The sequence below is a fragment of the Ichthyophthirius multifiliis genome (assembly GCF_000220395.1).
Source record: "Ichthyophthirius multifiliis unplaced genomic scaffold scaff_1120509251260, whole genome shotgun sequence".
Classification (NCBI taxonomy): domain Eukaryota; phylum Ciliophora; class Oligohymenophorea; order Hymenostomatida; genus Ichthyophthirius; species Ichthyophthirius multifiliis.
In genome coordinates, this window is record NW_004086048.1 from 1 (window position 1) to 59,171 (window position 59,171).

General features: G+C 15.2%; 9 protein-coding genes across 9 annotated transcripts, besides 140 other annotated features; 5 read left to right on the forward strand and 4 right to left on the reverse strand. All coding sequences in view use genetic code 6, as the record gives it.

Annotated features, from left to right (window-relative positions):
* Positions 1-91: 91 nt before the first annotated feature.
* Positions 92-675, forward strand: IMG5_171020 (hypothetical protein; the record flags this gene model as incomplete). Its single annotated transcript, XM_004029836.1, has 1 exon — positions 92-675. A coding segment is annotated over one exon (483 nt), but the record flags the coding sequence as incomplete, so codon positions are not given.
* A 130-nt stretch (positions 676-805) lies between these two features.
* Positions 806-875: a microsatellite.
* Positions 818-878: a microsatellite.
* A 1,050-nt stretch (positions 879-1,928) lies between these two features.
* Positions 1,929-1,962: a microsatellite.
* A 139-nt stretch (positions 1,963-2,101) lies between these two features.
* Positions 2,102-2,185: a microsatellite.
* Positions 2,112-2,193: a microsatellite.
* Positions 2,194-2,601: 408 nt separating this feature from the next.
* IMG5_171030 (hypothetical protein) lies at positions 2,602-3,431 on the forward strand. The gene has a single exon (XM_004029837.1). It carries the CDS (start codon positions 2,807-2,809, stop codon positions 3,338-3,340), a length of 534 nt encoding a protein of 177 aa, XP_004029885.1. The 5' UTR covers positions 2,602-2,806; the 3' UTR covers positions 3,341-3,431.
* Positions 3,432-3,611: 180 nt separating this feature from the next.
* Positions 3,612-3,654: a microsatellite.
* A 103-nt stretch (positions 3,655-3,757) lies between these two features.
* Positions 3,758-3,811: a microsatellite.
* A 362-nt stretch (positions 3,812-4,173) lies between these two features.
* Positions 4,174-4,224: a microsatellite.
* A 1,019-nt stretch (positions 4,225-5,243) lies between these two features.
* Positions 5,244-5,298: a microsatellite.
* A 313-nt stretch (positions 5,299-5,611) lies between these two features.
* Positions 5,612-5,679: a microsatellite.
* Positions 5,627-5,678: a microsatellite.
* Positions 5,680-6,463: 784 nt separating the features above from the next.
* Positions 6,464-6,489: a microsatellite.
* A 1,548-nt stretch (positions 6,490-8,037) lies between these two features.
* Positions 8,038-8,079: a microsatellite.
* A 1,994-nt stretch (positions 8,080-10,073) lies between these two features.
* Positions 10,074-10,179: a microsatellite.
* An 840-nt stretch (positions 10,180-11,019) lies between these two features.
* Positions 11,020-11,067: a microsatellite.
* Positions 11,068-12,461: 1,394 nt separating this feature from the next.
* Positions 12,462-12,506: a microsatellite.
* Positions 12,507-12,760: 254 nt separating this feature from the next.
* Positions 12,761-12,800: a microsatellite.
* Positions 12,801-12,965: 165 nt separating this feature from the next.
* Positions 12,966-13,069: a microsatellite.
* Positions 12,973-13,072: a microsatellite.
* A 110-nt stretch (positions 13,073-13,182) lies between these two features.
* Positions 13,183-13,261: a microsatellite.
* Positions 13,262-13,570: 309 nt separating this feature from the next.
* Positions 13,571-13,635: a microsatellite.
* Positions 13,636-13,660: 25 nt separating this feature from the next.
* Positions 13,661-13,719: a microsatellite.
* A 348-nt stretch (positions 13,720-14,067) lies between these two features.
* Positions 14,068-14,141: a microsatellite.
* Positions 14,078-14,152: a microsatellite.
* Positions 14,153-14,700: 548 nt separating this feature from the next.
* Positions 14,701-14,755: a microsatellite.
* Positions 14,756-16,034: 1,279 nt separating this feature from the next.
* Positions 16,035-16,119: a microsatellite.
* Positions 16,035-16,122: a microsatellite.
* Positions 16,106-16,177: a microsatellite.
* A 160-nt stretch (positions 16,178-16,337) lies between these two features.
* Positions 16,338-16,412: a microsatellite.
* Positions 16,413-17,235: 823 nt separating this feature from the next.
* Positions 17,236-17,395: a microsatellite.
* Positions 17,249-17,390: a microsatellite.
* Positions 17,396-17,827: 432 nt separating the features above from the next.
* Positions 17,828-17,869: a microsatellite.
* A 34-nt stretch (positions 17,870-17,903) lies between these two features.
* Positions 17,904-17,942: a microsatellite.
* Positions 17,943-17,972: 30 nt separating this feature from the next.
* Positions 17,973-18,025: a microsatellite.
* Positions 17,982-18,029: a microsatellite.
* Positions 18,030-18,157: 128 nt separating this feature from the next.
* Positions 18,158-18,197: a microsatellite.
* A 696-nt stretch (positions 18,198-18,893) lies between these two features.
* Positions 18,894-18,927: a microsatellite.
* Positions 18,928-18,940: 13 nt separating this feature from the next.
* Positions 18,941-18,989: a microsatellite.
* Positions 18,990-19,096: 107 nt separating this feature from the next.
* Positions 19,097-19,142: a microsatellite.
* Positions 19,143-20,084: 942 nt separating this feature from the next.
* Positions 20,085-20,163: a microsatellite.
* A 601-nt stretch (positions 20,164-20,764) lies between these two features.
* IMG5_171040 (hypothetical protein) lies at positions 20,765-21,863 on the forward strand. The gene has a single exon (XM_004029838.1). The coding sequence runs from the start codon at positions 21,230-21,232 to the stop codon at positions 21,818-21,820; it is 591 nt and encodes a 196-aa protein (XP_004029886.1). The 5' UTR covers positions 20,765-21,229; the 3' UTR covers positions 21,821-21,863.
* A 130-nt stretch (positions 21,864-21,993) lies between these two features.
* Positions 21,994-22,077: a microsatellite.
* Positions 21,995-22,037: a microsatellite.
* Positions 22,054-22,139: a microsatellite.
* Positions 22,073-22,133: a microsatellite.
* Positions 22,140-22,503: 364 nt separating the features above from the next.
* Positions 22,504-22,533: a microsatellite.
* Positions 22,513-22,565: a microsatellite.
* Positions 22,566-22,630: 65 nt separating this feature from the next.
* Positions 22,631-22,696: a microsatellite.
* Positions 22,697-22,742: 46 nt separating this feature from the next.
* Positions 22,743-22,807: a microsatellite.
* A 6-nt stretch (positions 22,808-22,813) lies between these two features.
* Positions 22,814-22,840: a microsatellite.
* A 218-nt stretch (positions 22,841-23,058) lies between these two features.
* Positions 23,059-23,111: a microsatellite.
* Positions 23,061-23,129: a microsatellite.
* Positions 23,069-23,127: a microsatellite.
* Positions 23,074-23,111: a microsatellite.
* Positions 23,130-23,257: 128 nt separating the features above from the next.
* Positions 23,258-23,307: a microsatellite.
* A 2-nt stretch (positions 23,308-23,309) lies between these two features.
* Positions 23,310-23,334: a microsatellite.
* Positions 23,326-23,391: a microsatellite.
* Positions 23,333-23,370: a microsatellite.
* A 437-nt stretch (positions 23,392-23,828) lies between the features above and the next one.
* Positions 23,829-23,864: a microsatellite.
* A 4,364-nt stretch (positions 23,865-28,228) lies between these two features.
* Positions 28,229-28,268: a microsatellite.
* Positions 28,259-28,296: a microsatellite.
* A 174-nt stretch (positions 28,297-28,470) lies between these two features.
* Positions 28,471-28,515: a microsatellite.
* Positions 28,478-28,516: a microsatellite.
* Positions 28,517-29,043: 527 nt separating this feature from the next.
* Positions 29,044-29,465: a microsatellite.
* Positions 29,045-29,465: a microsatellite.
* Positions 29,052-29,465: a microsatellite.
* Positions 29,466-30,113: 648 nt separating this feature from the next.
* Positions 30,114-30,164: a microsatellite.
* Positions 30,123-30,170: a microsatellite.
* Positions 30,171-31,885: 1,715 nt separating this feature from the next.
* Positions 31,886-31,936: a microsatellite.
* A 7-nt stretch (positions 31,937-31,943) lies between these two features.
* On the reverse strand, positions 31,944-32,429 carry IMG5_171050 (hypothetical protein; the record flags this gene model as incomplete). Its single annotated transcript, XM_004029839.1, has 1 exon — positions 31,944-32,429. One exon carries the CDS (start codon positions 32,427-32,429, stop codon positions 31,944-31,946), a length of 486 nt encoding a protein of 161 aa, XP_004029887.1.
* Positions 31,954-32,030: a microsatellite.
* A 158-nt stretch (positions 32,430-32,587) lies between the features above and the next one.
* IMG5_171060 (hypothetical protein) lies at positions 32,588-34,526 on the reverse strand. Its single transcript, XM_004029840.1, has 3 exons — positions 34,018-34,526; positions 32,880-33,909; positions 32,588-32,730 (listed from the first exon to the last, which is right to left on the reverse strand). The coding sequence occupies exon 2, from the start codon at positions 33,742-33,744 to the stop codon at positions 33,196-33,198; it is 549 nt and encodes a 182-aa protein (XP_004029888.1). The 5' UTR covers positions 33,745-33,909; positions 34,018-34,526; the 3' UTR covers positions 32,588-32,730; positions 32,880-33,195.
* Positions 33,926-34,001: a microsatellite.
* Positions 33,932-34,014: a microsatellite.
* Positions 33,932-34,040: a microsatellite.
* Positions 33,958-34,010: a microsatellite.
* Positions 34,329-34,362: a microsatellite.
* A 207-nt stretch (positions 34,527-34,733) lies between the features above and the next one.
* Positions 34,734-34,793: a microsatellite.
* Positions 34,742-34,808: a microsatellite.
* A 55-nt stretch (positions 34,809-34,863) lies between these two features.
* Positions 34,864-34,896: a microsatellite.
* Positions 34,897-35,495: 599 nt separating this feature from the next.
* Positions 35,496-35,542: a microsatellite.
* Positions 35,543-35,901: 359 nt separating this feature from the next.
* Positions 35,902-35,962: a microsatellite.
* Positions 35,903-35,952: a microsatellite.
* Positions 35,903-35,963: a microsatellite.
* Positions 35,908-35,951: a microsatellite.
* A 532-nt stretch (positions 35,964-36,495) lies between the features above and the next one.
* Positions 36,496-36,582: a microsatellite.
* Positions 36,497-36,588: a microsatellite.
* A 422-nt stretch (positions 36,589-37,010) lies between these two features.
* Positions 37,011-37,051: a microsatellite.
* A 1,180-nt stretch (positions 37,052-38,231) lies between these two features.
* Positions 38,232-38,277: a microsatellite.
* Positions 38,234-38,311: a microsatellite.
* Positions 38,266-38,329: a microsatellite.
* Positions 38,268-38,349: a microsatellite.
* Positions 38,316-38,345: a microsatellite.
* Positions 38,350-38,372: 23 nt separating the features above from the next.
* Positions 38,373-38,418: a microsatellite.
* A 56-nt stretch (positions 38,419-38,474) lies between these two features.
* Positions 38,475-38,508: a microsatellite.
* Positions 38,499-38,530: a microsatellite.
* A 1-nt stretch (position 38,531) lies between these two features.
* IMG5_171070 (hypothetical protein) lies at positions 38,532-39,112 on the forward strand (the record flags this gene model as incomplete). Its single annotated transcript, XM_004029841.1, has 3 exons — positions 38,532-38,732; positions 38,817-38,947; positions 39,061-39,112. 3 exons carry the CDS (start codon positions 38,532-38,534, stop codon positions 39,110-39,112), a joined length of 384 nt encoding a protein of 127 aa, XP_004029889.1.
* Positions 39,113-39,729: 617 nt separating this feature from the next.
* Positions 39,730-39,802: a microsatellite.
* Positions 39,745-40,302: a microsatellite.
* Positions 39,798-40,192: a microsatellite.
* A 556-nt stretch (positions 40,303-40,858) lies between the features above and the next one.
* Positions 40,859-40,941: a microsatellite.
* Positions 40,942-41,192: 251 nt separating this feature from the next.
* Positions 41,193-41,238: a microsatellite.
* A 181-nt stretch (positions 41,239-41,419) lies between these two features.
* Positions 41,420-41,456: a microsatellite.
* Positions 41,421-41,470: a microsatellite.
* A 101-nt stretch (positions 41,471-41,571) lies between these two features.
* Positions 41,572-41,625: a microsatellite.
* Positions 41,578-41,626: a microsatellite.
* Positions 41,578-41,627: a microsatellite.
* A 522-nt stretch (positions 41,628-42,149) lies between these two features.
* Positions 42,150-42,733, forward strand: IMG5_171080 (hypothetical protein; the record flags this gene model as incomplete). Its single annotated transcript, XM_004029842.1, has 1 exon — positions 42,150-42,733. A coding segment is annotated over one exon (366 nt), but the record flags the coding sequence as incomplete, so codon positions are not given.
* Positions 42,734-42,830: 97 nt separating this feature from the next.
* Positions 42,831-42,903: a microsatellite.
* A 252-nt stretch (positions 42,904-43,155) lies between these two features.
* Positions 43,156-45,404, reverse strand: IMG5_171090 (proton-pumping vacuolar pyrophosphatase, putative; the record flags this gene model as incomplete). The annotated part of the gene is made up of 6 exons (XM_004029843.1): positions 43,156-43,358; positions 43,507-43,691; positions 43,907-44,996; positions 45,061-45,138; positions 45,198-45,275; positions 45,329-45,404. 6 exons carry the CDS (start codon positions 45,402-45,404, stop codon positions 43,156-43,158), a joined length of 1,710 nt encoding a protein of 569 aa, XP_004029891.1.
* Positions 43,419-43,519: a microsatellite.
* A 605-nt stretch (positions 45,405-46,009) lies between the features above and the next one.
* Positions 46,010-46,053: a microsatellite.
* A 379-nt stretch (positions 46,054-46,432) lies between these two features.
* Positions 46,433-46,492: a microsatellite.
* Positions 46,493-46,499: 7 nt separating this feature from the next.
* Positions 46,500-46,563: a microsatellite.
* Positions 46,504-46,554: a microsatellite.
* Positions 46,504-46,563: a microsatellite.
* Positions 46,508-46,555: a microsatellite.
* A 1,721-nt stretch (positions 46,564-48,284) lies between the features above and the next one.
* Positions 48,285-48,339: a microsatellite.
* Positions 48,285-48,351: a microsatellite.
* Positions 48,352-48,500: 149 nt separating this feature from the next.
* Positions 48,501-48,530: a microsatellite.
* Positions 48,504-48,600: a microsatellite.
* Positions 48,504-48,627: a microsatellite.
* Positions 48,560-48,627: a microsatellite.
* A 311-nt stretch (positions 48,628-48,938) lies between these two features.
* Positions 48,939-48,973: a microsatellite.
* Positions 48,940-48,969: a microsatellite.
* A 1,789-nt stretch (positions 48,974-50,762) lies between the features above and the next one.
* Positions 50,763-50,804: a microsatellite.
* Positions 50,805-51,188: 384 nt separating this feature from the next.
* Positions 51,189-51,229: a microsatellite.
* Positions 51,223-51,256: a microsatellite.
* Positions 51,257-52,843: 1,587 nt separating this feature from the next.
* Positions 52,844-52,894: a microsatellite.
* Positions 52,880-52,961: a microsatellite.
* Positions 52,892-52,961: a microsatellite.
* Positions 52,923-52,971: a microsatellite.
* A 476-nt stretch (positions 52,972-53,447) lies between these two features.
* Positions 53,448-53,487: a microsatellite.
* A 1,618-nt stretch (positions 53,488-55,105) lies between these two features.
* Positions 55,106-55,171: a microsatellite.
* Positions 55,127-55,160: a microsatellite.
* Positions 55,172-55,427: 256 nt separating the features above from the next.
* Positions 55,428-55,473: a microsatellite.
* Positions 55,436-55,476: a microsatellite.
* A 1,038-nt stretch (positions 55,477-56,514) lies between these two features.
* Positions 56,515-56,545: a microsatellite.
* Positions 56,546-57,195: 650 nt separating this feature from the next.
* Positions 57,196-57,229: a microsatellite.
* Positions 57,203-57,260: a microsatellite.
* Positions 57,261-57,984: 724 nt separating this feature from the next.
* Positions 57,985-58,011: a microsatellite.
* A 95-nt stretch (positions 58,012-58,106) lies between these two features.
* Positions 58,107-58,139: a microsatellite.
* Positions 58,136-58,173: a microsatellite.
* Positions 58,174-58,395: 222 nt separating this feature from the next.
* IMG5_171100 (hypothetical protein) lies at positions 58,396-58,798 on the reverse strand (the record flags this gene model as incomplete). The annotated part of the gene is made up of 3 exons (XM_004029844.1): positions 58,396-58,457; positions 58,533-58,589; positions 58,660-58,798. Coding segments are annotated over 3 exons (258 nt in total), but the record flags the coding sequence as incomplete, so codon positions are not given.
* Positions 58,592-58,647: a microsatellite.
* Positions 58,594-58,636: a microsatellite.
* Positions 58,799-59,140: 342 nt separating the features above from the next.
* Positions 59,141-59,171: a microsatellite.

Genomic DNA, 59,171 nt, shown 5'->3' on the forward strand with positions numbered 1-59,171 from the left:
TTTTTTTTTTTATTAACAATTAATTTGAATTTTTAAGAATTTATTTTTATTTTAATAATATATTTTAATATAAAATTAAAAAGAAATTCTTAATTAATTAAGTGAAAGTTAAGCATTGTCTAAAAAACATTCCACAAAAAAAATCCAAGAATAAAAGTCATAGATTTTAAAGATGGTTCATAATTTTTAGGAAATGCTTTAAAAAACAATCCTTACGGACTAGGTTTATTACGATATATAAATGATAAATTTGACTGTGGATTTGTATATGAAGGTAAATTTGTAATTATGGGTAAAATAAATTTAAATAAAGATTAAATATATAATGGATAATTAAAATCCGGTCAACCTGATGGAAAAGGAGTTATTTTTGATAATAGTAATGACTAATGGGTTTTTGGAAATTTCGAATAGGGCAAATGCAATAAAGTATATCAATAAAATTAGGGTAAATATCCTCAAGATTTAATAAATTAAATTTATGAAAATATTCATAAAAATTCGGATTGCTTTGAAAATATAAATATTGAAAGTAAAATTTTTAACGTACCTTTTGGATTTAATAATGGAGTGAAAGAAAATGATGAAATCGAATGGGAAGCTTATAAAATAGAAAAATTAAGAAAAAAAACTTTCAGTTAAAAAAAATAAAGTATTGTAACTTTTAACGTTTAAAGTTGTGTATTATAAAAAGTATTAAAAAATTGTAGTGATAATAAAAAAATTATATAAAAAAAAAAATTTAATTAAATAACTTATGATTTAAATTAAAAACTATATACTTATTATATTGATAAACCTGAAAAATAAAAAAATAAATAATAATATTAAAATAATAAAAATAATAATAATAATAATAATAATAATAATAATAATAAAGGAATTTAAAAAGAAAGATTAGAAAAAAATTTACGAAAATAAAAAGATAAATAAGGATATTTAATCTAATAATAATTTAATAAGAAAAATTCATAAGATTTATAAACATATTAAATCGAAAACGAGAATTTCCTAAATTAGCATAATTCAGATTATTAATAATTTATATAAGATTAAATAAATTAACAAGATTTAAAAGAATCACTATTTTAATAATCATTTGAAAATTAATAATAATAATAAATATAAGATTAATAATTAAATTCAGATTAGATTATATTGTAATAATAATTATCAACTTAATCTGTTTCTTAACAACCAAATACATAACAAAAATATTTTGAATAATTATAATAGCAATTACCTATTTCTTAATAGCCTTAATTATTATAATCATATTAATCATATAAATAATAAGCATATATACAATAAAAAAATACATAATAATAATATCCAAATGCAAATAATGAACATTTAGCATAAGATTTAAATACTAATAATTAAACATTAGGAGAAAAATAAAATAAAGATAATATAATACTAAATAGTCAAAATAAAAAAAATTCTATATGTAATGATTCTTTTGAAAAATTATTAAATAAAAATTAATAATCAAAAAAAAATTAAATAATAGACCATTAAACAATACTTAAAACCTAGGAAAACTCTTAACCGATTTTTGATATAAAAAATTCTCCTTAAAAAAATAAATCTGAAAATGAAGGAAATAGTAAAGACTATTATAAATAATAAGAATAATTTGAAAATAAATTGGAAAGTTAATAATAAAAATTAATTTAAAGTTAAGAAATATTCTTTTAAAATAATAATTAATAAGAAGATTTAGAACAAATAAAAAGAGTTAAAAATTAATTATTAAATGAAAGCAAAAATTAAGTTCTTCTTTAGGATTAATTAGAAGAAGAAAAAGAAAAACTAGATTTAATTAATAATAATTAAAAATAAAATCTAATAAATTTGTAAAGTTAAAGTATATAAAAGTAAGTTTAAGTTATAAATGATTAAGATTTAAATAAATAAAATACAAAAAATATTGAAAATAATTAAATATTAGAATAATTACAAAACTAAAATAATAAATAATAAAATTAACAAGAATAATAATAAATTTTAATATAGAGTTCAGATACTTAATAAAATTGTTTTAATAAAAATATTTCTAAATAAGAATCGTAATAAGTAAATCAAATAATAAATTAATATAAAAATTAATAAGAAAATAATAATATATAAGAAAATATTAATAATTAGTTAAAAAATAATAATTATTAAGAAATTAATAATATAAAAGAAGAAAGTATTTATAAATAAAATTAAAATGATTAAATTATTCATAAATAAAATTAAAATGATTCTATTGAGTTTTAGGATTAGCTCATATTACTTCAATAATAATAAATTGTAAATAAAAATATTTAAAAATCCACTTAATAATAATAGAAATTCGAATAAGACTTAAATTAGGATTATAATTAAAATAATGAATAACAATATGTTCTTTGTTAAAATTAAAATCTTTAATAAAATTAAAAAAGCCTTCAATAAAATTAATATCCTTTATAAATAGAAACTACTTAATAATTATATAAAAATCTTTAAACAGATTAAAATTTTTAATAAAGTTATAGTGCTGATTACTAATAGAATATTTAAGAAAAATAAACAGTTTAGTAATTAAAATTAAATTAAATAAAAGAAAATTATAAATAAATGAATGAAATTATTGAATAGAGTAATGATTATTATGATAGTTAAAGTTAAGAACTAGCTTAAGAAAATATAATAGATAAAAAAACTAAAATATTAAAAAGATATAAAGATATAATAAATGATTAAAATGAATTGTTATAAGTTTAAGACTTAGGAAATATAAATCAAGAAAAAAATATTATATTGAAAATTTTAAATGATTAAATAGAAAGTTAAGAATATAATATTTTTTCTGTATAAAATAAATATAATAAGCAATAGGAATTAATTGAATATTAAAATGAAATTATTAAATCTTAAGAATAGTACATTGAAAAATAATTAAATTAATCTTTTAATAATAGACTTTACAAAAGTTCACAAAAATAAAATAATAGTTAATTATTAAAACAAAGCTAAAATAATAGCTAATTATTAGAAAATATTTAAAATTTAAATAATTAATAGGAAATAGTTGAGAATTATTAGAAAATTTTAAACTAAAAAAATATAAACTCCTTTTAAGAATAAAATTCAGTTTTATTTGAAAAAATAAAATAAGTAAAAGATAAATTAATTAACGAAAGTAATATATAGAATAAAAACAATTTATCAAATGAAGAAATAATAAACTTTTAACAAAAAATTATTTAAATTTAAGACAATTTTATTTTAAAATCTAGAGTATAAAGCCGCGTAAATTCAGAAAAATCTTCTTCTTTATAAAATACTCCTAAAAATTCTAATTTGAATAGAAAAATATTTCCTTTTTATAATTAAATTTAAGTAAATACTGATATAGTATTAGAAAGTAAAGAAGAATAAAATAAATTAATCCAATAATATGAAAAAGTACTTATTGATAACAATGAAGAAAATTTATAAGAAATAAAAAAAAAAATAAGCATGATAATTGAAGAAAGTAAGAACAAAATTTTCGTTTTAGAAAATCTAAATGAAGTTGAAAAAAAAGAAATTTTGATTTAAAATGCCAGAAATAATTTATAAAATTTATAAGAAGAAATTATTAATAAATAAAATTAATTTTTAAATTAAAAAAATTAAATTTAGGAAAAAAATTCAAGTTTTAATGGAAAAAAATCTCATTTTTATGAAAATAAATAAACTAAATAAGAAAATTTGAAAAATTAAAGTTTTGAATTTAATCATAATGAAAACATTTAATTAAATAATAATAAAAACTCTTAATTTGATAATAATATATAAGACAACGTCTATAAGGTTAATAGTATGTTAGAATAATATATATAAGAAACTAAATCTAAATAATAAAATTAAACTTTATAAAAAGAACAAAATAGTGTAATTTTATTATAAGAACAATAAGCAAAAAAAACTGGAAATAATAATAATAATGATAAGTAAAAAATAGAAAGCTTTGAAAATCTAAAATATAATACTCCTAAAAATAAAAATAATATCAATATATAAGGAGGAGAATAAGAACAAATAAAGGAAATTTAAAAAACTTAAAAAGAAATAATAAATAAAGATTAATAAATAGAATTAGAGATTAAAAAAATAAAACAAAATTAAATAATTTAAAATTAATAAGAAAAAAAATAATTAATAGAATATTAAGATTAAATAATAGAAATTTAAGACTAATAAATAAACTAATAACTTTAAGTAATTTAAAAAAAAGATAATGAAAATACTCAATAAATACATAAAAATTTAAATAATGAATAAGATTTAAGACATAATTATTAATAAATATTCGATTAAAATGATGAAAATTGTTAAGAACTTAGTTCTATTATATATGAATAAATTAAAAATAAACAAATTGACAATAAAAATGATTTAAATAAAAGCGATTTTTCGAATTTATCAAAAGAAGAAATAATTTAATTATAAAATTAATTAATTAACATGTAGGATAATATTGTTTTTAAATCAAAGTTTTAAAGTAAAGCAAGCTCTATGAGATCTTCCTAACGAAATTCTCCTTTAAAAAGAAGTGTAAAAATATTTGATTTCGGTAATTAATAATAAGATTAGTATGAATAATAAAATAAATAAGAATTATATAATTAAAATGATTAATAATTGATTGATTAAGTTTAAAATTAAAGTCCTTTAATTAATTAATATAGGAATATTTTATTAAATAAAAAAGAGGAAAATTATGATTTTGAAAAAATAAATGAACATAAAAATATTTAAGAAATATAAAAAAATATAGACGAGATTAAATAAATGGAAGATAATTCATAAAATTAAGTATTATTATAAAATAATAATTAAAATTTGATACATTTTTAATAGTAATAAAATTAATTTATTAATAAATAATTAGATTTTCCTTAAAATTAAAATATTTTGTTAAAAGATTCAAGTCCTAACAGTTTATAAAAGTAATTATTAAGTTATTAAAATCATAATAATTAAGAAGATTAATAAATTAATAAATAATAAGTTATTCTTTAAATGCTTGGAAATGCATATTAGTTAAATACTAATGATTAATAATAAGATTTTATTAATTTAAAGATAGTTTTAGATAAACATTTACAAGAAAATAATTAAGAATAAGTTAAATAATTTATAGATATCTAAAATTCTATCATTCTATAATAAGAATAATAAGTATAAAATTAAAAATAGGAAAGATTAATAGAAAAATAAGGTTAATAAATATAAGAAAAATATAAACTAAAATAAGAATAATTTAATAAACTATAAATTTCATTAGAAAAATACAAAATTGAATAAGTTTAAAATAATAATAAATATTTGAATTAAATAGAATAATAATAGAATACTTAGAAAAACGAATATTAAAATTATTAAGAAAGCAAAGAAATGATATAAAAAGTAGATTAATAATAAGATTATATTTAATTTGCTAGTGATTTTAAACAAATAAATGAATTTAAAAATATAGATATAACAATAAAAAATTAAGGAAATAAAAATAATAATAATAATTAAGAAAAGCAAATAATCAATAATTTTTAAAAATAAATAATTTAAATTTAAGAATCTTATATATCAAAATAGAATAATAGTCATATAGAAAACTAATCTTAATAAAATAATACTTATATAGAAAATAAATCTTAAGAATAATCAATAAAAAAATAAAATAATAATAATAATTAATTAGTTGATTATTATTAAGAAATTATATAAAATTAATCAAATAATAATGAAAAAACTTTATAAGAGGAACTTAAATATAAATAAAATAAAATCATATAATAATAACTAAATTAAAATAACATAGTACCAAAATAAGAAATGATAAATATTTAAAGTAAAACTATTGAAACATATGATGATTTTATTAGTTAATAAATAAATTAAAGTAATGTTTTATCTATGTAATCATCTTAATAATATTTTCCTAATAATACAAAAATATAACCTTTTTATAATTAATTTATTGATTGTTAAGATTAGAATTAAAAAATAAAAGAAAAAATTAAAATTGAAAATGAAAATTTAACTTAATTATTGTAATTTTACGATTAAGCTTTTGAAAAAAATGAAAAGATTGATTTTTTTTAATTAAAAGAATAAAAAAATACTATAATAGAAGAAAATAAAAATAATATTTTCATATTAGAATAAGTAAATAATCTAGAAAATAATGAAACACTGAATTTTACAAGAAAAAATTTAATTAATTTCTAAAGTTAAATTATATAAAAATAGAAAGTTTTTTTGGATTAAAAATAAAAAGAAGAATTTTTTTTTTCCGAAAAAAATTAAAAACAGGATGAATTTTTTAATTAAAAATAAAATGAATTTCCAATATAAAAACAACAATATGAATATTTAAATGTTTAGTTTGTAGATTTAGCACTTAATTAATTAAAAAAAAAATTTATTGATTAAAATTAACAATAATAATAATAATAATAATAATAAGAGGATAATGAAATTAATTTTAATATTTAAAAAAATAAATAACATATTATTTTAGAAATGTTTAAATAAGCAATTTCATAAAAAGAAATAATTAATTTAAATGAAGAACAAAATAATTAGGAAGATATTTAAAAAATTAATTTGATTTTATAATAATATATATAAGAATAAAATTAATCATTAGAGAATTCAAAACTAAACGAAACATAATAAAAGGACTTTATATAGTTTTAAGATTAAATAATTTTAATCTAAGAATAATTAATAGAAAAATAAAAAAAATAGGATCAAAAATAAGAGCTTTCCTTATAAAAACTATAATAAAACCAAATTACTAATTAGAATAAATTTATAAATGAAATAATATAAAATTCACCAAATAAATTTATATAAGCAATTTCTATAAATGAAACCTTTAAAAATAATTAAAAAGAAGAATTAATTTAAAAATAAGAAAAAAAATATATTATATAGGAAATTATAGTAGAAAATAAATAAAGTATTTTAGAAAAATACGAAAATATAATCAATAATTAATAAGAAGAATTAAGCATATTTGAATTGGGAAAATAATTAAAATAAATAAATGAAGCTAAAAACCTAGCTATTTAAATGTAAATGGAATAAATAAGTAATTCTAGAAAATAAACATAAAATATTATAGGTTCAAATTAAATATAGGAATAATAAAAAGACAATTTAATTTAATATTAATAAAAAATCATTTAAATTTAAGAAAATTTCATATCTTAATAAAAAAGATTTGATTAAATTTAAAAACTAGATGAAAATAACTAATAATAAATAGGAATTTAAAATTTATTAAAAATAAAAGACGGAAATTAATTAATTAATTATTATTAAGAAATTTTCTAAACTCAAAATATTAATGAATGTAATAAATAAGAGTTAAGTTTAATTTTATATGAATAAATTAAATAAAATAAAAATAAAATTGTATTTAATGACTAGAATTCATAAATTGAAAATAATGAAACAAACTCTGATATATCTAAAGATGATATTATTAGAATTCATAATTAAATTATTGAAATATAGGATAAATATATTGTAAAGTCTAAAATTTAAAGCAAGGCAAGTTCTATTAAATCTTCTTAGTAAAATACTCCCAAAAATAAATTAAATGAATATAAAATTTCCTAATTTTTTTAATTTTTAATAAAATGATAATAAGTAATAATTAAATAGTTATAGTGAGAAATAATTAGATTTCTATGATAAAATAAAATAGAATTCTAAAGAAAAATAAAATAATGATACTCAATAATAATTTAGAGAATAATAATAATAATAATATAATTTACATTTCTATTAATAATAAAAATAATTCGAATTATAAAATTAGTAATAATAATAATAATAGAATCTATTGTAAAACAATAAAGGATAATTGTATTAATAAGAAATTTAAGAATATAAATAAATATAGGATGGTTATTATAATCAATATATAAATGAAAACAAAAACGAATTATAAAGTATTGATAATTTAAAAGAAAAGTAATAATAAATTCAAACAATATAATCATTAGATAATTTATAAAATAAATAATTAATAAAATTAAATAAACATATATAACAAATAAATCAATAAAATACAAAAGAAGAAAATAATGATATAAAAAATTTAAATAAAATTAATAATATAGAACTTAGTAATATATAAAATCAAATAATTTAAGAAAAATAAAAGATAATTTTAAATTCTGATCAAATAATAAATGAACATAATAAAGATAATGATAATAATGAAGATAATTTCGAATTAGAGAAAAATATAAATTAAATAAACGAAGCTAAAAATTAGGCAATTGAAATATAAATGGAATAAATATTAAATCCTTAATAATCTACATAAAATTCATCATTAAATTAAATTAAGAAAAAAGATGATTTAGTTAAATATTAAAAATAAATAATTTAAATATAAGAATCATTAATTTCTTAAAAAATACTAAATTAAATCTTAGAAAATAAAAGTTTAAATGACATCCAAAATATCGAAAAGCTTTCAAATTAAGACGAAATTATTTAAAACTATAAAAATATTTTAATTAATTAAAAAAATTAATAATATGATGATATATCCATTGAATATTTAAAAGAAGATTTATATAAAAAAGTCAAAAATAAATTAGTAGATGAAAAAATTAATGATTCTTAATAAAAAGATTAATTAATTAATATTTAAAATTAAATTATTTAAATACACGATGAGTTTATTTTTAAAAAAAAGATCAAAAGTAATGCCAGTTCTATTATTTCATCTAAAATAAATTCTCCTAATAATGATAGTATTAGTTATTAAGGAAATCATCAATAGTCATTTTTCTCGAATTATTTTGATGATAATTAGAATAAAATAGATAAAGAACAATAGAAAAGTGAATATATATAACATAATCAATAATATTATGAATATATTAAATTAATATAAGATAATGAATAAAAAAATTAATAATTATAAGACTTTTAATAAAATTAAGGTTATATTTAAGAATAAGATAATAATAAATATATATAAATGGGTAATGGAAATGTAAATAATATTTTAATTTAATAATATGAAAATGTTTTAGATGAAAAAAATTTATAAATTTAAAAAATGAAATATTAGGAATTAAAAATAAAATAAGATTTAATTATAAACGAATATAAAAATTAAATGTATGTCAATGAGAATATAGATGATTAGTAAAATAAACAAAATTAAATTAATTTAAGGAAAAGTTTTATTGATTTATAGAATGGCATTATTTAATAATAAAACAAATTCTTACATTAGAAAACTTAATCTGACGAAAATAATAATTCAAATGAGTTTTACCAAAATCGTAAAAGTAATATAGGATAAAGGGAATTCACTTTTAATAATTAAAATTTAGATTAATTGTATAAATAATATGTAAATATAGAAAAATAAGTCGAGGTTTAAGAAAATAATAAAAAAATAAAATAAAAATTATTAATTAGTATGCAGGAAGAAATACTAAAATAAATATAAAATAATTAAGAAGATATTTTTAAACTTAATTTTATATTATATTAATATATTTAAGAAAACATTTAATAAGATATTCCGCTAGATATATAATAATAAGATGAATATATGAAATTTCAAAATTAGATAATATAATTTTAAGAAAAATAAGTAGAAATACAAATTTTATAATAAAATTAATTCGAAATTTATTAAATTGGTAATAAATGTTTAGATTAAATTAACATAGATAAAAAAAATGATATTGAAAATAATTAATAAGGTTAAAAAATATAATTTTAATAGAATAAATTAGAATAATACAAAAAAATTAATGATAAAAATTATGATAATAGCTAATAAAGTATGTAAGTATATAAAAATATTTAGAAATAAGGATACTAAGATAAATAAATAACCAACAAGTATTAAAAAAATAACATTTAATAAAAACAAAAATAATAAAATGAAATGATGAAATAGAAATCATAATAAAATTCGCCAATAAAAATAAAATAAAATAAAAAATAAAAATAATTATCTATATAATATATAACACAAGAGATAAATATGAATTTAAAAGAATAATAACAATAATAACAATAATAACAAATAATAATAATAATAATAATAATAATAATAATAATAATAATAATAATAGTAATAATAATAATAGTATTAATAATAATCAGTTTTTTCACCTTCATAATAATTTTAATTTCTTTTAGAAGAATAAATTTATGATTAATAAATAAAATAAAATTTAAATTAAATTTCTTAGAATAAAGATAATTATATATAATAATATTAAAAATAAATATTTGAATTGTAAGAAGTATTTATGTAAAAAAATAAATCATAATATTATTAAAATGAATACTTATAAGAAAAAAACAATAAGAATTATTTGATTTAAAATTAAATAATTTAGAAAATAAAGATAAAATAGTTAATAACAATAAATAAATCTAAAAATCAGAAAAAATAAATGAATCTTTATTAAATGATTAATTAAAATAAAACAAAAATAATTTAACACAAAAATTATATGAAAACCAAGACTATCCTTAATAAGATATTTAATAAATTTAATAACAAATTTAAGATATTAATGAACAATAAATAAATAATTCAAAAGTTTAAAGTAAATAAAACTCTTAAATATAAGGATATAGATAAAAAAACTCATCTTTTTTTTATGAAAATATAAATTAAGTAGAAATCGACAATTTAAATAAAGGATAAAAAGAATAATAAATAAATTAAGAAGATAACTAGAGAAAATTAAATGTAACATAAAAATAAAAAGAACACATTGATTAAGATAAAAACTTTAATACTGATTAAATAATATAAAAAAAAGTTGAAATCATTAAGGAAAATTAAAATAATATAAAATTATTTAATCAATTAGAAGATGAAAATAACTAAATAAATTAATTTTTAGATTAAAATAAAAAATAAAAAAATATTATTTAAGAAAATATAAAATATAATTAAAATGAAGCAGTAAATAAATAAATAAATATTAATAATTATGATTTATAAAAATAATAATAATTATTTGATGAAAATAAATATTTAAACAAAAAAGAATAAAATATTATATATAAAGAGCAAAATAATAATAATAATATTAATAATCATTATATAATTCCAAAAGACGAATAAAACGATAATTAAAATATTTTCGATTGTGAAAAAAAATAAAAGAATAAAAAGATGCTAAATGCTTACCATTAACATTATAAATAGAAGATATATTAAAATCTCATGTAAACTTATAAGAATAATAAAAAGATGAACTGATAGTATAATATTAGAATATTTAAAAGAATTAAGAATCATATACATAACAATAATTATATAAATCTTAAGAAAATATGACACGCTTAGAAAATTATTAATAAAATATACCCTAAATGAATTCAAAAGAAAGCTAATATATAATACAATAATAATAAGATTAGTAAATGAAAAAATATAAAGATATTACTTAGGAATAAAAAGCAGACATAATTTTTGAAAATAATAATAATTTATTGAATGATGATTTAAAATAAATAAAAAATGAAAATATAAAAATATAAGACTATTTTATTATTAAATCTAATTTTTAAAGTAAAGAAAATTCTTTATAAAATTATCTAGTAAATACTCCTAAAAATAAAGGACTTTAGATAAAAATGTCTCCTTTTTATGACAAAAATATTGGTTTATATTAAAAAAATGATAATTTTGATTAATTATTTAGTTTACATGATAATGGTTTATAAAAAAAAGAAGAAATATTATAGATAGAAGAAGTTATTAATAATAAAAATTAAATTGTTTAAGAATGTAAGAATAATATTTATGTATTGGAATGTATTAATGATACTTAGAATATTTAAATTTTGGAAACATAAAAAAACGATTTAATTAATTTATAAAATTAAATTATTTAGAAATAGAATTTTTATATTTATGATAATGAAGTTGTATTTAGAAAAAATAATGAATTTTAGAATTAATAATTGGAATTATTATATGAAGAATTTAAAAATAATAACAAATAAGAATATAAAGAAGAAGAAGAAGAAAAACGTCAAAATACTGAATAGAAATATGATAAAATAAATCTAAAAAATATAAATTAAGAATAAAAAAATAATTAAAAACTACTACTAAATTCTTAACAAGCAAATGATTATATTTAATTTTAAAATTAAATTGTATTAATTTCAAATAAATGTGAAGATTAATCAATATAATAATTATAAAAATAACAAATATAAGAAAGTAATAAATCAAATCCAGTAACAATTAAATAATCTCTAAAAAAAGAAGAAGAAAATGAAGAGAAGGATGAAAATTTAATATTAAAAAACTAGAAATAAATTGAAAATAAATAAAATTCAGAATACGATACATTAGAATTAGGAAAAAATATAAATAATAATATTATCGAAACTTAAAATAAGAAAATATAAGAAAAAGAATAAAAAATAGAATAATAGAAATAAATAATATAAATGTAAGAAGCTTTTACATAAGATAAGTCTATTTTATTTTAAGGAAATAATTTAAATAGTTCTTCTTTTTTAAAAAAAGATAAAATAGATTAAATGAGGAAAGTAAAAAATAGTTATGACTTAAATAATTTAAATGATATTAAATAATAAATAAATTTTGATTAATTAATTTCATTATAAAATGAATTTTAAGATAATTTGATTTCTAAATCTATTATTTAAAAAAAAGAAAACTCATATGTATCTTCTTTATAAAATTCTCCTTCAAATAAATATGATTCACCTTTAAATAAATAAAATTTAGATAATTAGCAGAGAAAAACATCTTCCTTTTATAGTTCTTAGTAGATTTAATAATTAAATTAATAATAAGGTTAATAAAAAAATAATGAATTTAATAATTAATATTAATCTTTATAAAATAAAGAATTAGATTATAAGATAGTTAATAGTCAATTTTTTAATATAAATAATAATAATAAATAATAATAATAAAATAAAGAGTAATAATATTTATAAAAAAATAATATAATAACGATAATAGACAATTAATTATAATAATAAAATATAAATAATTTAAATGGATTATACAAAAATAATAGTGATTATTAACATGATAATAATTTTGATAACTTAAATAAATAATAATAAAACAATAAGTATGTTTTAGATTATGTATAATTATAAAAAAATGATTAATTTATTAATTAATATTAATAATAAAATAATCAATAATTATTTAATTGTTATTAATAATTAGATAAAGACTCTTTGTTAAACAATAGTTAATCTTAAATAAATAAAAATGATTATAATATTAGATAATTAACTAATTTAAATTAATTAGTAAATAATAGTTCAATAGAAAATAACAAATAAAAAATATCTGCTTTAAATAAAGATTATTTACCTAAATAAAGCCTATAAGAAGAAGATTAAATAAAAAAGTAAATGAAAAGTGATTAAAACTAATTTTAGTTTAAATATAATTATTAATATGATAAATAAACTTAATAATTTAATATAAAAGATTAAAAAGAAATATATAATTAAGATAATTATGTCTATAAAAATAATTTAATTGAAAATAATAATTATAATGATAAATAAAAAGTCCATAATGATAAATAAAAAGGAAATCAAATATTCGAAAAACATAATAGTAATAGAAATAATAATAATAATAAAAATAATAATAATAATAATAATAATAATTAAGTATAATATATATATTAAAATTTAGATAATAAAGAAGTAAACTTTAAAGATTAATAATTGAAAAACAATTAATAAATTCAAAATAATAAATAATAAGAAGAAAACAAATAAAAAAGCATGAATTCATACTTTGATAATTAAAATGAATATTAAGAAGTAAATTAAGATTTAAAATAAAATCTAACAAACACAGATTAAGATGATTTGATTTCGAATAATTTAATTTAATAATGTAGTATAATTCAAAAATAATATCCATTTGAGGAGTTTAAGGAATAAAAAGAAGTATAGAATTAAGAATAAAAAAAGAATAATTAGAAAATAAATTAATTAATTAAGGAAAATATAAATAAATATAATAATAATAAGATACAAAATAATATTAAACTATTAAAAATAATAATTAATAAGATTAAAAAGAAATAATTAACCAAATTGATAATAAAGAATAAATTCTTAAAAACAATAACCAATTTAATAATTCTTAATAATAAAATAATGATATTTAAACTAATTGTATAAATGATTAAAAATCAAATAATAATTAATTTGATTAAAATATTGATAGTTAATATAATAAAATAGAAGAGAATGAAGTTTAATATAGTAATAATACAAATATTATCAATAAAAATGATTATAAAAAATAAATTCCTTAATAAAATAAATAATATATACCAAATAAAAATATAAATGTATAAAATGCTTATAATGAATTTAATAAATTAAATATAAGTTAAATATAGAATATATAAACTTTAAATTAAATTAATAAAAATAGCTTTACTTTCGAATAAAATAATGATACTAAAAACATTACATTTGAAAACTAAAAAACTAATAATTTATTTATAAATAGTAATTAAAATACTAATAATCTAAATGAATTTCATAAATAAAGCAATAAATAATTAGAAAATAATTATTATTATGATAAAATAAATATAAAAGAAAAAGATTACTAAATAAATGTATAATAAGAAGTTAAGTAAATATAATATTATAAAGAAGTTAAAGAAAAATAATATGATAATTAGATTAATTAAAATGAATATTATAGTAATATAACAGAAAAGAAATAACAATTATTAAATATATATGAAAATAATTAAAGTGAATATAATACATAAACTTATAGTGAAGCTTTAAATAATTAAAATTAAATATTATTTTAAAAAAATAATAAATAAGAAATTAGTAATTAATTTAATTAGAATAATTTTGATTAAAATATTCAAAAAATTAACATTGATTATAATGAATATTTTTAAATTTTATAATAATAAGAAGATAATATAAAAAGAAATAATACATAAAATATTAATAATATAAATTAATAATTAAAAAATAGTAATATAGAATTTAAACTAAATACTTAAGATAATTAAATTAATCATTTGGAATCATAAATAGATAATAATAGAAATAATTTAGATACAAAATATAATATTATAGATTATAAAACCAATCAATACTAAGATTATAACTAAATAAATAATTAATTGTAAATCTAAATTCCTTAAAATAATGATTAAATAAAAGAATAGAATTAAATAAATGATTCAAATAAATAAAATTGTATACATTTATATGAATAAAAATAAGAAAATAATTAAGTAAATTTTTATGAATAAAATTAAGTTAATTTAAAAGATTAAAAATAAAGCTTTATTATTCCTTTTAATAATTAATAATTAAATTTATAAGTAAAATAATAAAACAATAGTTCTATATAAATTAATCAATATATACCTGAATAAAAATAATACCATATGCCTTAAATAATCGAATAATTTTAAAATGAACAAGTAAATACTTCTCAATAATAATTATATATATAATAAAAAACTAATAAACATGAATTTAAATTTGAAAATGAAGACTAAATTTAATAATAATAAGAAGAATAAACATTAGAAAAAATAACATAAATAATAAAAGAAAATATATAATAAACTTAAAATAATTTACATATAGAATAAAATTCATATTAAAATTAAGTAAATAAACTCTATATTGAAAATTCTATATAATTAAACAATTAACAAGAAAAAAATTAATAATGTATCTTTTTCTCATAAAAAATAATAAATCCAGAATTAAATTAAACAGAAACAATATTTATCTAAGAAAAATAAATAAAAAATATAATGGACGAATATTTACCAATTTAATAAAAATTCAACAAACATTCCGAAGAATTCGAAAAACGCAAAAATGAAATAGAAAATAAACTCAAAAATTTAACAAATTAAAGTCTATAATACATCTCTTAAAAAGAAAATAGTGCCTAATATCATAAAGATATATATTAATCGCCCTTAAAATCTCAAAAAAACACATTATAATAATAATAATCGCCCTTAAAATCTCAAAACACATTATAATAATAATAATAATAATAATAATAATAATAATTATCATAATAATAATAATTATAATAATAATAATAATATTTGTATACTATATAAAATACTCCTTAAACTATTATATATTCGCCTTAAAGAATAATAAATATTATATAAAATTCACCTTAAGGTTTAATTAATATTATACCATATTCAGGTTATTAAAATGTTATAAATGTTATCGAGTGTTGCCCTTAAATTATAGTATAATAATAATAATCACCTTAGAGAATAATTTATTAATAATAATAATCCTTAGAGAATAGTTTATTAATAATAATATAGATTAATTTAATAATAATAACATTCTCCTTAAATAATTGTATAAGATTAATAATCTCCTTAAAATAAAAATATAAATCTATAGAAAATTATTTAATGTTCTCCTTTATAAAAAATAATTATAAGAAGTGATATGACAAAATTTCCTTTGGAAACAAGTCTTATTAACTAACAAGAAAGTTTTATAATTTCTCCACAAAAAATAATATATACAAGTCCTTTAAGAAAATAAAGTTCTTTACATTAATCAATTAAATCAAATTTAAAAAATATATAAAATAATAGCTTTTATATAAATGATACTATTTTAGGAGATTCTTAAGTTAAAGAAAGTCCTATTTTAATATAAAAGGTACCAGCAAGTACGGAAAAATACCAAACTTAGGCTATGATTTAATTATAATTGAATAGTTTGAGAAAATAAATGCCTAATTATATCGAATAAAAATAAATTTAGTAGAGTATAAATAATCAAAGTTATTTAAAAAATAGTAAAAATTCAGAAAAAAGTCAATTTACGGATAGTAAATATAAAAATTAAATTTTGGGAACATAAGAAAAGTAAGAAAAGAAAAAATTATCGAAAAATAATTCACCAAATTTAGAAATAAATTAAGAAACAGATGAAGTAGAAGAATATAGTATTATATATGATAATAATAAAAATAATTTATAAAAAAAAATACTAAAAACGAATGAAAATATAAATAGAGGCATTGATAAATAAAAATAAAAAATTCAATAAATTTTAATTAGTCCTTAATAAAAATCAAATAATAATGATTATTATTTATTCAATTAAAATACTATATAATCTATTCCTTAATAATAAATACTTATTTAATAATCACCTATTTAATAATAATAGCAATAATTTATTTAATAATCACCTATTTAATAATAATAGCAATTAATTATTTAATAATATCCATTATAATAATACTAAATATTGATATAATCTCCTATTTAATAATAATATAATAATAATAGCTTTTTATTAGCCTACTCGCCTATTTAAAAATAAAATGAAGTTTCTTATGTAGTTTATGACTAAATTGATGAAAAACATTAATCTAATTAAAAAGCTGAGATTAATTAAAGTGTACAATTAAATAATAATATTTAAAATAGTAGAGAATATAGTAATTAATAGATGTAAATTTAAAAAAGATAACCTGTTTATATTCATTAATAATAAATAATACCAGATATATAATAATAAAAAGATATAAAATGTAAAAACATAAATTATATATAAGATATATAAGATTAATAAAAAAAAGTTAAATAAAATAGAATTATTAATACTAGTGTATAATAAGTATAAAAAGATAATATTTAAAATAATTAATATAATAAACATGATGAAAATAAATTAATAACATAATAAAAAAAGCAATAAAAATAAATTTAAGAATAATAATAATAATAATAATAATAATAATAATAATAATAATCTCGATAAAATAATTTTAGTATTATTAATGGTAATTTTTTTTATTATTTTTTTTTTATATCTTTTTATTTTTAAAGGAAATACAATTAGATCTAAAACTTTTGAAAAAAATTTAAATATTAATTAAAATTAAAATAAATTTAATAATATTTAAAATAAATCAGATTTTAAAATTGATAAACCTAGTGAAAAAAAATAAAATGATAATTGTAATGTTTTTTGAAGATATTTTTCCTATAAGATATATCTGTATATTTTTATTAATAAAAATTTTTATTAAATATACAAAAATAAATATTTATATTATTATAATATATATATATATTATTTTTATTAAATAAGAATTAAAATAACTAATTTTAATAATTTATATAATATATATAAACAATATAAATTAAATCTAAACTGAAAAGGAAAAAATAATAATAAAATAAATATAAATTTAATATATTTCTTTTATTTAAAAAATAAAAAAAAACAAATAAAAATAATAATAATTAAAATAAAAAAAAATAGTCATATTCAACCAGAAGATATTTATTCGAAAAGGAAGAATTAGAATACCAAAGAGGATATTCCGATAAAGAATTATAAGCCTCAAAATTAAGAAAAGATTTCGTATAGAAATTCATAGTAAACTTTGATAGTAATTTTTATTAAACATAAGTCGAACGTGATTGGGCATATATTGCAAAACGTGAATATCGTTATTTTGTTTAATTAAATAGTGCTGGATATGCCGCAGCAACTGCAAATTTAGTACTTTTATGGAGAATTTATGCAACTAAAAAGATGGTTTGGTGGCCTCTTCCAGTTGTTGGTCTATCAGCTTATTAATATTTTAGTACTATCTTTAAATAGAAACATAATAAAAGATTCTTCGATATGTGTAATGTGGGAGAAGAGTATTATTTGGGAAGAAAAAGAAATGAAATTCTTAAATAATGCAATGAAATTCTTGGTTAAGAAGATTTTTGATGATAAAGAAGGCATATTTTATATATATATATATATATATTAATAATAAATAAATAGAAAAAAAAAATAAAAAAAAAAAAATTTATATTTTTTTAAAAAATATAAATAAATAAAAAAAAAATATAATAATAATAAAAAAAAAAGATGTTTTTCTTTTATTTTTTTAGACAATAAATATTGTAATAATTCGTTGCTTTTAATTTAAAAAATAATAATAATTAAATATATAGAAATTTACATTAATATATAAATATATTTGAATAATTATATATTTATATATATTAAATATTTAATAAATTTAATTTATATGTATTTGTTTATTTTTATAATCAAAAATTTTAAGGCGCAATTTTTTTTTTATTTTAAATTAAAAAAAAAATAAAAAAAAATGTCTTAAAAAATTTTATAAAAAAGCTCAAACAAAAAACTAACAAAAATCGATTAATATTTTACCAAAAACAAAGTTAATCTTTAAAAAAATACTTAATAATCAACAAAAATATTAGAGAAAAATCAATTAGAAGAAATTTTTAACCCAAAAAATACTTAAGAAACTTATGAAAAACATTCTTAAATAAGAAACGAGGAATAAAAAATTGATATAGATACTTCTTTATATTTCAAAGCAGTTATTTCAGATGACGAATCAGACTCAAATATCGAAGGCTTAATAAAAATAAGTGAAAACATAAAAAAAACCTAAAGCCTATTATAAAAATTAAATCTTTGGGAAAGTAAAAGATTCGTAATAACGAACATATTGTACAAAAATTAAGTAAAAAAAGAATATATAGATATGTTTTAATAAATGATGGAAAAAGATATTAATTGTGAAGGAAAGAAATTAAATTAAATAAATAATATGAAATATATAAATGTAGAAATAATTAAAAAAAATGAAGATTTTTTTACGAAAGAAGAATTTTTGGAATTAGAAAAAATAGAAATTTCCTTACTTTTATTAGGAAATTCAATTGTATCTTTAGAATATGAAATTGGTGATGAATTAGCTCTAATAGGAAATTTTTAATATTAAAGTTTAAAATAAAAAATACTCTTTATTACATTAGTACATGATTATTAAAATATTAATCATATAAAAGACGGTACTTATACTATATAAGAATTTTTCAATTCAACAAATGTAATTATTTTAGAACCTGATATTATCTTATACCCCACTTTAATTGCTATGTCACGTATATAAAAAAAAAAATTAAAAAAAAAAGAGAATAGAAATATATATATATTGAATATATATATATATATATATATATATATAAATATATATATTTATACATGTATTTATATATATATTTATGAAAAGAACCTTGCTATCGAAGACCATTAATAAAGTTATTATTTTGTGCAAAAGAAAATATGAATTGGGCAATGTTAAAAGGAATTATTATTCATGAATTATTTGAAAATATAATGTCTTTTTACACATAACAAAAAGAAAAACAAGAAAACCTTTTTAATGAAGAAATCGAGAAATAATAAATAGACGAAATCTTAAAAGATCTCTACAAAAAATACATTGAAGATTTATTTTTATTAAATAAAGATTTTATAGACATAAAATAAGAAATAGTTTAAATAACCAAAAATATACTTGATTTTCTTAAAAAATACTTTTATGAATAATAAGCAATTGAAACTTGCCCTTCTAAACGCAAAATAAAAATTCTTTATTTAATATAAAATGAAATTTCTATTACAGATAAAAATCTAGGTTTAAAAGGACAAATAGACTGCCTTTTTATGTGCTAAATTGAAGAATTCTTTACTAAAAAAACATACTAATGTGCTATCCCTTTTGAATTGAAGACTGGAGGTAAAAAACAGGAAATTTATAATAATTAAAGTATCTATTATTGTCTTTTGGTAAGTTAAAAAAATAAAGAAAAAAATAATCTCGAAGCCTTCTTGTATTATTTATAGATGAATTAAATCGTTACTATATCTCCTCTAAGGTCAAAAACTATCAGCTTGTTACAAAGGAGAAATAAGTTGGCTAAAATGATAAAAAATATGAATGAAAAGGGAGTGGTTTTTCCCATAGATTAGGAAAAACCTGAAAATTGTACCTATTGTAGTTTTAAATAAGAGTGTTATGCATAGTAGATCTGCTAAGATTTCGAATAAATAAAAGATTTAGAAGATTTAGGGGATAATGGATATTTTTTAGGCTAAAAATTTGAAGATTTTCATGAATTTTTTAGATGTTTGGATTTTTAGTGTAGGTAGTATTTAAAAAATTGGTTTTTTTATTTGGAAAAAGAATAATAAAACAACAAAAATGATGTTTTTAGCGAATTTCTGGAAGATTTTGAATTTTAAATGAAAAAAGAAGGTGAAAATTTCATTTTTTTTTTGGAAAATGAAAATGAAGTTTTTATTTAAGAAATTTTTTAAAAAATCAAAATTGGTGAAAATTTAAATTTTAAAGGAAAAAAATCCAGTTTTTTTAAAGGAATTTTAGAACAAAAATCTATTGATAAAAATAAGCTATTTTTAAATATAAAAAGTTCTTAATTTTTACAAGAAAATGAAAATTCGATTTTTATCTTAGAAATCTAATAAAAAAATTTTTTGGGTGAATAAAGGCATAATGTTTTCAATTTTATTCTTAATTATGTATATTTAGTAAACCCAAAGAAGCTTTAATTATAAATTGTTGATTTCGAAGAACTCAAAGTGTAAAATAAAGAGTTATTAGAGGTTATTTTAGAATAAAAAAAGCCTAGTTATGTAAAAGAAGAAAAATTTGATGATATTTTTAGTAAAATTTTAAATGGAAATTCAATTAATTGTGTTCTATTTTATTCCGAGAAAAAAAAATTGGATTTTTTTTCAGATTTAATACATATTCTTTATCAAGAAAAAAAAAAATTCTAATATGTTCTTTTAATAATATAGATTTAGATAAGTTAATAATAAATGTTATGTAAAAATATCCTTTTTTAATTGATTTTTCTGTAAGAAAAAGCTAAAGCAAATCAATAGTATTAAAACAAAATTTAGAAGAAAATATAATTTATAAAAATTCAAATTGGGAAAATATAGATGAATTCTAAAATTATTTAAATAAAAAAACTATATTTTTTACAACAATAATTGGAACAAATAATAAACTTTATAGTATTATATATATGGATATATATATATATATATATATATATATATATTTAAAATAAATAAAATTATATATATTAATTTATATATATTTATTATTTTAATATTTATTTTTAATATTTTTTCTTATAAATTTTTTTTTTTAATATATTTATATATCTTTAATTATATATAAAATATATATTTTTATTTATAGATAGTGATAAAATAAATTTTGATTTTAGTTTAATTATAGATTCTTCATAATAACCTGAACCATTAGTTTTAGGACCTATATTAGTTTCTTAATATTGTGTGTTGGGTGGATATATTGTAAAAAAATAATACATATTAATTATTCATAAATTTGATTTATTTTATTAGAAATATTTATAGTAAAATAAAAGTTTGTTTCAAAGAATATCTTAAAAATATCCTAATTGCTTATCAGAAATATAAGGTATTTTATTTAAAAAAAAAAAAAAATATTTAATTTTTATACATATAGACTCAAATAATTAAAATATAAATTTAAATAATTATTTATATATTTATATTTTATATTTATATAAATAATTTTTTTTTTTTATGTATAATAAATATAAATAAATATTTTAATAATATATAAAAATTAGTTATATAAGAATTTAAGAATTTTTTTTTATTTTATATATACATATATTAATATATATATATAAAAAATATAAATATATATATATATATATAAATATATTTGAAAATTTTTTTTATTTTTATTTATGTCATTAAATTTATATATTTATATTTAAATATATTTATATATTATTTACATATATAAATAAATCTATTTAAATATATTAAATATTTTTTTTATTAATATATTAATATATTAATATATAGATTGAATTAATAAATTAAAATTTATTTTTTACTAAATATAAAAATATAAAACACAAGTATTTTAAAGTATATATAAAAGGATAAACTAATGAATAATAAATAAATAAGTAATAAAATTATTTATATAATTTTTAAATTAATAAAATTATTTATATTTTTTATGTTTAAAAAAAAATTAATAATTAAATATAAAATATATTTTTTTTTTTTTTAATTATATATATTATAAAAAAAAAATATAATTAATAAAAAATATATTTAAATAAAAATTAAAATAAAATAAAATAAAATTATGAAATATATTCATAAAATAAAAATAAATATTTATATATATATATTTTTTTTTATTAAATTAATATTTTTTTTATCTTAATAAAAAATAAATATATATGATTTTTTCAAAAAAATTTTGTATTAATAAATAATTATATATTTATAATAATATAAATTATTAATTTATATAAAAAAAAAATATCATTAAAAATATCATTATATATATATATATGTATATATATATATTTATATATAAGCATATATATTTTTATATATTTCTTTCTATAATATATAATATCATTTTTTAAGTATTCCGTCTTTTTTTCCTGTTTCCTTTAATTTTAATCAATAAATATTTTTTAAGGGATTAAGGATTTTCATATAAAGCAACTTTTGTTGGACATTCTACAAAAAACCATAAGAGCTTAAAAAACATTTAAATATACATATATTTTTTATTTTATTTTTATAATATACTTCTTCTGGTTTGCATGTCATTTTTTTAACATTATCTTATACAGATTTTTCTTTTAGACATTTTAATAAATTATTTTCTAAATATTCGCATTCAAATCTATTTATTTGATATTTATTTTTATTTTTTTGAATATACCTATCATCATTTGCTGGTCTATATTTGACATCCATTTTAAATAATTAATATAAACAATTAAATTTATTTCCTTTTATATTAATATTATTTTTGTAATTTAATATATATATATATATATGTATATATATATATATATTTTATGATATTATTACTTTATTTTTTATATTAAATTTTATATTTTCTAATTAATAAATATTTTATATAATATTTATAAAATAATATAAATCTAAAAAAATATTTTTTTAAATTTCTTTATCTTTTAACAAATTTTTTAAATAAATAATTTATTTTTTACATTAGGTAAATAAAAAATCATTTTTTATATTTTTTCTTGTATTAATTTTTTTTAAAAATTTATTAAAACGATTTTAATTGTTTTTTTTTATAAAAAAAAAGTAATATTGCAAAAAGAAGCAATTAAATAAAAAAAATAAAAATATTTTAATATTTGATATATTTTAAATGACATCAGGTTTATTTTATTTTATTTAAAATTTTTTAAATTAATATACAGTTTTTTTTTTGGAAATGAGGAAATACTTCCTTAAAAATATACAAATTTTACTGAAATGTAATATTTTTTTATTTTTTTAAGTTAGATATAAATTAAAGAATTAAATAAATTTCTTTTAAATATAATGCAATTTTTAACAATGAAGATATTATAAATGATAATGAATCATATTAAAAATAATTTGAAATAATTTAAACAATAAACGAAAAAAGTTTATAATTTTAGAAAGTTATATGTTCTCAAAAATCTGTTTTTTTACTTGATAACAAAGGCGAACTTTGGGTTTTCGGGGAATGTAATTAAGGCCAATTAGGAATAGACTTAATAATTGATAAAATAAAAATTCCTTTTAATCTTTCTAGATTTTAAGATAAATAATTTTATTAAATATCTTCATATTCTTCTCATGTATTAGCTATATCAAGTATAACTATATTATATTCAAAAATTATATATAAAAATTAAAAATATAGATAAAATGACTTTATATTCATGGGGAAATACATAATATGGTTGTTAAGGTTTTATTTTATATATATTAAAAAAAAAAAAGAAAGAGAATATTTAATAGTAAAAAAATAAAGGTTTATTACATAAAGAAAGAATACATAAAAAACCCAAAAAAATAAAACATTAAAACTTCAAACAATATTTTAATGAAGAAGAAGATTTCTAAAGTCTAAAATACACTCACATTTGCACAAGTGATAATTTCTCACTAGTCGTAATAAATAGAACCCATTTATTTTCTTTCGGAAAAGAAGATAAACGTAAAAAATACATATAATAACTTATTATTTTAAATAATACATATATTAATAAAACAGTAAATTTATATAAATAGAAAGATTAGGATTATCATAATATAATATAGATTACACAGATTAAATTTATTAAATAAACATACCAAAAATAATTATTCTTGGAATAGCTTGTGGAAAAAATCATTGCCTTTTATGGGATACATAAGGTTTTTTATATTCTTGGGGAAACGCATAAGATGGGAAATTAGGTCATTAATGTTATAAAGGAGAATATAATTATACTATTTCTTAACCTTAAATTGTATATATATATAAACATATAGTTTTATTATTTTAAATAGATTAAAGCTTTTAATGATGATAAAATTATATAAGGTAGTTGTGGAGAAAGACATAGTTGTGCTTTAAATTATAAAGGTGAAATATATACTTGGGGGAATACAAATTATGTAGAAATTAAATCAGATAAATCTTTAAATATAGTATTTTTTTATATAATATTTATTAAAGAATATTTATGTTAATAGGATTGTTTAAGACCTAAAAAAATTAATAAAGATTAAATAGGCACTCATATGATAAAAATTATTAGTTTTAAATATTAGAATGCAGCAATTGATGATTAAGGATACATATATACATGGGGAAGGAAGTAATTATTACATATATATTAATATACTTTAAAATATTTATTTTTATTTTTATTCTATATAGTATTAATAATTGTCTTGGGCATAATATAATAAAAGAATATAATTATCCTTTTTAAGTTAAAAAATTATAAAAATTTAAATGCATAGATGTCGGATGTGGAGAAAATTTTACAGTAGTAATATGTAGTAAAGTAAAAAATAATGCTTCTGAATATAATTTAGAATAATTTCATAGATGTATTCTTGAAAATGCTTATTAAAATACATAAAAAATAGGCAAAATTATAAACAAAAAAAGAGTTTTTTCTTGCTAAACTGAAATTTCTTAAAAATAATAAAATTAAATATTTTATAATATTTAAAGAAAAATGACAATTTCTGAATTTAGAAAAATGTAAAATAAAATAAAATATGTATATAATTATATATCCAAAAATATATTTAAAAAAATAAAAATATTAAAATAATTTTTTATTTTAATAGAAATATTAAAAAACAATATTAATTATAAGAATAAAATATTATTAAAGGTGTTTTATAAGAAAATATTGCATAATAGTAAATAGATTAAACTTATATATAATATTAATAAAAGAATTTAAAAATAGATAATTATATATATAGTAAAAACTTAAGTTTATATAGAAAAGATAAACAAAAATCGAGAGAAAATATACATTCATAAAAAAATGAAAGTAGTACTAGTAAATTAGAAAAAAATAATTAAGAATCTTAAAAAGAAACTAATATTTCGGTAATTACTTAGTACTAAAACAAATCTTTAAATTAATCACTTAAAGTTAATGTAATAGAATAATTATAATCAAAATTAAGTTTAAAAAATAAAATTAAGAAGTAAATAATTCCTATTTTAAATAGCTTCTAATTTAAAAAAGAAAATACTTAAATTTAAATCTTACCAAAATAAGTTTTAAAAAGCAAGCCTACAAATAAATTTTATTAATATAGAATTAAATTATTATAGATTTAATAATAAAAAAGTGTCTAAAACAATGAAATAAGAATTAAATATATCTAAAAAAGCTAAGAGTTTAAAGACTTATAGTAATAATTAGAATAAGTAATTATATAAAATAACTAAAATGTAAATAATTGGCTTATATTTTTAAATGTAGAAATGATTATTCAATCAATGATAATATTATCTGATTTAGGTTTTGATAATACATATTTTTAAAATATATATATGTATATAATTTAGGACTAGAATATTTTAAAAAAGTACATTTTTAAAGAATACGATAAAATAAAATATTTCAAGCATTTAAAAATTTTCTAATAAAAATAAGATGCAAAAAGCTCCCTTTAAAATAAAAAAGCATTTTAAAATAATCAATAGTTTTATTCCAAAAAAGGCTTTTTTAGTCCAAATCAAAAATTTTAGTATTACATTTTGTATGTAAAAACTTAAAATAGAGAATATTTTAAGGATTATAAATATATATAAATAAAGTTTTGAAAATTCAAAATTAAGTTATAAGTAAAATTTTTACTTATCGTTATTATATGAATATATTAATAAAAATATGGGATTCACATATTTTATTTTCATATTAATAATAATAAATATAAAGTAAGTAAATCTTGAAATAATAAAAAGTTAAATTTTAATAAAATCTTCCTAAAATTCTTGAATAATATACTTTTTTTAAAAAAGGAATTCTATAATTAAATGAATTTTCATAAATTAATAATTAATTAAATGTTTCGAAGATTTTAGCTTAAATAAATAATGATCTTAAGTATTTCAAAATATATGATTTGGTTAAAAAAATGATTAAGAAAAGTTTTATTTTATACACTGATATTGAATATAATGAAGATAAATTAATTAAATAAAGTTTTTTCCTACCTTATGAATATAGAATTAAAAATAATCTAAACAAAAACAAATTTAATCAAAAATTGTTAAGTGATATTGAATAAAAAATCAAATTGACAATTCTTTAAATATTATATTAATAAATTAAAAAAAAAAATAGTTTAATTATAGAATAAGTAATAATTTATATTTATTTATTAATTGTAATAAAATATATAAGTTTAATTAAGAAAAATAAAAGTTTATTTAATAAAATATTTAGATTATAAATTAAGAAAGAGCAAGGTATATTTTTTTTATATATAATATAAAAATTAAATTTTATGTTTTTTTTTTTTTTATAGAATGATGCTTTAAACAACTCCTAATGTTTTAAAATAATTAAATTCTAAAAATTTTGATTATTTACCATTTAAAAATACGATTTAATTAATAGCTTAGGATATAAAAGATTTTCCAGAAAAACCAATTGTTAAAATAGAAATAACTAAAAAGTATATTTTATATTATAAATAATTATATTTTTTATTATTTATATATATTTTTGTTATAACTATAAAATAAAAAAAGAACTTTTAATTACTATTTTGATAAATATGTATAATTTCTTATACAATTAAATTAACAATTAGAATATTATGAATAAGGAAAAAAAAAATATATAATATAAATAATTAAACATTAATTAAGAAATAGAATAGAATATACATAATTATATAGATAATTTATTAAAAGATTTTAAATAATATTAAAAGAATAAAAATAAGAAATTATGAAAATAAAACTTATAAAAAAAATAAAAATATTGATTTATTTATAAATAAACATCATAAATTTAAATCAAATAGGACTTTTTTTAAATCTAAAAACACTTTTTTATATATATTTTTCTAAAATAAATTATATTATTCATTAAAAAACTTCATAATGATCATTTTGCGTGTCTCTTTAATTTTAATTTTTTACATTTCTAATAATATAATTCTAAACAATATAATTATAAAAATAAAATTAAATTAAAAAAAAATATATTACAGAATAAATATTATAATAAGAATTAATATTTTATTCATAAGTAAAGATTATTAACAAAATTAAAACAAAAGAAACAATTTTAAAACACAAGAAAATAATCATAATAAAATAAATAAAGCCATGTAAACCTTAAACTTTATCTTAATCATAATAATCAAATTAATTATAAAAAATAAAATTTCCCATATATCCGATTTACTTTATATAAATATAATCTTAAATCATACAAAAACTAACAGCTATAACAATCCAGGTCAGTTAATTTTAGGTAATTTTTTTATTCGAAAATTTGGCAATAATACATCCATAAGCAAAAATCTATTATTTTATAAATGAAAGAAAATAAAAAAATTACTTCTAAAAAAGAGCATTTCAATAAAGAAGTAAAAATACTAAAAATTAAGCAAATAATATTTATATAAAACACAATGTTTTAAAATATTTATTAATTAGTTTTTTATTATTTAATTTTCTACGACTCTTCTTCAAAATTAGTTTGTTTTTTTAATTATATTGATTATTATGATTATTATTATTATTATGATTGATATTATGTTTATTATGATTATTAAAATTATTGCTATTATGATACTTATTATGATTATTAAAATTATTACTTTTATTATTATTATGAATATTATGATAATTATTATTATTATTACATTTATGATTTTTATTATTCTTATTATGATAAATATTATGATTATTAATATTATTATTATGATTATTATTACAATAATGATTATTATTACAATTATGATTATTATTTTAATTATGATTATTATTATTATTATTATTATTATTATTATTATTATTATTATTATTATGATTTTGTTATTTATTATATATTTTATAATTATTATGGTGTTTAATATTACGATTATTATTATTATTATTATTAAATTTATTTATATTATTATGATTATTACGAATGTTCCTATTATTTAATCTAACTATCTTTTTAATTATATTATTATTATTATTTATTTTATACTATTAACATAGATTATGCCTCTATCATTTATTCACATATTATTTATTTTCTTTTACTTTTTTAAATAATAGCAATATAATCTAATGCCTTTAGAGTATTTTCATTTTTCTATAATCCACTTTAATTTTAATGAACATACCCTTAATCAAATACTAATTAAATTATTTTTTAATTTTTATCTTCTATAAGTTTAAAAAGAATTATTATTTCATCATGTGGAAGCAATGTAAAAGAAATTTAATTATTTTCTAAAAAAATATATTATTTATGAAAAATAAATAAAAATACATTCAATTTAAGGTTCAGCTAATTTAGCCCCTTTAATACAATTAACTTAAATTTTCTATGAAAAAGCATTTTCAGAAATACTCTTAATATAGTAATAATAGAATCCAGCATTCTAAAACCTATACACATAAGCTTGACCATGATTAAATTTCTAAAATTATCCAGTCTATATAGCATGACTTCTTAATATATGTTTTTAAATTTCAATAGCCTAATGATCATAATCAAAAACTTATTATAAACTAACATTGTACTTGCTATATGTACCTATATGATAAAATAAAAATAATGATAATATAGATATATATATATAAATATATATATATATATATATTTATATTTATAAATTTACTTATTATAAAATTTCTAGTAATATCAGAACACCATCTACCTTCAATAACAATAATATAATGACCTTAATCTAAGTCTTCTTCTATGCATATATTTCTTTCATTTAAATAATTTTAAGATACATATTTAAGAGTATTCTTATCAATTATTTTTGCCATTAAAATACTAAATATCGAATAACTATGGTTATTTTTGTTTATATATCTTATATCTTATTAATGTAATTAAATATAGCATTTAGTTTATTCATTAACTGTTAATTTTAATATAGTATAGTCTTCTTATTTTTTAATATTTTATTATAACTAAATACTATTAAAAACAAAACTTTCATTTATTTTTACAGTCCCTATAATATCAAAATTAGTAAAAAAGTCTTCCAAATCAATCCAAAAAAAGCCTTAATTTTTATCGTTTTCTATATTTAATTATTATTTTAATTAAGGAGTCCACATATTACTATTTTAAGACCAATTTCCGTTCCATTCAACAGGTCTAAAATTTATATATATATATTTATATTTTTTTTTTTTTTATAAATATATATAATTATTTACGCCCATAAAGTTCTTAATTTAATTAATCTATATACTTTTCCTGAAAAATCATTATAAATATAAGTTTAATTTATAGAATAAGGCATATTTTAAATAAATCCGTTTTAATTATTATTCAAACAATAACATTAAGTAAAATATCTACTTTCTATAGATTTATATATATATATCCACATTTCTTCTTTAATACTGTTTATACTTTTTTCTATTTAATTTACTACCGCATTATCCTATTCTATATTTTTTGTAAAACATTAATAAGGTGCTCCTGTCAAATCTGTTAAGGCTTAATATGTTATTCCTTTTTAAATATTTGAATAGCTTCCATAGGCTTTTCCATATGCTTTTTCAAGTAAACTAACCCAATATTCATTATTTTTTAAAGATGTAAATGCTAATTCTTAATTATTTTAATTATAGGGAAGATAATCATCTAAAATATTATTTAGATATATAAATTATATTTATTAATTAATTAAATATACCTATTAAATATGATTTCCATTCTCCATTAATATTTAACCAAATATTATATATTCCATTGGGATTATATTAAAAATTAGAAAATAGTCTTTTTATAAGAATTGGATTTTCAGCTAAACTGGCAAAGGATAATTAAAGATAAATATCTTTTATTCTTCCTTATTAAATTCCAAAAGGAGAAATATTCTAACTACAAATAACTGCTTGTGAGTTTATTCTCTTCCATATTATATCTTTTGGCTGACAAAAAGAAGGACCTAATGATTTTTCAGAATGAGGAAATTCAGGATCTTTAAAGGGATTATTTTACATTTAGATTATTTATTATTATTCTGTAAATCTTTTTAAATTATACTCTTATTCATAATTTAAATAAGAATATAAACTTGGTTAGGTGTTTTATTATAAATTTTTCATTTTATTTTTATTTATTTTTGAATGCTAAATAAATTACTTATTTGTAATTATTTTATATGTTTTATTTTTGTTTATTTAAAATACAAATTTTATTTTTATATATTAAAAAAAATAAAACAAAAAAAAGTTGAATTAAAATTAAATAAAGATTATTTATTTATTTATTTTTTAAAAAAAGAGTTAAATAATTTTAAATAAAATATAAAGAAATAATAAATCTCTATAATTTAATTATTTATTATTAAAAAAAAACATATATATATAAATGTATAAATTTTTATATATATATATATATTATTATATTAAATAAATATAATCATTTTTTATTATTATTTTTATTATTTTTATTTTCTTTATTATCTTTATTAATTTTATTATCTTTTATATCTTTATTTTCTTTATTTTCGTCTTACCCAATTCCCATCTATTAATTTTTAACAGCCTCAATTAAAGCTTAATTTTCCATAAGTTATTTCATTTTTATTTCTCTATTTTTCTATACTTATATTTCATGTGGTGTAGGTTCCGGTTATTCCCAATCAGGATCTTCCCTTGGGTCAATAGAAGATGGCTTATCATTATATTTACTTCCATATACATCAATAACTCTTTCAACTAATTCCTTCCAAGTAAATCTTCTAAAATTATTAAGTTTATCTGCCAAAATATTAATATTTTTATCAATTTCATCTATTCTTAAATCATCATAGCATTATCTAGGCTTAGCTATACATCTAAATTTATGATGTTCTTCTATTACTTTCGGGTAATTCCATAATTCAGGAGGTCTGACTACATTCATATATTTATCAGCGTATTGCTTTTCACATAATTCTAGAAAATATTAAACTTCGCTTTTATTTTTTTTATCTTTTCTTTTCTATTATTTAGATGTTAGACCAATTCTTAAAAACAAATAATAAAATATATATTTAAAAATAAATAAAATACTAAATATAATAGTCTTATATATCTTATTAAACAGCCTCGTTTATATGTCTTAGCATTTCTACACATTCTTCAAATAAATCTTTTTCTTTTTAATCAAGTAAATTTTCTAAAAGCCAATATCTTCCATATATACTTTCATCGCCTTATAATTCCTATTTAGATATATAAATAAAAATATTTAAATATATTAAAAAACTTTTTATTTTAAAGAATAATTAAATATATATTATAATAAATATTAATTATTTTTATTTTAATATATTAATATGTATATATATAATTATATTTTATATATATATACTTTCAATTCTTCTGGTTATATATATATTTCTTTTTTTTTGGAGGTTCCTTAGTTTATTCATCTTATTTTTTTTTATTTTTATCATCTTTTCCACCTTTTTTGGAATCAATTTTTTTTTTGTCTGCTTTTTTTTCTTCTTTTTTTTTTTCCGTTTTTTTTGGTGGTAGACTTTTTTAACCTTTTTTTCCTTTTGTTGGAGACACAACTTCTATTTTTTTCTAATTATCCAAAAGTGCTTATTATTCCAACCATATCTTTTTTTCTTCTTCTCGTTTTTTTAAAGGTGAATTAGCATGTTGTTCGGCCCTTAATTGGCTCAAAATAGATAATTTTTCACTCTAAATTCTTAATTTTTCCTCCCTTTCTTTCTTTTATAATTTCCATTTATGCATTTTTTGAATTTGCTTAAAAATAACAAGTAAGGGAATTGCCTTTGTGGTAATATTTTCGTCTTTTTATAACAAGTTCTCCCTGATCTTCTCATCACTTTCATATATTAAACCAACGACTTCGAAAAAAAAATTAAACTAATCCCTTTTTAATGGATTTCCAAGTAATTTTCTGCAATCATTTCAGCATTAATCAGTTTAGTGATATCTTCCATAAGCTAAATATTTTAATTTAAGGGAGTTTTCCAATAATTAATACCATAAATCTACAAATTAATTAATGTTTTAGACATATCCCCAAAACAACTATGTAAAGGATTCAAATAAATACTTTCAGCTTTATTTTCTTACTTATAAAACAGTTATAATTTATAAAATAATCTATGACAATCTGGTAAAATTGGAATTAAAGGTTAAGGGTATTCCTAAATAAATTAAAAAAAATAATATATATATATATATTATTTACTTCCCATAATATACGAAATATATCTTATAAATAATCTGTATATTTATCAATAATTATACGATGGATAAAATCTCTAACTTCTTTTTCAACTTTTGGTACAAAAGTTATATTAAATTTTTTATTATTAGTTATTTATATCTATTAAATTAACTAAAGGTTATAAAACCATAGCCTATAAATACAAATAAATATAGTATATATAAATATATATATATATAACTATATTTATATATTTATATATTTTTTTATATATTTATATATATAAATTTATATTTATTACTAAATATTTATTATATATTAAATCATGATCATTTTTAACATGTTTAGTAAAAAAAGAAATGAATTCTTTCATAAGTACTATTACAGCTTTTTTTTAAACTTATAATGTATCAGGTTATAAATCATCAATTTCTTTTATATAATTCATTATTTTTATAAATTTATGTCTGCAATGATAACTATTATCTTAATGTTCTCGTACGACACCACAATAAAAACCATCTATTTAATATTAAATATTTTCTTCGTCTTTTTAAGCAAAAAATGTACTTCTAATTTATTCGTGTTTAAATTCTTTTATTTTTCCTGTTTTTAACTTATATATAATTAAATTATATATATTTAATAAATAATATTTTTTACTTTATATAATTTAAAAAACTCATACAGTTTATTTAAATATGGATACCATTCTCCTGTAAAATCTTTACTTGTTTCAGTTATATTAGATTATGATTATTCTTCTAATAATAAAGCTATATCTTTAATTTATTTGTATTCGTCGGATTATTTCCATTATTCGAATTATGCTTTTTAAGCTTCTGGGTCAATTTTCTTAGGTTTTTTTACTGGCATTTAATATTTTTACTTTTATTTTATTTAATGCTTTGCTTATGAATTAAATATATTTGAAAATATAAATAAATTAAAAAAAGTAAATATTTTTAAATAATTATAACTTATTTACAAATAAATAAGTATTAATAAATGACTATTTGTATTTTTTTAATATTAAATATATATATGTATTTATATTAATAATTATAATATATATATATATAATATTTAATATATTTTATAATTATATTTATAATTATTTTTGAATTTTTTTTATCCATTTATTAATTTTTCTAAATTAATTATTTTCTTAATTCAATTAATTTAAAATTATTAATAAATTACTTTTTGTATTTGCATTATTATGATAAAAGAATATAATATATACAAAATAAATTGAATATTTTATATAAGAAAAAATCTAATTTATATATTTAAGAAAATAACAATCAATACAATAACATTTATTATTAATGTTTATTTTTATTAAAATAAAATTCCAAAAACATTATAATTATAATATCTTAATAAATAAACATATAAACAGCATTAAATTTTATTTATTATTTTAATAAAAGTTTATTATATATAAAAATATTAAAAATTTGAAAATAATTTATATATATATTATTTTTTAATTTTACAAATGTAATAATTATTAAAATGAATTATAAATTAAATATAATATAAATTTTAAATAAATTTTTTACACTTATTATTTATTTTATATTATAATATATATATAGAATTAAGAAAATATATTATAAATTAATTTATTATAATTTTTTTTATAATAAATTATATTTTTTTGATTTTCCATCAATATATAAATACATATTATATGTTATTTTTTATTAAGAATATACCAATTAATATTTTTTTTATAATAAAATTAAAATTATATTATTTTTTATATACATTTCTTATTAAAACTCTAAAATAATATCTTCTTAAAACTAAAAAAAATAAACCAAAAATCCATTAAATAATATTTTTTTATTCAAAAAAACTGTATAATAATTTTATTTTACTATTTAAAAAAAGATAATTTATTTGTTAAACACAAAAAAATATAATTAACATTTTTCAGTTTAAATTATATATATATATATATATATAATTTTAAGTAAAAAAAAAAAATACTTTATTATAAAAATTTTAAACTGTATTAAAAAATTTATATTTTAAATTCAATTTTCGTAAAATTATTTATATATATTACTTTACCCTGTAATAAATTATTAAAAAAATCTAAAAAAATTATAAAATACGTCATTAATAATTTATTATAATTAATTAAACCCGAAATTTTCAATTTAAATACTCGAAAAATATTAAAAAATAATAATAATAAAATTACAAAATAAACTAATAAAAAAAATAAAAAAAGCACACACACAATAAATGTCAGATTTTCACGACTACAATTTCGGATTTTCAAAACTGGAGGCAGAACACCCTCACCTTTGTAATCTAGAACATCATCCATGACCTCGATTCCTAGTAAAAATAATATTCCTCCCTCGAGTAAACCTAAAATAAATTATAAATATTAGTATTAGTATTAAGGACCATCATCTTTAAGTACTATTCCTGCTGTAAATATGTAAGCCTAAAATATATTCTCTAAGTGAACAAATAAATAAGAAAAAAAATAATAATATTATATATATATATATATAAAATTAAATAAAAAATAATATAAAATTAAATAGTATTAGTATTTATATAGTATTATTAAAATTAATTAACTTTTTTTATTATAATTAATTTTTTTTTGTATATAAATATTTTACTTTAAAAATTACGAAATTAATAAAAATATATTATAAATTTTATTATTTGAATATAATAGACAATTAATTAATTATTATAAAAATAAATTAATAATCAAAATGAAAATATATTATAAATTATATTTTTATAATAAATAAAAATTATAATATTAATAATAAAATTATTTATAATAATTAAAATTATAGTAATAATGAAAAATAATAATATAATATATAAACAAATTATTTATTTAAAAATATAAATTATTTAATTCTTTAAAAATCTTTTTTATTTTTGAATAAAAAATATACACATTAAATTATAAAATTAGTTAGTTAATATTTTTTTATACAAACAAAAAATGTATTTATATAAAAATTTGTAATAGAATATAAAAAAATAATTTTTGAATAGAAATTGATATAAAAATTAAAACTTGGATTATATATTTATAAAAATTTAGAAAATAAAAGGGAATACTAAAAATTATAATACTTTTTATTCTAACATTTATTTTTTTAATAACATAAAATAAAAAAAGCAGATATATTAAAAAAAATTAAATTAAATTATATAAATTAAATATAAAATTTATTTAAAAAAAAAAAAATATCTTATAAATTAGATATAATAAAAAAAAATCAATTATATTTATCTAAAATAATAAAAATATAAATATATATATATAATATAATATATATTATTTTTTATTTATTTATATTTTTATATATACATTTTATTAACAAATATCAATCAATTTACGGATTTATTATTTTTCCCATAAAAAGAATTGAATTGCCAATATTTTCCCTTACTATAAAAATAAATGGCATATTTAAAATTAAATTTTTCTCGACTTTACATTAATTACCTTTTAATTTTTCCTAACTTCTTTAATTTAAATCTTCTTAAACAGAAAAATCAATAAATTGTTAAATATCACTTATAAAACTTCTTTATTATTTTTCTAATCTTAAAAAGTTTGCTTAGAATTCTCCAAAAGCATATTTTATTCCTAATTTTTACATTACATTTACAAATGAGAAATAATTTTTTTTTTCTTAAAAAATATTTAATTAAGGAATTCCTACATGCATTAATATTAATTTAGATTAAATAATATATTAATTATAATTTTAAAAAGTAAAAAATTTTTTTTCGAAATATTAAAGGCTCACATTTTTCGGCATAATAAAATCTATAGAATAAAAATGTTTTTTTAATGGAAATGATATATAATTGACATAAAAATCTTAATAAAACTTAATTTTCTCAATAAAAAATAGAAAATTTTTTTTCAAAAAAACATTTTTATTATTTGTTAAAAAATTATTCACTTAGAAATTCTCAAAATTTATATATGAAAAATTCTAAAAAAACTCACATTTAAATTAAATTTTATTTAATATAAATATTCTAATACTAGAATTAAAAACTCCCTTTTATAGAAAATCTTCCTTTTAAAATTTTTCAATGTTTTTTTTATTAATTTCCTCTTTTTCAAATTCACTGCCTAAAATAAATTTTTTTTTTTTGAAAAATTAATCGAAATTTCAATTTTTATTTTTTGCAGTTTATAAAGTATCTTCAATAATAATTTCACATATAGAGCTTTTTTTTATATGATATAGTACATTATCAATACCTTATTATAGGATTTTTTCAAATGAATCATCTTGCGCGAAATTTAACACATTTTAGAATTCTTCTTTTGTTTTTCCTTCACTTTATAAAGCCAATAAACCTAAACAAATATATAATTATGCAGGAGAAAACATCAAATTATGAAAAGAGCTTTAAGCTAGATGATAAAATTGAAAAGCAAAAATATTATTTTGAAATGAAAATTAAAAAAGTTCGTTTTTAATCATTTTTTTTAAGTAAAAATTAATATAAAACAAATAAAAAATAAAATATAATAAATAAACAAAAGAATTTTAAAATAAATATAAAAAAAATATTAATAATATAATTATAAAGAATATAATTTATAAATAAAAATACATATAAATATATTAAAAATATATAATTATATATATATTTATATATTCAAATATATATTTATATATACTATACATTTATATTATTAATATCATTGTATATAAATATATTATAAAATTTTAATTTTAAATAAACATAATTTTTTAAAAAATATAATAAAATATAATAAAATAAAATAAGATGTAATATGATATTGTAGGTGCTGTAAAAATTATTGACGGTCTCTATTTAGGTGATGAATATGCCGCTTAAGATTTAGAATTTATAATTACAAATAAAGTTACATAAATTATAAATTGTTCTTCTAAGCAAGTTCCTAATCATTGGCAAAATTACGACGTTACTTACCTATCATATGATTTTTAAGATACAGATACATAAGTATTTTTATATTTATTTTAATTTAAACAATATAAAAAAATAATATTATATAATTAAGATAAAAAAACATATAAATAATAAAAGGTTATTTTTGATGATAAAGATTAAATATTAAATATAACATTTAATTTAATAGTAAAAACATTAGAACATGCTGAAAGTATACTTGTTCACTCTGTAAAAGGATAAAATCGTTCTGTATGTATAATTGCTGCGTATTTAATGAAAAAATACTAATGGGCATTATATAAGACTCTCGAATTTTTACATTCTAGAAGATAAGATTTAGAAATAAAGGCTTGCTTTTTCAATTAATTATTAAATTTAGAAAATAGGTTTAAAAAATAAGGAAATGCGCCAAGAAGTTCTAATTGGAATGAATTGTCTAGTTAAAATGACCATGAGGAAATTTTATTAAGAAACACTTATTTAAATAGCAAAATAAAACCATTGGAAGATGATGAATGTGAAAAAATGAGGAAAGATTTTGAAAATGATTTAGATTTAAAAGATTTAAAAATAATTGAAAATAATAATAATTAAATTTAAGAAGATTTTGAAATAGATTTTTTAAATGATGATATATAAGAAGAAAAATAAATATATTAATAAAATTAATAAGTTTAAGCAAAAATAAAATAGGGTATTTAAAAAAAAATATATTGGGTAGATTTAGATGGAAATAAGGAATTATGTATTTTAGAAATTCCTATCTTTGACTAATGTAATTTTAATAATAATAGGATTTCTATTGATTCTTATAAATCTATTATTAAAGTTATATTTTTATTTAAAAAAAATATAATTTTAAAATATAAAGGGGTCAAATAAAAATTTTTATGTCACATCTTAATCATTAAATTATATAAATTTAGAAAAAAATATTTCAAATTAATAATAATAAATTACATAAAGTGAAAAAAATATTAATTTTTCAATAAAAAGAAATAGTTTCAGAACAAAAAAAGAGAAGATGCTGTAAATGATAAAAAAATTATAATGAATAAAATTGAATAGTAATAATCTTAATAATAATATTAATAATAAAATTAATTATAAAATTAATAATAGTAATAGTAATAGTAATAGTAATAGTAATAGTAATAGTAATAGTAATAGTAATAGTAATAGTAATAGTAATAGTAATAGTAATAGTAATAGTAATAGTAATAGTAATAGTAATAGTAATAGTAATAGTAATAGTAATAGTAATAGTAATAGTAATAGTAATAGTAATAGTAATAGTAATAGTAATAGTAATAGTAATAGTAATAGTAATAGTAATAGTAATAGTAATAGTAATAGTAATAGTAATAGTAATAGTAATAGTAATAGTAATAGTAATAGTAATAGTAATAGTAATAGTAATAGTAATAGTAATAGTAATAGTAATAGTAATAGTAATAGTAATAGTAATAATAATAATAATAATAATAATAATAATAATAATAATAATAATAATAAAAATAAATACAATAGCAATAGCAATAGCAATAACAATAACAATAATAATAACAATAACAATAATAATAAAAATAACAATAATTGTAAAAATAATAATTATAATAATTAAATCCATATTAAAAAAGTTAATCTTTATTAAATATTAAAGAAGATAATTAAATTTAAAGTATTTAAATTCATATATATTTTATTTACTTACTAATTAATTTCTATTATTTAAAATATAAAGATTCTTTGAATTAAATTGTAAATAAACAATTTAAAGAAGAATATGCTAAATACGAAGAAAATAATTTGAAATAAAATGATTATTAATTTAAAAGTCTAAATGAATAAAGAAAAAAAGTATATTTATTTTATTATTAAATAATAAATTTACATAAAAAGTAACAAGAAAAGATTTATAATCATTAATATAAGATGAAAAAAATGCTTAAAGAAATATAAGTGGATTAAAACCATCTATAATGAGTGAAAACTCTTAATAATTATTTGTCTAAAGTAGCAAAAATATATAATCATATAATAATTAATTACCTTATTAATAAAACTTTTAAATAAAGAATAATGTTAAATAAAAAGCATTTTCTGACAATTTTATAATATCATAACAAAATTTTTTACAAAATAAGTAATAAAAATGATTTTTTAAATATATGAAAATATTTATATATGTATATTTATATATATACATATATTATATATATTTATATATATTTACTTATATTTACCTATATATATATATTATTATTAGAACTAATAATTAATAATAATTTGATTTATAAATATAAAAACTTTAAACAAGAAATCAAAATAATTTAAAGCTTTCTAGAATTACTAAAGCTTATTTAAGACCTTCAACTGCTCCTTTAAAGTAACCTTTATATTAACGTCTATTTTTAGGTAGAAGTAATTTTTTATTATTATTTTTAAATTAAAAAAAAGAAATTATATTAATTATATAAAGATGGAAAAGAAAAAATAAATTTTTTGATTTAATAATCATAGAAAATATAATTATAATAGAATTTATAATAATAATTATATCCATAATAATAATAATTATAATAAGATGAAAATTAATAAAAAGTTTTAAATATAGATGATTATAATTAAAATAAAGCAAAATAAATAAGAAGTAGTTCAGCAGGAAATAACATAAATTAAAATAAAGCTTAAAATTCGTTTTATTTAAAATAAAAGTAATAAAGATGGAAATTTTGATAAAAAAAAAATTATAAAAAAAATATTTTAAAAAAATATTAAAAACAAAAAAACAAAAAATATATATATATAATACTGGAAAATAAGAATTATAATATTTTTTTATTTTTATATAAATTAATTTTTTTTTTTTTTGTGTAATAAAAATAGAAAATTTATAATAAATATATATATATAAATAATAAATCTATAATATAATTAAATAAAATACTCATTATTATTTATCTACTCCCGAATCTTTTTTAAACTCCACTTTATTATCTGCATATGACATAATATTATAATTTCTATTATGAGTATCTTTTTATCTCAAATACTAAGCCCTTTTAATCGAATACTCCTTTGCTTCAGCTCCAAAAAGTCTATTTTTAGTATCTTACCACTTATTGATGAAATTTTCTTTAATACCAGATTTATTATTCCATATAGGGTTAATTTTTTCCCTTTAAAAATAATTAAAATTAACTTAATTGTTATTTTCATTCTAAACTATATCATATTACTTTTAATATTTTAACTAAGATCTATTATTGATACAATTAGCTGATTTTACTACATATTTTTTTGAAAAGCCATTAAAAAACTCAATATTAGGATTGGAAGATTTCAAAAGCTGTAAATTTTCCTCATGTAATTATTTTTTTTTTCTTTTTTTTTTAATTTTCTAATTCCTATTTAGCTTCCTAATCATATAATTAAGACTCGAAATTTAACGGATTGTCAACTTGAATAATTCCAGAAGGGAAACCTTATTTATGTACTCTATATTTTTTATTTATTTATTTAAAATTATTCTTCCAGTTTTGGAAATTATTTTATTCTTCCTTTAAATTTTTCAATTCTTAAAGTCTCTAAGGTGGATTTTATAAATTTTATGAAGGTTATAAACACATTGACAGTTTTATAGAATTCGCGTCTATATTTTTTTAAAAGGAGAAGTTTTTCTAAAAATAAACTGGGTCAATATCTTGTCTTTAGTAAACTAAAAAATTCCTCTTACTATATTAATCGGGATAACCTTTTATCGAAAAATTATTCTATTCTAAAAACCTTGAAGATGATGTGAAAAAATAACTTTCCTTTAAATTTCCCTGAGATCTTTTATTAGAATTAATGAATGTATTTTTATATTTCTACTATTCACTTTATATTGTATTTCTGTCTAAATATTGGGTCTTTGTAGCCCATATTTTAGAATTTATAAATGTATCTAAATGGGATGAATCCCAGGTTTTTTAGACTGGTACACTTATTTCTTTTTATTTAAAGTTTGTTTCGCAATATTATTTGTCGTATTTTGTATGCTTAAATTTACTTGATAAGTCTTTTGTTAGATTTTAGTAGAAATTACTGAAGTCTTTAAATGAATTTACCTATGTTTGAGGGTCTTAGGATTTTAATTGGAACATTTTTTTTAATCTTTTTATTAATTAATATATATTTATATTTTTTATTATTTATATTAATAAAAGTATTTATATTTATAGGTATTTTTTTTTTTTTATTAGAAAAGTTACAAATATTAATTTTTTTTTTTTTATTAAAAATAAAGATAATTTTTAAATTTATATATATAAATAAAAATAATATAATTTTCTATTTAATTATTAAAAATGTATATTAAAAAAATAAAAAATAAAATAACTAAATATAATATTAAAAAAATAATCTATATATTATTATTATTCAAAATATATAAGCATACGTTAAGGTAAAAATAAAAATATTTTCTACTTCATTTTTCTCCTATTAAAGTACTAAACCAATCAGTAAATTTACCTGTAGCCTCTTCTCCTTTAGCTACAGATTCTTTATTAAAATAACCAGATTCAGAAAATACTTTAGCCCCAATAGCTAAGAACAAAAGGCAAAAATTCACATAATTATTTAATCCAGTACTTGGTATTTAATATTCAGCAAGTATAGATGCTTCTTAATCTTTAACAGTATAAATAAGAGAATTATTTTATTGTAAATAGTTTGATTCTTTAATCAAAAATATATAAATATGTATATATATAGAATATATAAATATATATATATATATATATATAATATATATATATATATATATATATATATATACGATTTATATATATTTTAGCATTTTTAAGAGAAGTTCCTACAATTAAACCATTTAAAGAATCAATAGTAGAAATAAATACCATTCCTAGAGCAAATCCAACAATAGCAAGTTTTCCTAATAAAACTCCAGTTACAATCATAAAAGCAAGACACTATTTAATATAATTAATATTATAATATTTATGTCTATTTATTAATATATATTAAACAATAAACTTACACATATAACATCTATTACTAATATTGGAAAAGTTACAGTAAATTTACTTCTAATAAAACTACTTAAGCTTTTCATATTACAATCATTGAATCCGTTTTTTTTATAAAAATCAATATCTTATATCTAAAAAAAATTATATAAAATCATATATTAATTTTTTTCTGTAATAATATTTTATTACAGAAAAAAACCTATTATCAAGTAATATATATATTATACCATATCAATAGAAACATCCCTAACACATTTACAATTAAAAAATTTAATTAAATAAATTAATCCAACTCCTAAAATAAATCCCAAAAGTCCTGTTCCTTCATAAATTAAATTTCCTTAACTTGACGATAACTACACAATACAACCTATACAAACCAAATTTCCCAAAAATCCTGCACTAATATTAATACTTTAAATAAAAGGTGTAAAATTCTCACTAGCCCATCTGATTAAATAAAGTCTATCCCTAATCTAAGCTTCCATTTAGTTCATAACTGCTAAAAGATAAGCATCGTTATTAATTGCGGATGTCAATCCCATGGACAAAAGTACAGCTGCAGATTACATATATCCTAAGCACACACAGGCTAATCCATAAAAACCTCCCAAAAAAAAAGCCTCATATGCACTTATACCAAGTAAGCCTAAAAGAATCACTAAAGCGAAGTTTCCCTATGACTAGGCAGTAACAAAAGCATGTCCTTAAGAATACTATTATACCATAGAACTGATCTTCCTGGTTAATTAGTGACCATGTGAAGTGAAAAGCTCTACTACTAAAATTATCATAAAAGAGAAAAATTAGCCTTAAATAATACAATAAATGACATCTCCTTTAGAAATTTTAGAGTCGAAAAAAGAAGTTCCTTTTCCATCTCCAAGTGTAACTTCTTTTGGGAAAATTACAAACGCAATAAAATAAATGAAAATAATAGAAATAACGTTTATTATAATAAATTATAATCTCATTTAAGTGGCTATATATACACTAGTTAATCGTTTTATTTTTATTAGTTTTACTATCCAAGAAATTCCTGTAGATAATAAAATATTAAAAGAAAGAATAAATAATATCAAATATAAAGTCGTTTTATGAAATTCATCTTTTTCCCCACTTAATAAAATTGTACATGATACTATTGTTACTAATAAATTCTAAAAATCTAAGATAAAAGTTAAGTTATGGGAATATTATTAACCAATAATACTAGCTTTGGAAACACTCTATCTTAATGTTTAACTATAAGGAGAATTATCATCTTTTAACTCTTCTTCTATTTATATTTTTAATTTATAAATTTTTATATTATGTATTTTTTTATTTTTATAAAAATTAACCAAAAAATGTATTTCCTAGAAGTATTCCTTTTCCTATATTACCACCTATTTCTCTATAGAAAAGTGAAGTTATAGAAACTAATATAAATAAAATTAAGATATATATATATATATTAAATATTTATTAAAAATTATACCACCAATAGCAAACGCTAAAGTATTAAAAAAGAAATTAACTTAATTAGTTTTTGAATCTAAAGCTTAGAAATAAACAACTATATTAAAATTTTATTTATAAGATATAAAAAGCTTTAAATTTTTAATTTACCTTCATATAAAGGAATAGTAAAAAGTAAAGCTACCATAATAAGTGTAATAGATCCACAAGCAATAATATTTCCCATAATATAACTTTCAGTAAAAGTATTATGATTGTTTTCCGAAGCATTTATTAAAATCCTTGGCGGAGCAAAATTAGATAATTTTAAGACTACAAAAACAATTAATATAGTAGTCAAACATCCAATTAAAAAAGATAAAAACATCCACCAATATTAACCTGTTTAAGAAAACCAAATCTATATTATTATTTATTTATCATATAAAAAATAATTTTTTAAAATTACAAATAATAATATCAAAACAAATGCTATTATTAACATATTTATTGTTTAATATACAAATAATGACATAGTTTCATTGGATATATTATTTAAGTGTTCTTAAAATAAACGGGCTCTTAAAGATTCGCCATTTGCAATCATTACTATGTGTTCTTCGGCGTCTGTGTTATATTTGTACGAACTATTTTGATTTTTTAAATTTAAAAAATCTTTTTCTACATCACCTGAAAATTTCTATTTTTTATAAGTTCGTTAATTATGGTTTTTTTATTTTATTTTCTTTTTACTTTAACAAAAATCATTGTTATAAAATAAATCACTGATATTGTTACAAAAGTTATTACATAATATAATTTAGTTAAATTCTCAATCATTTTATATATTTATTTATTTTTTTCTTACTTTTATTTTTATCTAATTTTTTTTTTATAATATAAATATGCTTATATAAAAATTAACATATGTTTTTTATGTATTTTTATTTTAATAATTTTAATATTTAAAAAGTTTTTAATATATTATATTATATTTTTATTTCTTTTTATTAATGAAATTTGGAAAATTTATAAAACGAATTTTTATATATATAAAAACGTATATATAATTTTCAATTAACTATATTAATATTTATATTTTTTTAAAAAAAATGTTTTAATAACTATTTAAAAATAAATAATTAATTTAATTTAAAGATTTATTTAAAAAAAAATGTTAAAATAAATATTTATTTTAAAAATAAAAAAAAAATTAATATAATTTTTAATTATATTAAACTAATAATAAAATTATGTTCAAAAAATTTAAATTAAATGATCATAATATATATTAAATATTAAAAAATTATGATATAATATATATAAATTGAAAAACTCACAGATAAATAAATATATATATAGATATAAATATAAATATAAATATATATATATATATATTTAAATATTTTTAATATAAAATTTTGTTTTTAACTTTATAATATAAAATTTTCATAATTTTTATTTAAAAATAGGTACATATTCATTAGTTTACATACTTTTAATTTTTTTTAATTAATAACTTTAAAATTCCCATATTTCCATATTTTCAAAACATCCTTTTTAAATTTATTTAGTAATATCTTATATTTATTTATAATGAAATCCAAAAGAAATATCACAAATACACCCATAATTTTAATGTAAAATATTAAATTATATAATTCCTAATAAATTTCCTTATATATCAAAAAATCCACCTCCACTGCATCCATTTTATACTTTTGCGTTCGTTTAAATAAATATATTCTCTTTTTTTTCGTTTTTTATAATTTTACTAACTATACCTTTACTTACTTAAGCTTTTTTTTCTTAAAAAACCATCCCATATCCAACACTATAAACTACATCTCCTTCTTTTATTTCAACCTAAGGGAATTTTATATTTTAAAATAAAAGACCTTTTTACATTAATTTTATCAAACAAATATCATAATCTCCGTTTCCAAAGGCAATAACTTCTGCTTCTTTTAAATTTTATTCGCCATTATTATTATTTATATAAACTTTTACGATTTTTCCTTTATATAAATCACTAAATCCATGTTTTACAGTCAAAATATGTCCTTTTTTATCCAAAACAACACCCGAAAATTGACCTTTATCTAAAAACAAATATTTTTAATAGATTTTATTTAAAAAAAAAATATACCGTAAATCAATACAACATTTTCTATATTAAAAAGAAATTTATTTATTTCTTATTCTAATTAAAACGGAAGCTTTTCTTATTTTTTTTAAATTTCAGACAAAAACTCAATTTAATTTCTACATATTCCAAAACAAAAAAACAACTAATTTTTATTTTCAATTCCTATTTAAGGTAAAATCATACCTGTAAAATTTAAATCTAAATCGAAAAAAATGCCCCCTTCTTTCCCTCCTAAATTAACTATATCTAGCATATAAATTTAATACTTATTATCCAAATTGAATATATTGGCTATAGTACCTTTTCCAATCATATTATGGTACATTAGAGGACTTAAAATACCAAAAGGGGAACATATAGTGGTTATTTCTAAACCTTATTAGACATTTTTTTAATTGTTTTCATACTAAATAACCTTTTTTATATTTTCTATATTTTTTTCCATTTCAAAAAATACTAAGGAAATTTTCTTTATGATGTTTTTTTTATTAATACACCCTTTATAATGTAGAAAAGTGAACATTTCTTTTGTAAAAGCTATATAAATAGGATTTAATTTTATATATTATTCCTATGTATTCTCTAAACATAAAAAAAATTATGAATTTAAATCATTTTTATTATTTTTTTCATATAAACTTAAAATTTGATCTTCTTATAGTATTTATTATTATTTTTAATTTAATAATTCATATATACCATTAGCTGATGTTATTATTATTTATTAATTATTCTTTTTTGTATATAAAAAACACGACTAACTGTAATTAATGACGTTTGAAGGTTTTTATTATAAATTAAAAGTAAGATCGGGAAGTATTTTTTCATTTTTAGTTTGTATTAAAATAAAACCACAGTTTTATTTTAATTAATTATACATATTTAGTATTTTTTTTATATTTTTTAAAAAAAATTATAATAATATGTAAAAAAAAATATTTTTTGCAAAAAAATTAAAATATTCTTTATTATTAAAACAAATATAAAAAAAAGATTAAATATATTAAAAAAAATATTATAAAATATTACAAAATATAATATAAAAATTTATAATAATAATAATAAAACATTTTTATTTAAAAAAATAAAAATTTGTCTGATTATATTAAATTCATTTTCCTTCTCTTTGTTGAATTGATGCATATTTTTTATAAACACTAAATAAAAAAAAAATCATAAGAAAAAAAAAATTATTATTATATAAAATATTATATAAAATATTATGAATAATTATATATTATAAATATAAGAAAATATATATATAAATATATATATATATATATATATATATATATATAAATTTTTATATACTTATATATATTTATCATTTAATTTTTTTATTATATATATAAATTTTTAAAACAAAAAAATATTTTTTTACTCAATTAAATTTTTATAAGAAAATCTTTTTATATCTTAATTTAAAATTATTTCGAATCCTTTTAAAAATGGAAAAGGTATGCCTAAACATCCATAGTATTCTTATTCAAATATTATTAGTAAACCATTATTAAATTTTTTGATATTATTTTAATCTTATTCATTTTTATGAAAAATTTTATAACAATCCATATATTTTTCATATGATAATTAATTTTAAAATTAGCTTTTTTTTATATATATAATTTAAATTTTTATTTTATTTTACTTTACTTTTATTTTATTTTGTTAATAAAATCTTAATTTGAATTTTTTTTATCTAAAAACTAAATAAATAATTCACTATTTCCTTTTTTCTATCTAATTTTTTTTTTATGAATTTTTTAATTAATAAACAATATATTAGTATGTAAATTATAAATTATAATCATAATGACATATAGATTAATGTATTTTTTACATATTAATTTTCTTAGTATCATTTTTACAATTAAATTTAAATAAATTAATATTTCTTTCTAATTCCTAATTTTTTTAACATAATTCATTCAGTATAAATTCTCCATTTTATTTTAGTATTCCTTTTTATATTTTTATTTATAATTTTAATTATAATAGTTCCCCCTTATAAAATAAAATAATATACCATTTATATCATATAAGGATAAATATTTAGTTTATGTTTTATTTATATTTATAATTATTTATATTATTTTATTTATCTAAACATTTTCATTTATACCAATTATTACATGGTAAGGTTAATTTTTTATTTATTTTAATTGCTCTTTGATCCAAAAATTTGTATTTTAATATAAAATTCGAATCATTAAGCAAATAAAGTTATCATACTGTAATTTTATCCATAACTATAATAAAAATAAAAAAATTAATTTATTTAAATTTAAAAATTAAAATTAAAGGCTTTTAAAAAATGTAAAATAAGATTATAAAATGAAATAATATAAATTTATTATATGTTTACTTATAATTCTTCTAAATATTTAACGTACATTTGAATAAAAAACAACAAAACTCTAAAAAATACATTTAATAAAATCATTAATTTTATTATTAAAAAAAAAAAAAAAAAATATTTTGTATTATATTATAATAATTTTTATGAATAAAAAAGTTTATAATAATTAAAAAAAATAATAATAATACACATATTATATAAAAATATCAATCTTTATAATTAATTTTAAATAAAATACATTCAACTTTATCATTTTCATCAGATATAAAGACTAAAATTTCATAACTTTCTGCAACTTTTTTATTAGCCATTTTAATTTTAATTTAAGCTTTTTCACCTTTTTTAAGTTTTATTTTGCTATCCATAATCTCCATAATATTATTAGTATCATCTGTTTCAATACTAAAAATACTATCTTTAAAACCTTTATTTTAAAACATGAATTTCTATATATTCATTTACTAATAAATAGGAATATCTAAACAATACATTTTACTCACAACAGGCTTTTCAGTAAATACACGAACAATCCAAGATTTTACAATTTCTTAATTATTCTAATCTATGCAATTTATTATTACTTATTACATACTCACACACAAGCTTTTTACTTGGCATTATATTATATTATGATTTGATTATACAACAGGATATAAATTATCAAATGGAGGTAAAAACCATATTAATTATGGTTAAGATGAAAAAAAATTTACTATTCGTGAAACATTTGAGCTAAATTATAATTTAAGTGGTATTTATTATTTAATATTTACATATACATCAACACTATATATTTATTATTATTTTTAATTTTTTTAAAAAATATATATTTATAATTACCCTTCCAAACTTTTTATTTCTATATAATAGTTATTTAATAGATTAGTAAAATACACATCACTATATATTATAAGATTACACTTAATAATTTTATCAACAGAAGGAACTTTTAAATCTAAATATAATTAATTTTAATTTTCACAATACTAATATTTTATTAATTTGTTAGTACAATGTAGAAAATGTCTATATTAAATAAATATAAAAGAAATATTAATAATATATCAAAAACAAAAAAATAAAAAATAAAAAATTAAATATATATTTATATATATATATATATATATATATATATATATTTTATTTTTTCATGTATTTTATATTTTTTTATTTTTATAAAATATAAAAAATATTACTTTTATGGATTTATTTATATTTTTAATGGAATTTTTACGTTAGAATTTTGAATTTCATGGAAAATAAAAGAATCGTCAATTGATTAATTATGAGGATTTATTTATAGTTTAAATCCTTAATTTTCTTATCTACCTTAAATAGTAATATTAACATTTATTTTTCTCTATTAAATATATTTTTATATTTAGTCTTATGAAATTTATTCATTTATATAAGGATATAAACTTCTATAAGTAACAAATTTAAACACTAAAGTAATTTTAGATTATCTTTTTAAGGTTATACTCATTTGTTTTTCATTTATAGACTAAAGAAATATATTTTAAATAAATTTATATTTAAATATTATATAAATATATATATAAATTTTTATTTTTATATATTTTTTTTTTTAACATTATCATCATAATCATAGTTTTTATTATTTTTATTTAAAACATACATAATTTCATCTATTTTAGTGATTAAATTTAACTCTGAATATCCCAAATATTAAATATCTTTATCATCAATTCTTACAAAATAAACATCTTCGTAAATATTCTAATTTTAAATTTCATGTAAAATATATTTAACACTTCCAAAAGAAGCATCTAAAACAATTTCATCCTTTAAAAGTCCTGCTAAAACACTTTTAACATATTCTTTTTTATTAATATCTTTAAAAACCTCAATTTCATTAAGTTTTATATTTTAAATTTTATTTTCATTTACATTTTCTTATATATCTTCTTCTAAAACTTGATTGTTTTTATTTTATTTATTTTTATATCTATTTATTCTTTCCTTAATTCTTAATTATGAAATATCATTCTACTATAAAAGAACTTATTTTTCAACTTAACCCTTTAAATTTTCTGGTATTAAAGCTTCATTTTTTGACTTTACAGATTTCCTATTATTCTAGATTTAAAAGCTTAAATTCTTTTCCATTTAAAATACTACATCCGGTTCACTTCCTTTATTCGAAATATAAATCAATAAAGCCCCTTTTACACACTCCTAATTATCCATTAAAGGAATTTGATATTCTTTTTCAATTATTTACTAACCCTACCTAATTAAACTTACTAAAGGCATTTTACTCTATCCATAGACCATTTAATTTTACGCATCGTAAATGTCAAATTATATCTATTTCTAAAATAAATAATCAGTCAATTTTTTATTAACTCCTTAATAAAAAGCTTACTAGTCGACTTTAAATGTATAAAAAGGCTAATAAAAATAATCATTATCTTTTTTATTTTTAGAATCATCATTAGGTTTTATAGGTTTTAGTATAAAAGGAAAATTTATATTTTAATTAGAACTTTATTATCTTGTCATATCGATATTTTCTATGACAAATATATCAGTTTTATTTTAAGAAAATTCAAAAAAAGTAAACTTAATGTATATTTTTTTGGGTAGAGTACTTATTTCTCCTTTTATTGCATAAAACTTTATTGAAAAAGTTTAACATTATAATTTATCCTCATATCTTTTTTTTATTATAAAAAAAATGTATTTTTTTTTTAAATACTAAAAAAAAATACTCTTATTTTAAATATTCTTCCTTAATTAAAGGTAATTCTTGTATTTCATTAATACATTTTATATGATTATTAATTAAATAAGCTTTATCTTATTTCTAAATGGTTTAAAATTTATAACTTTCTTTTTTTAAGGTCTACGATTTATCAAAAAAATTTAATCTTTTAACAGATTATTGTTTATTACCTAAATTATTTATTTCAAATTTTTCATTAATATCATCATCATATTTTGAATTTTAAGTTGTCATATCATCATTATTTTCTTCTTTTTATCCATGAATATCATATAAAGTTTATTTTACTTATTAAAATTCTTTTTATGTTTATAATTAATTTGTTTATTACTCTTTTTATAATTAATATATAGTTCTATTTAATTAATCAATTTTAAGCTAATAATCACTTAAAACTTTTTCCAAATTATTAATTTACAACACTAATAAAATATAAATAAAAAATTAAGATAATAAAAAAAAATTTATATAATATTAATATATATATAAAAAAATAAATAAATATATATATATATATATAAATATTTATCTATATATATATATATATTCAATTATATTTTACATGATTGTTTTCCTTATTATTAATAATTAATTTCTTAACCTTATTATTAATTTTATTTTAATTAATAATGTTCATCAATTTTCTTTTTCAATTCTTCTATTTTTAATCTTTCTTATAAAATTAAATTATTTGTATAACTAATATTATCTTTATTATCTTCTTAAATTTCATTATATTAGTTATTTTCTTACAAATTCTATTATTGTTTATCATTGTTATTTAAATAAAAAGGACTAGTATTTCCTAAATTTGCTTTCCCTTTTATTTAAATAACACAATCATTATTAAATTTTATCATTCTTTTATTATCAATACTTTTACCTCCTATAAACAAACATTCATTAATCTTTTTAATAATAATTATAAAATAAATAAAATATAATAATAAAATATTATATATATCGATTAAAATTAATAAAATATATGATTAATATATAAACATTATAAATATTATAATTGTATAAAAATTAAATATATATATATAAATATATATATATATATATATATATATTATTAAATGTTACATCAATAAATTAATATCCAAACTTATCACTAATATAAACTGGAACATATCCTAAAATATACTCATAATTATATTTAATATCCTTAGTTTCTATCTAAACTTCATATTCTACTTAAAAAATTAACATTGAAACTTCTGATGGAAACACATTATCAATTTCGACTTTCCCTTTATATTCTAGTAAATTTTTTTAATTATAAAATCCTTTATCCCTTAACTAAACTTTATTTTAATTCCTAGAGAATTTACTAATTACCAAGTATTATGATATCCGCAAATAAGATTTCTACTTTTTATAATAACACTTAATCCTTATAAGTGTTATTGGTTAAAAATATGGGTCTAGTTAACCATTTAAGTAGCACATTATAAAATTTAATTTTCAAGATTTTCCGGAAATTCCAATGTAATACCCTCTATTGAAATTTAATAATTTACTTGTAAATCAACTCTTTAATTTCCTTAAGGAAGCTAGCTTTTTTTCGTTTAAGGATTATATAGAAGCCCTTCTATATTTTCTTAAGTATCTACAATAGTTAACATAGGAATTAAATGTTTTGCCTTATTAAATTCGCTTGATTCCATAATTAAAACATTAAAAATAATTGTTGTATTTTCCACTCTTTTATCCATTAATAAATAATTATTTGTCGAACTTTTTTTTACTGGAAGTCTCAATTCACCTTATTTCTAAAGCTCAAATTCAGCAATCCCTACACATTCTGTATTTAAAATAGTTTCATGTTATCCTACTTCATATATATGGAGTTCTATTATACCATATATTTGGTCTGATGTTTATTAGTTTGTATGATAATATAGGGTTATTGGTTATGTTTTTAAATCTAGTTTACAAAAACTTTGGTCACATATTAATTAATATCCGATACTGCTATATGTGTTTCCTAAAAATTAATTGGTTTTTTTAGAAAATATGTTTATAAAAATTCTAACACATAGAACTTCAGTTTAATTCTTTTATTATAATATTATTTTATTTTTTGTTTATATTTTTTTTATTTTTACATGATAGGGTTTATATGAAATATTTTCTAATTGTTAAATCTATAAATTAAATGCTTGTGATTTGTTATTTATATTTTATATTTATTAATTGTCTGGTGGTTTGTATTTATGTAATTTTGTTTATGTCATCCATTCTTTTAGTTTAGCTTTTTATTAATCTATGGTTTTTTGCATTTATTTTAATTTTTTTTTTAAATGTTTTTTTTTTTTTAAAAAAAAATAAAATATTAATAAAGATTGTTTTAATAAGAATAAAATTTGTATTTTTTTAAAAAGTTAAAATTATATTTATTGTTATTATAATTAAATTTTGTTTCTTAAACTTTTTTTTGTTTTTTTTTTGTTTCCATTATTAAAACTGTTTTCAATCTAAAATATAAATTTAAGTAATTTTTTGTTTTCGCTTTATATCAATTATATTATTAGTTTTTTTAAAAAATATTAATTAAGTGTACTTCTTAAAATATATATATATAAAATAATTAATAAAGGTGTACATAAAAAAAATATATATTTTTTTTTTTAAAAAAAAAAATGTATAATATAATAATGTAATTAATAATAAAATAAAAATTATATATAAATAAAGAAAAGTTTTTAATAATATAAAAATTTAAATTAATATAAAATTTAAAAAATAAAAAATAATTATATAAAAAAAAAAGTCAAAAATAAATATGAACTAAAATTAATAAGAATAAATTTCATAACAACAACAAAATCAATAAGACATTAAATAAACTGAATAGAAGCAAAATATAAAATAAGAAGAAGATATTTATTTAATTCCATAAACAACAGATTTTGTTTTACGAAATTAAGGTTAATATTTAAAAAGAGGAGAATATTATATTTAAAATAACTAATATGAATAAGTAAAAATTTATCTTTTTTTTTATTATTATATATTTATATAAAAATATATATAAATATATATATATATATATAAATTTAATTAAGGCTCTTTAAATTTACGAAATTATTTACTATGCAAACCCAAACAAAGGAAATGCTTAAATTTTAGCAGGACATTGTTCATTCAGATTAAAAAAACATGAAAAAGTTATTTTATATTATTAAAAGGCAATGGAACTATCTGCTAAAGCAAATGTAAATCAACTTAAATAAAAAAAAAAATATCTATATTTTTTTTATATAAAATAAAAAAAAATCTAAAATAAATACTATAGAAAGATCCAAATATACATTTTGAATTAGGAGTTGCATTTTATAAAGTAAAAAATAAAAACATATTTATATTTCAAACATAAATAAATATATTATAATTCTTAATATTTTTTTTTTTTTAGTAAGGATAATTTGATAAAGTAGAATAAAATTTTAATAATGTTAATAAATATTCATAAAAATATATTTATTAACCTATAATTGATGTCTATAAAGCTATAGTTAAAAAATATTAAAATCTTCATTATGAATCTTCATAAGTATTTTAATTTTTTTGTTATAATTTATTTATTATTTTTTTTATTAGTACTTTTTACAAAGTTTAATTTAAACTGAAAAAAATATATTCAGTCCAAGTAAATCTATAGAAATATTATGTAACGCTGGTCTATAATTAGAATGTATAAAAGAAGTATTTATAATACAATATGTACCAAAAACATAAAAAAATAGTTAGATGAAGCACAAGTATGTTATTAAAAGGCAAAACAAATCGACAATTAAAATATAAATGCACTAAAATGTTTAAGTTGGCTATTATTTTAGAAAAAAAATTATGTAAATTTAAAATAACTTTTTTTTTTTAATTTAATATATATGTAAAAAAGAGAGAATCAATAGATTTAATTGCTAAAGCACATTAATAAAATAATAAAGATTTTGAAGTTTTAATGATTACAGCTAAAAATTATGATTAATAAAATTAAACAAAATAAGCTTTGGAATATTTCGCTAAAGCTTTATAAATAAATGAATAAAATAGTATATGTTGGTCATATTTAGGAATAACATTTTTTAAATTAAATATGGTATATATAAATATGTATATATATATTTAATTAAACAATATATATTTATATATATAGATGGATGATTCTTTTGCTTGTTTTAGTAAAAGTTATGAATTAAAAAAAAATTTGGAGACTTTATTTAATATAGCACTTCTTTATGAAATAGGGAAAAACTATATAGAAGCTTTTAATATTTACAAATAAATTTTGTCAGTTTATCCCGAAGATTATATTGTAGTTAGAAGAAAAGTAAATATTGAAAGAAATTCTTAAAGTATGAATACTGATTAATTAACAAAAAAAAGATTGTAAAACAAAATCATAATAAAGTATTTATATTTTTATTTTTTAGAAAAAAATTAACCTTGTTATTAAGAGAACCTCCTTTTTAACCAACTGTACCTTTATGGATTGAAGAATTAGACCTTTGTGTATAATAAAAAATAAAAGAATAGGAAACATAATAAATGAAAAATGGTAACTTTCATTAATTTGGAAATAAAATAGAAAACAAAGAATCTTTTGAAAGCTTTCTTAATACTCCAAATTTATTATTTTTAACTCCAGGTATTAAGGCTATGGAAGGAAATCCTAAAAATTTATAAAATAATTTTACTTTAGATTCTTAATAAAAGAATTATATTATGAAAAATAAAAACTCAGAAATATTATAAAATTAAGTAATATTTTTTAAATAAATATATATATAAATATATATATATATATATATTTATATATTTATATATTTATATATATTTTTTATTTAAAAAAGGAAAAAAATTATCTTAATTTAATCAAATCTAATTATTAAAATAACTATATAAATCACAAAAATAGTTATGAATAATTAGAAACATTTAATAGAAATAGAAATAATTCAATATCTCCAATTAATTCTCATAATTATTTAAAAAGTAAATTATATTTTATTTTAATTTTTATACAAATAAAATAAATAAAATAGTATAAGAAGAAACACATATACATTAATTAGAAGAACAAGATCATACAACTTATAATAATAACCATATAAATGTAATATAATATTATATATATTTAATTATTTAGTATAAAAAACTAAAGAAAAGCGGATTCTAATTAAGAAAAAACTCAGAAATAGCAAGATAAAGAAAAGCTTCTTTAATTTCAAATACATCTCCTATGTAAAGACCTATAAAAAAAATTAGTGAAAATCAGTCAGATTCTGATTCTAATCCTTAAGAAAAGCCTAAAAAGAAAGTTAAAATTTTATCTTTGAATAATCATTTAATACATAATAATAATGATTTAGGAAATTAATAATAAAATAAAGGAAAAGATTGTTAATAAATCAACAATACTGATTAAAGTGAAAATAATAAACTCGAAGGAAGTATTATTTTAAGCTTATCTTAAAAAAATAAGTTCTATAACTGAATTCATTTTTAAATAATGTATATATAGAATTATAAAAAAAAAAATATTTGAAATGTATTTAATTAAAATAAATAAAAAAATAAATAAAAAATGTATAATTTTTTTATTTTAAATATTCAAATAATATTTAAATAAATTATTTTACTAATAAATTTAAAGACAATTCAATATATCTTAAAGAAAAATTATATATAAATATATATATATATATATATATATTTTATATTTTTAATAATATATTATTTTTTAATAAACGAAAAAATATTTGAATATTTTTCTAAATCAACATATTTTTATTTATGATTTTTTTTTTATTAAATAAAAATCTAATTTAAAATTTAATTTTTTTTAATATATATTTAATTTTTATTATTTTTTTAAAAATTTAATATTATTCTTAAAAATATAATAATAAATAATTGCTTAGAAAAAAAAAAAAATTAATATTTATTCTTTATTTTTTTATTATCGAAAATCAATCAAAAGATTATAAAAATCTATCATGAGCACTTAATTATTTAACATATGGTTTTTCAACTTTTTGATAAAAATTAATAATATATTTTTTCTTATCTTAACAATAATATAATATATATATTTATTTATTTTTACGTCCTAAAAAGTCTTCAAATCCTATTTCATTATATTTGTTCATCAATACTTATAAACCTTTAATTAAAATAAAAAAATTATTAAATTAAAAAAAAAAAAATATTTATTAATATAATTTAATGTTTACCAAAAAGAGATTATTTTTCACCTGGTAATCTTGTAGGTTAAGCTAAAATATTTCTTTCAATTGTTAATATCATAGGTAATTAAGATCCATATAATCTTGCATATGTTTTCATTTTAGCTTCTTCTTCACCATATAATTTCTAATTATTATTAAAAATAATATATTTTTTATTAAAATGGATTATTATTTAGTACAGAATCTTATATTGATTAAACTGGATGTTTTATCATTTATTCATTTTTTTAATAAAAGGAAGTCCATTTTAAATATTTAAAGTATTTGTCAAATTTTACTAAAAATTAAAAATAAATTAAGCGATTAAAAAAATAATAAATATTTTTATATAAGTTTACCATCATTTTTTATTTTATTTTTACTTTTTTTTTTTTTTTTAAATAAATATTTATATAAAGATTTTTATATTAATAAAAAAGATAATAAAAACATAATCAAGAATAGAATTAATATTTTTTTTTTTTAAATATAATATATATATATATATATATATATAT